Source organism: Arachis stenosperma, chromosome 2 (genome assembly GCF_014773155.1).
Source record: "Arachis stenosperma cultivar V10309 chromosome 2, arast.V10309.gnm1.PFL2, whole genome shotgun sequence".
Taxonomy (NCBI): domain Eukaryota; kingdom Viridiplantae; phylum Streptophyta; class Magnoliopsida; order Fabales; family Fabaceae; genus Arachis; species Arachis stenosperma.
The window spans coordinates 91,588,525-91,660,613 of NC_080378.1; the positions used below are offsets into that span (position 1 = coordinate 91,588,525).

Here is a 72,089-nt window from a genome sequence, read left to right on the forward strand (position 1 = left end):
AGTATGATTTTGATCCCCAACGTAGAGGTTGAAAATCGGAATTGTCCACAACTTTTTTTTTTGCTATGAAATGGTCCATAAAGTTTCAGTTTGTTTTAAAATCGTCCCTCTGACAAAAATATCCTTTTCCCTTTACCCCAAAATCAACCACAATCACTACCACCAAAACAGAAGTCTACGCCCAACCAGAACCACCACCACCACCATCAGTATCATTATGGTCATCATCATCTTCATCAAAATTTTCTCCAAAATCAACCAAAAGCCCAAGCATAAGAACCCACCACCACCACCATTATCATCATGGCCTCATCATCATCATCAGAAAATTTAAGCAACATGCACTTTGAACAATAATCAACAAATTCAACAACAATAATATTCCAAATTCAAATTTCAGTAATAACAATATTCCACAACAAATTTCATAAAAAATCTAAAATTTTACAAAAAATTCAATTCACATAAGAAGAAGCTGGTGGTGGTGCGTTGATGCAGTGCGGCAAAGAAGAAGAAGAAGAAGAAGCTGGTGGTGGTGCGGCAGGCAGCAGGATAGCAGCGCGGCAGGGCGGCGGTGCGGCGATATGGAGTCTCCCTTCTCTCCATCCTCCTCGCCCTCCTCCCCCCTTCTGTATCCCTTTCTTTCTTTTTATTTATTTATTTTATATTTATTTTATTTTATAATTTTTTTACTGAGGAGTAATTTAGTAATAAAAAATAAAATTGGTAAAAATGACGATTTTAAAACAAACTGAAATTTTGGGAATCATTTTGTAGTAAAAAAAAGTTAGGAACGATTCCAATTTTCGACCTCTAATAATTCTATATATATATATATATATATCCTTAATATAATATATTTTTTCTTTACAAAAATTTTATAAAATTTTATTTTGAGATTTATGTTAAAAATATTTTTTTATTAAATTTAACATGTAAGAATATTTATTTTATTAAATTTGATTTAATATTAAAATTAAAAATAAGTAAATAAATTAACTCAATAAAAAATTAAAAAACAACAATAATAAAATCTTTAAAATTAATCAATTAGTTAATTACTAAATTAAATCTCAATTTTTTAAATATAAGTAAAATTATTAGTATTCTTTTTTGTCTTCAAAAATTAGTTAAAATAAGAAAAAATAGTACCTATTTATTAATTAATATTTTTTTTATCTCTTAAATAATATTTCTTGTAACAACTATTTTAGATTAAAAAAGATTTTATGTCTTAAATATTATAACAAATAAACTTTCTAATTGAATAGGAAGTAATTAATATTTGTAAATTATAATGTATAGTAGAACAATTATTTAAAAATATAGAAGTTAATTTTGATATATTAAAATACAAAAATGTTATTTATACACTAAAATCAGTCATTAATGTATTTGTTTATAAATATATGTGTGATTTAATTTATTTTCAATGTGTATTTATATTTCAACATGTATTTTATACTGGTGGCTGACTTTGGTGATTGATTTTAGTGTACACGTATATATGTATATTTTTTGACACAGTCATTTAATCATATTTATTCTTTTAAATAACTATTTACGTGATGAATGTAAAAGATAATTTTTTTAATTATAATACATAATTAAATAGATGAATAAAATTTTTAATTTGACAGTATATCAAAATCAAATTAAAAAATATATAAAAATTTAATTATTTAAAAAAAAGTAAAATATTTATAAATTAAGTTTCTATTATTTTATATAAATATATTTTTTATATACAGGTTTAGATTTTTTGATATTTATATATAATTTTAGTTTTAAATTATAAATACTAATGTATCAATAGATGCTAATGTGCTAATTAATTTATTTATTTTTATTAAATATGCATAAAAGTTAAATTAGTAAGGATGATAAGTTATCTATAATTTAATTAAGAGATTTTAAATTCAAGTTTTAGAAATAAAAAAAATATTTTTTTATAAATGATATATAATGAACAATATTTTAAGATTAAAAGTATTTTTTAATATTTTTTAATTTTCATATCTCCATTATATTTTTAATATAATTAACAATGTTCAATAAAATTTATTTTAATGTATATATTTTTGTTCCCACTCTTAAAATTTTTTAGTTTTGTCATTATATATCTTACATATTTTATTTACTGTGTAAAATAAATTAATTATGAGTATGTTAATTTTCATATATCACAATACATTTATTTTATTTATTTAAAATTTGTGTCTAAAAATGAAATAAGTAATAAGATATATATTTTTTTGTTACTAGATAAGTAATAGGATATAAAAAATTTAATTTTGTCCATATATATCAATAAATAAAATAAAATATTTATTTAAAAAAATTCTTTGTTCCAGCATAAAAAAATTCAACCATAGTTGAAATAACGGTTTTTGTTCACTTTTAATTATACGACATACACCAAACAAGCCTATCAGGTGTAAGCAAGCCGCTCAAAGCCAACTTCAACGTAGCTCATGATCTCTCTTCGTCATTTAGCCACATGGTCACTGCTCATTCACTACCCCTCGCGTCATTCTATTAAAATTACAAGGATGCTTTTGGAATTACGTGTCACACGTGAAGACAAAATTTTGACCGGATACCGTATCGTACCTGCTATAGCGCTATACCAATAAAGTAAATGATACATGTGAAAGTTTTCCAATTTTATATATACTAGCAAAAATATTTATCAAACAAAAAAATTAACGTTATAACCATAAAAGATGGAGACGACAAAAATACTAAAAGTCTAATTTTTTATAATTTTTTAACGAAATATTCAAATTAATCATATTCTTTTCTCTTTTCCAAACTTCAACAACAGCAGTAATGCTTTAAAAAATTTCATCCATAGTAACTACAACATTAGTATCTTTGTTTTTTTGCTCCCAAATCTTCTTTTTCTTATTCTTCTTATTCTTCTCAAAATTCACCAAAAAATCACATTCTTTCAGATCTAAAAGAACAATAATTAGAATTAGAAGCTTAATACGGTTGAATCTACAACAACCATTCTCAGTGTCGGCTACTACTCTTTTATTGTCATCACCTAATCGTCATCGTGCCTTGCACAACGCTTATTCAACAGCATCGTCGCCTCTTGGTCCACGCTCGTTGGTCATCGTCGCATCCTCCTAGCTAATCGATCTTTTTCGTTATTGCCGCCTCCAGCAAAATCGCCACCGCCACCAGCAGCATTGTTGCTGCCTCCAACAGCCTCTTCATCACTCATTATCACTGTCTGTCGTAGTAGTCTAATCGTCATCGTTGCATCAATCTTTCATTCTGTTGTAGCCATCTTACATTTGTTGCCACTTTTTGTATTAAGTCTGTTTTTTTTATTAACATTTTAGGATTTAGGGCTTGTTCAATTTTTCGGCAATGTAAATTCTGGATATGACTTGATTAAGTAAATTGATTGGCAATTTAACTCTTTTTTGTTGTTGTTGTTGGCGGTGGTAGTGAGATGGACCTTTCAGATTCTAAGTATTTTGAGTACTTTTACATTGAAATTTTTCATTTCCAAAGGAATGAGCATTGGTGCTAAAGTTTGGAGAAGAAGAGAGGCCGTGAAGTTGAGGTTGAAAATGAAAAGAATGAGTTAGTTTAGAAATTTTGTTAAAAAGTCAACAAAAAATTAAAATTTGGGTAGTTTTATCGTACGAAATCTATCTTTTATAAGTATAACTTTAATTTTTTTATTTGATGGATACTTTTGTCAACGTTCATAAGTTCATGAATATTAATAGTTGTTTTTCCTTAATAATAATACAAGTTATAATAACGATAGTAATACTAAGAAGACAAAAAAATTAATCTAAACTTATCTTATTTAATATTTATTTATTATAAAATATATTAAATAAAAACAAAAATAATAAATTTTGACATTCTTTAGCTAAAAATTTATTTTTCAAAATTTTTGCTACAGTAAATACTACGTATAATAATATTATTTTGTTCGCATTCGTTTATATTTTTTTATCACATTAGCAAACATAATTGATTTTCCAACAAAGTTAGGCATATTCAAATATTTTTTAAATAAAGTCTCCAATTAAGACTATGTATGCTTCTTCTTTTTTATATTTATGTATTGTTGTTGCTGATATTTTTTCTTTGATCATTTCGTTCTTTTTTGTTATATTTTTTTTTTCTTTATGTTTCCTTTTTTAATGTTTTGTCATCGCTATCACTGCTATCTTCTCATCATCATTATTATGGTTGTTTTCTTCTTTTTTTTTTTTCTCCTTCTCCTCTTGTATATGTTTAACAACCAAAATATTAAACACAAAAATTTTGACATACACACAAAAATTTTGTTGCACAAAACAGAAAATTCTCTATATTGTATTCATAAGTTTATATTATGTATAAAATTTTTTATGTTGTGTGCAGAGACGGACCTACCTAGTGTGATAACGGGGCACTTGTCCCACTTTTATTTTAATTTTCTTTTAATATATATATATATATATATATATATATATATATATATATGTAATATGTCTTATTTTAAATTTTAAATGATTTCATTACAAATAAATTAAGTCTAATTATTTAAAGTCTCAAATCTATTTTATCCTTTTATTATTTTGACTATTAGCTAACCTAATCAAATTTAGTCTTCTTCTATTTTCAAATTCTAGTCATTATCACTTTTTTATTCTCTTAAATCCTCTTCTTAATTTCATATTTTCAATCCTTTTTTTTATTCTTTTTTTAGTGGTCATCTTCTCTTTATTAAAAGGTAAATTTTAAATTTTTATTTTTTAATATAACTCTCTATGACTCTATCTATCTTTCAATTTCATTGTTTTTCTTTTTGATATTTTCAATTACAAATTTTAATTCAAGCAATTATAATTTTGGTATTAATCTAATTTTTTATTCTTTTCAAGAATTTATATATTTTATTTTATTCTTAATTTAGTGATCCTTGTTATTTATTTATTTATCTTTTGTTCTATTTTATTATATGTAATTATATTGCATATAAATTTCTAAAGTCAATTGATTAATTTACTAATTTAGATAGAAATAGTAATAGAAAAATATTTTAAAAAATATCTTTCGTTCTATTTTGTTATATGTAATTTTTGATTTTTTGTATACAAATAATTAATGTGCACTTTTATTTTTTTAAATTTAAATTAATATATTTTTTAATAGTAATGTATATTATTTTTTGCTCCTCTAACATGAATTTTCTGAGTCTATCACTGATCGTGTGTAATAATTTATGTAGTTTGAAACAAAATTTTTGTATTCTATAATAAAATTTCTATGCTAGAAACAGAGAATCACGTAATGGACATGCGCATTTTTTTTTATAAATTTGTACTAACTTGATTTGACTTAATTATTAAAAAAAGCACGTATATATAATATCGCTGTTATTTTTATACTTATTAGTCACCATGAAAATGATATAAAAAATATCAATTTAATTATGAAATAAATTAACAATTAGTTAATATTTTTTCTTTTAATTCTTTTAATACTTATATTAACAATTTAAATTTTTAATTCTTATTTATTCATGGATCAAACTTTTTTAAAATAAAAAAGTTAATAAAGTAAAAAAAATAATTTTTTTTATTTTTTACGATATCTTTCAGTTCAACAATTTAAAAATTAATTTGTTACAGATTTAAATGTTATTCAAAAGTTTATCACGGACTAATGTATTACTTTATGCACAAGATGAAATTCAAAATTTTTAATACTTATTTAAACAAACTAATAAAATAACCACCTGATCGAGTAAAAAACTAAAATCTTAATTACCTTTAAATTAAGATAACGAGCCCAAATAAAAATTACAAATTTATAAGTGTTTAACGTTTTATCTTGTGGCGCGCTCACTTTAGAGAAATTTTTCCAATATTCAAACAAAATTTGTGCTTCTCCGTCTATTATTCTCTATCTACTGAATAATAATGATGCTCACAATTCGGAAGTGAATCCACGGTGCAACAAGGTAAGAGTGTAATCATTTCATCCATAACAACTGCTTATTATAATTATTATTATTTCATCTATCTCACCGTATAATATTTTTTGGAATCCGAAGAATATTTCTCTAAGCGTAAAACTGAAGAAAGAGTCTATCATGAGAACAAAAAATTTATGACCAACCAAACCCAACCCTTTAATTGAGTGATATGAATCTTGATCGATATGTATATCATCAGAATAATAATATAGAATTTTTCTTCTTCCTTTAGAACATGGCTTATATGATAATACCTTACTTATTTGGTACAAAAGAAACTGGTTGGAGCAGTAAATAAAGTTAGAAATATTCTACAACGGCCATCATATGAGTTAGTCACACTACGCCATTATATTCTACTCTTTATTCTTCTATATACGTTCTGATCTTTTGAAACACTTTAGCTTTACACGGTAACAACCCGGTTTAGAATATCGATTAAGATCTCAAACAAGAGAAAACAAAAAGGTCCAAGCACATTAACAACTGAAAAAACGAAAGTAACAAGATAGATGCTCTAATTATTTGGAGTAGCTTTAATGAGGGCTTTCAATATGGGATGATAAAAATGATTGATCCACAAAATACACAATTAATTAAACTAATAGTTATTATACGGATAATATATCCAATGAAATTCTAAATTTATTTAGATAGTCTCATAGCCAATAATATTAAACTCACTAAAAATTATTATTTTGTGCAGATTTTGCACACATAAAAAGCAGAAGGTAAGCTCTTTTTTCCATAGGCTTTTTGGGTAAAATGGTCATGGATCATTATTTGCTACAAAATTCTAAATCTACAACAAATTACCTGCAATATTTTGTTTTTCATCACAAAGTAACCTTTGAAGTTCACATGTAATATTTGCAATGAGTTCTAAAATTTTAAGTACTAATTGTTCGTTCATCTAATTTTTTCTATGAAACAATAGTATAACAAACATAATTCCAGTGCCAAACTAAAAAAATAATAATAATAAGAAAAAGAAAGAAAACTAACCAAAGTTATGGTGAAGCTGAGAATCAAGTTCATCGCATTGCACCCATTACATGACACACTACAGAGAGGAAACCTCATCAAACCACACAAATGTGGAAGAAAACATGCTTGCTTTTGCACCATAGATTATATATTAATATTAATATTAATATTATATCATTCCCTTCGAATTTTCTTGCTGATTATTATTTGGTCTGAAGAAAGAAGCTGATGATGCTTTTGTTGTGGTGTTGTTCTCTGAAACAATAATTCAACTTCTCTGGAGAGATCAAGTGGGTGGTATCTGCAGCTGACGATGCAGCAAGACGGCGGCGACGACGATGACGGCGGTTTTCTCTTGAGAGATAACAACGGCGGCTTTGGTTTTCTTGGTGCTGGTGGGCATCGCTTTGATTCTATTGGGATTCTTTGATCCATTGATGTTGGAGTCTTGAATCCATCATCATCAACATCAATTTCTTCTTCTTCTTGCTCCTTTCTTGATTCTAGGTCTCGTTGCTTGGAAAGTACTATTATACCCTCGAGGTAGCCTCCTTCTTCTTCTTTGATCTCTTTGTCAATAATATTATTGTTGTTATGATGAGAAGAAGAAGAAGAAGGCTTGGAACATGCAACACTAATTTCCAGATTTCCCATCTTCATAATAATAATAGTAATAATAAAACCCTCAATTTTCTCTTTTTTTTTTTTAATCTCGCATGTTTTGATTGAGAAGAAGATATATGTTTCTTGGAGGAAATTGAGTAAATATGAAGCTAGCTATAGCTATATGAAGAAGCTAAGAATAAGAAGGTGGGAATGAAGAAAAGATAATGAACATAAAAGAGAGTACTATATTGTTGGTGGTTAGTTATATCATAATATTTTTCTTTCCTTCTTTGTTTTGGTGATTTTCTCTTATAGCTTCTTTGGATGTACTTTTTTTGAGAGAGATGAATGAATGTGTATAGTACATGGTTATAAAGAGGGAGAGGGAGAAGAAGTTAAAGAGTTTTATTTTATAAGATGCATTGGATCCTACGCCCCCAATAGAGAGAGAACGCTTTGAAAGCTTCCACCTTCTTGTTTAACTGCTGTCTCTTCTAATAACCCTTCTTTCTCCTATTTTTAATTCAATCATATTAAATTTTCATCACTAGAAAATACATGTCTTATTTAGATATTTATTTTATTTACTTTTTCCTCTGTCTATGAATAATTATTTTTAAAGTTAATTTTTTATTTATATTTGTATAGAATTTGAATGTATTATTTTTTCCCATCTTTTTTACTATTTCTTTTTCCTTGGAATTATTAGTTTACAAATAAGTAATAACTATTTTCTGTCCAAACAATATAGAGGAATTATATTTCTAGAGTGCTGTCATTTTAATAATTTCTTATAAGTATGTTTGTTGAAATCTTTAAAGACTTATTCATGAATAAAATGAGTATTTGATAAAACTAAAGTATTGTTTCTACTCAAATTCGACTTATCTTTTTTTTTCTCCACTATATAAATTTGATAAATATTTAAATACCCTTTTATTTTTTTAATATTGTTAACAAGTGTCTTTAATTACAAAATTAAAATTTATAATACATTCATCATTAGAAAAGAAAATAATTTTTTTATTATAAATACTATTAACAAGTGTCCTAATAGCAATAATTAACCAAAGATGACTACCATAAAAATGTCTTTATATAAAAATAATAACTAAAATATAGACACACATTATATTAACTAAAATATGTGTGTGAATATTCATCCTTAACCGAAATTTCTTTATTTTAAAAAATAAAATACAGTCTGCTCTCTTTTATTTTTAAAATATACAATCCCTTCGTTTATAATTCTAAATAAAATACATTCCTCTCCCCTGTATGAAATAACATAGGTACATAAGATACTATTATTAAGTGTAGAATTTAAATAACATTACACTTTGCTTTTCTTCTTTGTGTTTGTTTAAGAGTAACATTAAAATATTCTTTTGTTGTGGAATTATGCTTTGCTTGGGAACTTTGATGCATCTATGCACGTGATTTGCTTCTTTGGGACCACTTACTCACCGAATCTACATAGACTAATGTTTATTAGACCCCATAGCTTTATCCTATCTCTCAAATATCCATTGTTGTTGTTGAAATAATGCATCTCTCTCTCTATATATTTTTCATGAATAACAAACGATGCTTTGTTTCTCTTGCAAGCAATACATCAAACGTAAAAAGCTCCAAAAGTTTGACTTTACTAGAAGGTCTACATCATATATATTCATTCATTCATTTGCATGCTCTTTTTCTAAGTGTTGGTTTTTATCATTTGAAACTGTACCATTCACTATTTTCAAGGCCACTTGGATTCCCGTTACTTTACAATATCTTTTCTTTTCTTTTCTTTTTTAAATTAAAAAATTAAATATTAAAATGATATGCTAACTTAATTTTTTTTTGTGATTTTACAAAATTTAAAAGGACAAAGTCTAATCAAGATTTATCTTAATCAATATATTGTTGCATATTCAAATAAAATTTGAAATTTTAATATTTATTTAAATAAATTAATGACTCAGATTAATTAAAAATACCTATCAACTGTACAACTTCTGATTATTAATTCTTTTAAAATTTTATAAAATTCATAAGGTAATAGTAATTGTTGCTTACGACGTGCAAATTTTAAGAGGCATTAGGACATGCATATGTTAAGAGACTATAAACAAATAGTTAAATACCAAATAGCGTAATAGCAATTTATGAATATATATATATATATATATATATATATATATATGCAGTAGCACAAGCTTTAAACTGAACGCCATTGTAATTATTTATTTAAATTCACAAAGAGAATTATTATACTAAAATTAAAAATAAATTCTAATAATTAAAATTTTGGTGAGTTTATCACCAGGCATTTTTAAAATTTAGGTCACAATGTCTAACCTTAAATACACTTATAAAACACTTATAATATTATCCAATAATTCGTCAAAGAAGTGATGATCACATCAATAGTGAGAATTTAAATAGTCTTCATATATATAACACACATGCATGTTAAGAGAATAAGAGGCTATAAACAAATAATTCAACAACCAATAGTAATAGCAATTTAATGAATTTGAATATATGCAGCAGCACAAGCTTTAAAACAAACGTCATTTTAATTATTTATTTAAATTCACCAAGAGAATTATTATATTAAAATTAAATGAAAATTTTGGTGTTTTTATCACCAGAGGCATTTTTTTTTTAAATGTAGGACACGATGTCTAACCATAAATGCACTTATACACATATATTATCCAACATATCAAATACTTGGTCACATTGAGAATTTGGATGCTTTGTTGAGTTGTCATTCTCACACGCTAAATATATTTTAGGTATAATACTCATTTAATATGTCTGTTTTCTCGGTCTAATTATGTTTGATAAAAAATTTTTTTTAAATATATTTAGACGTATCCAAATATAATAATGCGTCAATATATTTAATTTTATTTTTAGTTTATATTCTGAAAATGTGTTTGTAAATAATATGTATTATAAGTTATTAATACAAAAATAATAAAAAATGATTTATATAATTAAAAATAATTAATTTATTAATTTTCATAAAATATCAAAATATATATTATCATAATTTATCTACAAACTTCTTTTTATTTTATACATATATTGTGTCTTCGTATTTATCAAAATTAAAATGACGGTGTCGTATCATATCTTGTGTCTCTGTGTATTACCAGAGACGGATGCATGTGTATAAGTGTGGAGACAAGCGCCTCCAATACAATTTGAATTTTTTTTTAGTAGTATATGATAATAAAATTTATTTGTCCATCTCCACTAAATTATTGAATTTGACCCCACAATAATTTTTTACTCAATTTTTAGTACTTCATAGTCAATTTAAGAATTTTATATTAAATATTATTAGAATCATCAATTCTCAATTTAAATAAAAATTTGTGTTTTTTTCTTCGAAATCGACTCGAAAGAGTATTATTTATCTTTTTTTATATTAGTTTTAATTTTTTTTGTAACAAGTGCATTAATTGAAAGAACTTTTTTAACTATGAATTTTAATAAAAATTGGTTTCTAATTGTATGAGAAGTAAATTTTTAAATATATATATATATATATATATAAGAGTAATACTACACATTTAAGTCTTTTAATGAACTAAGTCTAATCAAGTTAAACAATAAGACTTTGAATAATGTTAGTCATAACTTATTTTTATGATCTTAGACTAATTTAGTTGGATTTAGTTAACAAAAAAATTGAATATGTAGTATTATTCTACATAAAAAGAGATATATTTCGATTGTATTATTAAAAAAAAGATTATTCAATTTTTTAAAAATATAAAACCTAAATAATAAAATTTTAAAGTGTAAAGTATATTTTTTGTCCCTGAAGTTTGACAAAAGTTTCAAAAATACCCTTAAGTTTTATTTTGTTTCAATTTTGTTCCAAAAGTTTTCGATTTGCATCAAATATATATCCATTGACGGCTAATTTTTCAAAAAATTTAAGACTAATTCAACAATAATTTCATAAGAACAACTCTCAACATAAGCAAATCAAGCATAATTTTCATACATTATTGTTAGATTAGTCTTAAATTTTTTGAAAATTTAGCCGTCAAGGGTATATTTGACGCAAATAAAAAACTTTTGGGACAAAACTGAAACAAAATAAAATTTAGGGGTATTTTTGAAATTTTTGCCAAACTTCAGGAATACAAAGTATACTTTACCAAATTTTAAATTATATGTTATCTTTTAAATTACTATTTTAGTGTTTTAATTTATAAATTATATGTTTTAAAGACTAATCATATTATATGTACATACAAAAAATTACATATATACATATTGAAATAAAAAATATAAATTAAAAATAAATTAAAAATACATATATTTATATATAAATATCTAACGATTAATGAATAATTTAATAACTAATTTTTATGTACACATAATATTTTTATTATATTATATATATTTTGTCCCACTATCAAAATTTTTTAGATCCCCACTATAGGCTACACCATAGGCGGCAAATGGTGGCACCCTCTAGCAGCGGTTTCGAAAAGCATTGCTAAATGGCTGGGGTGCCAATTTTGGGTGGTGCGTGCAGGTATGTTTGGTTCTTACCAGTGGTATCAATTTTAACATTAGGTTAAGTGTTTTTTTCTTTGGTCCAAAATTAAACTATGTTAAGATTTAATTATATGTTGAATATTAAGAAAGGGGAAAAAATAAATAAAATAGATAATGTCAATTCAATTGTTATAGTAGAGAGTTATAATTAAGTAATCAAAGTTGAACGGATTCTAAATTCAATGTTCCCAGCTGCCCCGCTCCAAACTCTTCAAAACTAGCTACTTCCTATATGTTGGTAGTTCTTTATTTATTTATTATTTATTCGATAATAATAATGAGTATATTGAGCCAACTCATCTATGACAAAACCAAAGTCTTATCTTTTGTCTTTCTCAATGACGACAGTTATTTATTTCACAATTTATTTTATTTTATTTTATTCCTAGTGTATATAAAAAAAACTCTAATTGTTCGCCTCATGTTGTTACCAAAAAGGAAAAAAGAAGTGATTGTATTTTATGTTTTCTTGTTGTGTGTGCAATAAACTTTTTTTATGGTGGGTTGATATATCATTCAAATATAAAGGATGATGAGATGCATGACTTCAGAATAAGGAGGATCCAATATATATAATGTCCAACTTCTAGTTTTATTTAAAATTCCATAAGCTCTGCATGGCAATGAAATACATACTTTTGTCTTATAATATCTGTTACGTTGGGTAACCGGAAATTAGTAGATCGGATTTGTTGGGTTGGTCCAATCGTATGAAGGAGGAAGTCTCCGACTAGGTTCGTATCAAGGAGCCTCCGTCCGACTTGTGTACATGAAGGAGTGGGGGTGGTACCTGCAAAGACACTCTGATGTCTAAGTTAGCACAGGGTTTGAGAAGGTTTTAGAGTATTGGCACTTAGAGATACCTGAGGGGTGTTAGTGTATTTATAGTGGTGAACCAATAACCACCGTTGGAGTAGTTCCACCTTTTAAGGAGTATAATCGTCCCTTTATCTTAGGGAAGTTGAGATATGGCTCCTGGAAGTGGGTTGAGAGATTTTAGGGGCAGTTACTTATTCGAATAAGTGTTATCTGCCAGCTAATATTTGCTCCCGACTTCCTTAGGGTAGAGTCTATGTCGAATCCGACTTCTTCTGATAAGGTCGGTGAGTAGCGAAGTCCAATCTAGGGATTGGGCCTTTTTGGGTTCATTTGAGCCTGGGCCTTAGTGTTGGGTCAGGGTATGAATATTGCCCCTACTCGAGTTCGATCTCTTTTACTTAAGAGTTGGATTCAAATATTTGAACTTGGGCTTGTAGCCGACGTGATTTTAAAACCGACGTGATTTAAAAATTTTCAACAGTCGCGTCTAATCAAACGTCATGTCCGTTAGGGGTTTCGTATTTACACGTGGGGAGCAGTTACATTAGTAACGGCACATATCTTTAATGAAAGCCTCGTTTTACTGTTTTACCCCTGGCATATTTATAAATACTTTTCCTGCTCCTTCTTACCCCATATACAAAGGTTAGCCTTTTTCTCTCTCCTCTTTATTGTTGGGTGCTCTACTTTGTATTTTTAGAGGAATTTTGGCATGTTCATATCGAGTCTGCCTGTAAGCGTAGTGGTTCTGTTTTGTTGAGGGGCTTGCTTTATCCTTTTAGAGGTTCTGTGTTTGATTTCCTTTTCGTTTTTTTTGTAGGTCTCGCTGTCTTTTTTATCTACTTCTTTTACTACAAAAGATGTCTTCCCTCGAGTCTCTTTCGTGATGGGTAGATGTACTGTTCTAGGGGAAGAACCCTTAGTAGACACCGACTACCTTACTGACCTCCGCACCCACCATAGGATTTGTGTTCTTGATGAGGATGAACCCAAATATGAGTTGATTGCCCCGGGTCCTGAAGACTGGGTTTGTTTTGGGAGGGCTACTGACGCTGACTCTCATTTCTTTTTTATGTATGAGAGCCTTTTTACCCGTCTGGGAGTGTTTTTGCCTTTTTCTGATTTTGAGGTAGAGGTTCTGAACCACTGCAGAGTTGCCCCTACTCAACTTCGCCCCAACTCTTGGGGTTTCATGAAAATTTACCAGCTTGTCAGCCGAGAACTGGACTTCCCGACCTCTCTGAAGATATTTTTCTATCTTTTTCATATGACCAAGCCCTTCAGTGGGTAAAATAATAAGCAACAGTGAATTTCTTTTCAAGCCATTCAAGGTTAGAAAGTTTTTTCCATTTTTGATGAATCTTTCCATGATTTCAAAAACTTTTTCTTTAAAGTTCAAGCCGTGTAGGGTCACCATCCCTTTTTCCTGAATGAAAATTCTTCTCCCTATTTTTCTCTTTACTGGTTAGAGGCTTCTCCTGTGGATAAATATGGTCTGGATGACCTGGATGAGATTGAGGAGGCTGTTGTGGGGTTCTTCCGAGAAGTTTGGAGAATGGCCCCTAATATGGATACCAAAAAATTTCTTCAAGGGTCTTCGAGTTTTGTGCGGACCCAATTAGGTAGCTTTATTGTTGATTTGTTTTATTTTTGACTTGCAATCCTTCGATTTGCTATTTTTGACTTCTTCCAATTTGTAGACTAATTCTCTGTTTTCTTCATTTTCAGAAATGGTGAAGAAAAGTTCCAGCTTTTCCTACCAGAAAGTTCAGGACGCCAAGAAGAGGTCTCGGGCCTGAGTTGATGCTGCCAGGGCTGTTGGCACTCTTCCTCCTCCTCCTCCTCCTCCTCCTCCTCCTCCTCACAATTTGGGGACTTCCTCTCGTCTCATTATGGTATCCTCTTCTTCTGCTTCTTCTCTTCCTCCTCCTCCGGCTTGATCTTCTCCTGAAACTTCAAGGACATCTTGCTTAGCTTCTTGGTGCGCGGAATTGTGATCATCAATGGCGCCATCAACATGGTACGCTCAATTGCAATCTCAACTCTTTATCACAACTTCGCACAACTAACCAGCAAGTGCACTGGGTCGTCCAAGTAATAAACCTTACGCGAGTAAGGGTCGATCCCACGGAGATTGTTGGTATGAAGCAAGCTATGGTCATCTTGTAAATCTCAGTCAGGCGGATTCAAATGGTTATGGAGGATTAATGATTAAAAGATAAATAAAACATAAAATAAGGATAGAGATACTTATGTAATTCATTGGTGAGAACTTCAGATAAGCGTATGGAGATGCTTTGTCCCTTCCGTTTCTCTGCTTTCCTACTGTCTTCATCCAATTCTTCTTACTCCTTTCCATGGCAAGCTGTATGTTGGGCATCACCGTTGTCAGTGGCTACAGTCCCGTCCTTTCAGTGAAAATGTTCAACGCGCTCTGTCATAGCACGGCAATTCATCTGTCGGTTATCGATCATGTCGGAATATAATCCAGTGATTCTTTTGCGTCTGTCACTAACGCCCCACAATCGCGAGTTTGAAGTTCGTCACAGTCATTCAATCCATGAATCCTACTCGGAATACCACAGACAAGGTTTAGACTTTCCGGATTCTCAAGAATGCCGCCATCAATTCTAGCTTATACCACGAAGATTCTGATTAAGGAATCCAAGAGATAAACATTCAAGCCTTGTTTGCTTGTAGAACGGAAGTGGTTGTCAGGCACACGTTCATAAGTGAGAATGATGATGAGCGTCACATAATCATCACATTCATCATGTTCTTGGGTACGAATGAATATCTTAGAACAAGAATAAGCTGAATTGAATAGAAGAACAATAGTAATTGCATTAATACTCGAGGTACAGCAGAGCTCCACACCTTAATCTATGGTGTGTAGAAACTCCACCGTTGAAAATACATAAGAACAAGGTCCAGGCATGGCCGAATGGCCAGCCTCCCAAAGAGGGTTCAATCATAAAAACATGATCAAAAGATTCTCTAATACAATAGCAAAAAGGTCCTATTTGTAGAGAACTAGTAGCTTAGGATTTACAATGATGAGTAAATGACATAAAAATCCACTTCCGGGCCTATTTGGTGTGTGCTTGGGCTGAGCATTGAAGCTTTCATGTGTAGAGACTTTTCTTGGAGTTAAACGCCAGATTTTGTGCCAGTTTGGGCGTTTAACTCCCATTCTTGTGCCAGTTCCGGCGTTTAACGCCAGAATTCTTGAGCTGACTTGAAACGCCTGTTTGGGCCATCAAATCTCGGGCAAAATATGGACTATTATACATTGCTGGAAAGCCCAGGATGTCTATTTTTCAACGCAATTGAGAGCGCGCCAATCGGGCTTCTGTAGCTCCAGAAAATCCACTTCAAGTGCAGGGAGGTCAGAATCCAATAGCATCTACAGTCCTTTTCAGCCTCTGAATCAGATTTTTGCTCAGGTCCCTCAATTTCAGCCAGAAAATACCTGAAATCACAGAAAAACACACAAACTCATAGTAAAGTCCAGAAAAGTGAATTTTAACTAAAAAATAATAAAAATATAATAAAAACTAACTAAAACATACTAAAAACAATGCCAAAAAGCGTATAAATTATCTGCTCATCACAACACCAAACTTAAATTGTTGCTTGTCCCCAAGCAACTGAAGATCAAATAAGATAAAAAGAAGAGAATATGCAATGAATTCCAAAAACATCTATGAAGATCAGTATTAATTAGATGAGCGGGGCTTTTCTTTTTGCCTCTGAACAGTTTTGGCATCTCACTCTATCCTTTAAAATTCAGAATGATTAGCTTCTATAGGAACTCAGAATCCAGATAGTGTTATTGATTCTCCTAGTTAAGTATGATGATTCTTGAACACACCTACTTTATGAGTCTTGGCCGTGGCCCAAAGCACTCTGTCTTCCAGTATTACCACCGGATACATACATGCTACAGACACATAACTGGGTGAACCTTTTCAGATTGTGACTCAGCTTTGCTAGAGTCCCCAATTAGAGGTGTCCAGGGTTCTTAAGCACACTCTTTTTTTTTGCCTTGGATCACGACTTTATTTTTACCCTTGCCTTTTGGTTTAAAGGGCTGTTGGCTTTTTCTGCTTGTTTTCTCTCTTTTTTTTTGTATTCACTGCTTTTTCTTGCTTCAAGAATCATTTTTATGATTTTTCAGATCCTCAGTAACATGTCTCCTTTTTTTCATCATTCTTTCAAGAGCCAACATTCATGAACAACAAATTCAAAAGACATATGCACTGTTAAAGCATACATTCAGAAGTCAAAGTATTGCCACCACATCAAAATAATTAATCTGTTATAAAATTCAAAATTCATGCAATTCTTCTCTTTTTTAATTAAGAACATTTTTCATTTAAGAAAGGTGATGGATTCATAGGACATTCATAACTTTAAGGCATAGACACTAAGACACTAATGATCATAAGACACAAACATAAATAAAACATAAAGCATAATTTTCGAAAAAAAAACAGAAAAATAAAGAATAAGGAGATTAAAGAATGGGTCCACCATAGTGATGGCGGCTTGTTCTTCCTCTTGAAGATCTTATGGAGTGCTTGAGCTCCTCAATGTCTCTTCCTTGCCTTTGTTGCTCCTCTCTCATGATTCTTTGATCTTCTCTAATTTCATGGAGGAGGATGGAATGTTCTTGGTGCTCCACCCTTAGTTGTCCCATGTTGGAACTCAATTCTCCTAGGGAGGTGTTGATTTTCTCCCAATAGTTTTGTGGAGGAAAGTGCATCCCTTGAGGCATCTCAGAGATTTCATGATGAGGAATTTCCTCATGTCCATGAGTGGGATCTCTTGTTTGCTCCATCCTCTTCTTAGTGATCGGCTTGTCCTCATCAATGAGGATGTCTCCCTCTATGTTAATTCCAACTGAATTACAGAAGTGACAAATGAGATGAGGGAAGGCTAACCTTGCCAAGGTAGAGGACTTGTCCGCCACCTTATAAAGTTCTTGGGATATAACCTCATGAACTTCTACTTCCTCTCCAATCATGATGCTATGAATCATGATAGTCCGGTCTATAGTAACTTCGGACCGGTTGCTAGTGGGAATGATTGAGCGTTGGATAAACTCCAACCATCCCCTAGCCACGGGCTTGAGGTCATGCCTTCTCAGTTGAACCGGCTTCCCTCTTGAATATCTCTTCCATTGAGCGCCTTCTTCACAAATGTCAATGAGGACTTGGTCCAACCTTTGATCAAAGTTGACCCTTCTAGTGTAGGGGTGTTCATCTCCTTGCATCATGGGCAAGTTGAATGCTAACCTTACATTTTCTGGACTAAAATCTAAGCATTTCTCCCGAACCATTGTAAGCCAATTCTTTGGGTCCGGGTTCACACTTTGATCATGGTTCTTGGTGATCCATGCATTGGCATAAAACTCTTGAACCATTAAGATTCCAACTTATTGAATGGGGTTGGTAAGAACTTCCCAACCTCTTCTTCGGATCTCATGTCGGATCTCCGGATATTCACTCTTTTTGAGTTTGAAAGGGACCTCGGGGATCACCTTCTTCATGGCCACAACTTCATGGAAGTGGTCTTGATGCACCTTTGAGATGAATCTCTCCATCTCCCATGACTCGGAGGTGGAAGCTTTTGTCTTCCCTTTCCTCTTTCTAGAGGTTTCTCCGGCCTTAGGTGCCATAAATCGTTATGGAAAAACAAAAAGCAACGCTTTTACCACACCAAACTTAGAAGGTTTGCTCGTCCTCGAGCAAAAGAAGAAAGAAGAGAGTAGAAAAAGAAGAAATAGAGGAGATGGAGGGGTGCTTTGTGTTTCGGCCAAGGGGGAGAAGTAGTGTTTAGGTTGTTCACAGGATTCCTTTCAGAAGTGTACATGAATTGGTTATTTGCAACCATTTCAATGAGTTCTTGAGCTTCTGCAGGCGTCTTCTTCAGATGAAAAGATCCTCCAGCAGAGCTATCCAATGACATCTTGGACAGTTCAGACAGACCATCATAGAAGATACCTATGATGCTCCATTCAGAAAGCATGTCGGAGGGACATTTTCTGATCAATTGTTTGTATCTTTTCCAAACTTCATAGAGGGATTCACTTTCCTTCTGTCTGAAGGTTTGGACTTCCACTCTAAGTTTACTCAATTTTTGGGGTGGAAAGAACTTTGCCAAGAAGGCATTGACTAGCTTTTCCCAAGAGTTTAGGCTTTCTTTAGGTTGTGAGTCCAACCATATCCTAGCTCTGTCTCTTACAGCAAAAGGGAATAGCATAAGTCTGTAGACCTCAGGGTCAACTCCATTGGTCTTGACAATGTCACAGATTTGCAAGAATTCAGCTAAAAACTGATGAGGATCTTCCAATTAAAGTCCATGGAACTTGCAATTCTGTTGCATTAGAGAAACTAATTGAGCCTTAAGCTCAAAGTTGTTTGCTCCAATGGCAGGGATAGAGATGCTTCTCTCGTAGAAGTCGGGAGTAGGTGCAGTAAAGTCACCCAGCACCTTCCTTGCATTGTTGGCATTGTTGTTATTTTCGGCTGCCATGTCTTCTTCTTGTTTGAAGATTTCTGTTAGGTCCTCTACAGAGAGTAGTGCTTTAGCTTCTCTTAGCTTTCACTTCAAAGTCCTTTCAGGTTCAGGGTCAGCCTCAACAAGAATGCTTTTGTCTTTGCTCCTGCTCATATGAAAGAGAAGAGAACAAGAAAGTATGAAATTCTCTATGTCACAGTATAGAGATTCTTTGAGGTGTCAGAGGAAAAGAAGAATAGAAGGAGAGGGTAGAAGAAGAATTCAAACTTATCTAGAAAGATAGAATTCGAATTATTGATAATGGAGGAGTGTTAGTCCTTAAATAGAGGGATGTGAGAAGAGAGGAAGAATTTTCGAAAATAAAGTAAGAGATTTTGAAATAATTAAAAGAAATTTTGAAAAATTGATTGGTAATTTTCGACTAAGATTGAGAAAGTAATTAAGTGATTTTTGAAAAAGATTTTGAAATTAGAAATCAAAAAGATATGATTGAAGACTATTTTGAAAAAGATGTGATTAAAAAGATATGATTGAAAAGTTATGGTTTTAAAGAGATATAATTGAAAAACAATTTAAAAAGATTTGATTTTTAAAATTAATGACTTGGCTAACAAGAAATTTAAAAGATATGATTCAGACATTAAACCTTTCTCAACAGAAAAGGCAACATACTTGAAATGTCGAATCAAATCATTAATTGTTAGCAAGTATTTTTTTTTTGAAAAATGGGAAGAAATTGATTTTGAAAATATATGATTGAAAAGATATGATTTGAAAAAGATTTGATTTTGAAAAATTATGAAAACTTGAAAAAAAATTGAATTAAAAACAAAATCTGCCCTCTTGTGCCATCCTGGCGTTAAACGCCCAGAATGGTATACATTCTGGCGTTTAACGCCCAAAATGCTACCCTTTTGGGCGTTAAACGCCCAGCCAAGTACCCTGGCTGGTGTTTAAACGCCAGTTTTCCTTCTTCACTGGGCGTTTTGAACGCCCATCTTTTTTTGTGTAATTCCTCTGCTGTATGTTCTGAATCTTCAATTCTCTATATTATTGACTTGAAAAGACACAAATTAAAAAAAATTGAATTTTTTATGATGAGGAATAATCAAAATGAAACTAAGATCAAATAAACAATGCATGCAAAACACCAACTTAGAAGTTTGTATACTATTGACACTAACAAATTGAGAATACATATGAGAAACAACAAAATACTCAAGACAAGAGAATTTAAAGATCAGAGCAAGGAAATCATCAAGAACAACTTGAAGATCAATGAAGTACATAATGCATGTAATTTTCGAAAATTAGAAGAATAAAGACATGCAATTGACACCAAACTTAAAATTAGACACTAGACTCAAACAAGAAACATAAAAATATTTTTGGTTTTAAGATTTTATAAAAATTTTTGTGCTTTTTCGAAAATTATATGGAAAAGATGATAAAGAGATTCAAAATTTTTAATAAGAATTCCAGGAATCATGCAATGTTAGTCTAAAGCTTTAGTCTAAAGAAATTAGACATGGCTAGCCAAGCTTTAGCAGGACATTACATTCGAGAGCTAAATTGATGAGAATCAATCAGCTTTGGTGATGATAAAAACATCACCTTGAAACTCTAGAATTTATTCTTAAAAATTCTGAAGAAAAATACCTAATCTAAGCAACAAGATGAACCGTCAGTTGTCCAAACTCGAACAATCTCCGGCAACGGCGCCAAAACCTTGGTGCACGGAATTGTGATCATCAATGGCGCCATCAACATGGTACGCTCAATTGTAATCTCAACTCTTTATCATAACTTCGCACAACTAACCAGCAAGTGCACTGGGTCGTCCAAGTAATAAACCTTATGTGAGTAAGGGTCGATCCCACAGAGATTGTTGGTATGAAGCAAGCTATGGTCATCTTGTAAATCTCAGTCAGGCGGATTCAAATGGTTATGGAGGATTAATGATTAAAAGATAAATAAAACATAAAATAAAGATAGAGATACTTATGTAATTCATTGGTGAGAACTTCAGATAAGCGTATGGAGATGCTTTGTCCCTTCCGTCTCTCTGCTTTCCTACTGTCTTCATCCAATCCTTCTTACTCCTTTCCATGGCAAGCTGTATGTTGGGCATCACTGTTGTCAGTGGCTACAGTCCCGTCCTCTCAGTGAAAATGTTCAATGCGCTCTGTCACACCACGGCTATTCATCTGTCGGTTCTCGATCATGTCGGAATAGAATCTAGTGATTCTTTTGCGTCTGTCACTAACGTTCCACAATCGTGAGTTTGAAGCTCGTCACAGTCATTCAATCCTTGAATCCTACTCGGAATACCACAGACAAGGTTTAGACTTTCCGGATTCTCAAGAATGCCGCCATCAATTCTAGCTTATACAACGAAGATTCTGATTAAGGAATCCAAAAGATAAACATTCAAGCCTTGTTTGCTTGTAGAACGGAAGTGGTTGTCAGGCACACGTTCATAAGTGAGAATGATGATGAGCGTCACATAATCATCACATTCATCATGTTCTTGGGTACGAATGAATATCTTAGAACAAGAATAAGCTGAATTGAATAGAAGAACAATAGTAATTGCATTAATACTCGAGGTACAGCAGAGCTCCACACTTTAATCTATGCTGTGTAGAAACTCCACCGTTGAAAATACATAAGAACAAGGTCTAGGCATGGCCGAATGGCCAGCCTCCCAAAGAGGGTTCAATCATAAAAACATGATCAAAAGATTCTCTAATACAATAGCAAAAAGGTCCTATTTGTAGAGAACTAGTAGCTTAGGGTTTACAAAGATGAGTAAATGACATAAAAATCCACTTCCGGGCCCATTTGGTGTGTGCTTGGGCTGAGCATTGAAGCTTTCATGTGTAGAGACATTTATTGGAGTTAAACGCCAGTTTTTGTGCCAGTTTGGGCGTTTAACTCCCAATCTTGTGCCAGTTCCGGCGTTTAACGCCAGAATTCTTGAGCTGACTTGGAATGCCTGTTTGGGCCATCAAATCTCGGGCAAAGTATGAACTATTATACATTGCTGGAAAGCCCAGGATGTCTACGTTCCAACGCAATTGAGAGCGCGCCAATTGAGCTTCTGTAGCGCCAGAAAATCTACTTCGAGTGCAGGGAAGTCAGAATCCAACAGCATCTGCAGTCCTTTTCAGCCTCTGAATCAGATTTTTGTGCAGGTTCCTCAATTTCAGCCAGAAAATACCTGAAATCACATAAAAACACACAAACTCATTGTAAAGTCTAGAAAAATGAATTTTAACTAAAAACTAATAAAAATATAATAAAAACTAACTAAAACATACTAAAAACATACTAAAAACAATGCCAAAAAGCGTATAAATTATCCGCTCATCACTTCTACTTTTGCGACAGGGGGCTCTTGGAAGGTTTCTTGGATCAGGCTTCTATTGTTCTCCCTGATTTGGTACTTGCTATGCTTGGAGAGGGCATCTGCCTGGCTATTGAGATCCCGAGTTATGTGTTTGACTTCGGTTTTTGCAAAACGCCTGAGATGCTCCAAGGTTTTGTCCAAGTATCTTTCATATTGGGGTCTTTAGCCTGATACGCTCCATTTATTTGTGAGGTCACCACCTGAGAGTCGCTGAACACTACTACTTTCGTGGCACTGACTTCTTCTGCCAATTTTAATCTTGTAATCAAGGCTTCATATTCTACCTGATTGTTAGAAGCTGGAAATTCAAATTTAAGAGAGAGTTCTATTTGAGTTCCCTCTTGGTTGACTAATATTATGGTTACACCGCTTCCAATTTTGTTTGAGGATCCATCTACATATAGCTCCCATGTAGTGGATGCTTCCTCCTAATCTCCTGCATATTTTGCTACGAAGTCGGTGAGGCATTGAGCTTTGATTGCCATCCAAGTTTCGTACTTTAAGTCGAACTTGGATAGCTCTATTGCCTATTGAACCATTCTACTCACAATATCCATCTTCTGAAGGATTTGCTTCATGGGCTGGTTCGTTCAAACCCTTATTGTGTGAGTTTGAAAGTAAGGTCGTAGCCTCCGAGAGGCTACTATTAAGGCATATGCAAACTTTTCAAGTTTTTGATACCTTAATTAAGGGCCTTGTAGGACTTTGTTGGTGAAGTATACAGGATGCTGCCCGACCTCGTCTTCCTGTATTAGAGCTGAGGCTACAACTTTGTCTGCTACGGACAAATACAGGATGAGTTCTTCCCCAACTGTAGGTTGGGTCAGAATGAGAGGTTGGCTTAAAAATCTTTTGAACTCCTGGAATGCTTCTTCACACTCAGGAGTCCATTCGAACTGGCATCCTTTTTCTTAGTAGGGAGAAGAGTGATAGGAATCTTAATGCTGATCCTGCCAAGAACCTGGAGAGAGTGGCAAGTCGGCCATTCAGCTACTGGACCTCCCTTAAGGGAGTCAGGCTTTTCATTTCTAGGACTACTTTACACTTGTCAGGATTGTCTTCGATTCTCCTTTGTGTAAACATAAATCCTAGAAACTTTCCTGCCTCCACCGCGAAGGTACATTTTGCAGAATTTAGTCTCATCCCATACATTCTTATGGTGGTGAAAACTTGCGAGAGGTCTGTCAAGAGATCGGCCTCATCCTTGGTTTTTACTAGCATGTCGTCTATGTAGACTTCCATTAAATTCCCAAGGTGAGGAGCAAACATCTTATTCATCAGCCTTTGATATATGGCTCCAGCATTTTTCAGCCTAAAGGGCATGACCACATAGCAATAGTTTACTCTAGGCATGATGAAGGATGTTTTTTCTTGATCTGGCTTGTACATCGGGATTTGGTTGTATCCTGAGTAAGCGTCCATAAAAGACAGATTTGATACCCCGAGCTGGAGTCTACTAGGGTATCAATATTTGGTAGTGGATATGGGTCTTTAGGACACGCCTTGTTCAGATCGGTGTAGTCGACGCACATCCTCCACTTGCCATTTTGCTTTTTAACCAGCACTACGTTTGCGAGCCACGCCGGATACTTGACCTCTTTAATGAAGCCGACTTCTAGAAGGGCTTGTACTTGTTCTTCCACCACTTGGGCCCGCTCTGATCTGAGCTTTCGTCTTCTTTGTTGAACAGGTCATGACCCGAGGTACACTAACAATTTATGTGACATGAATTCGGGATCTATCTCTGCCATGTCAGAGGCTTTTCGAGCGAAGAGGTCGTAATTTTCTTGTAGGAGCCTTATAAGTTCCTGCTTCAGATCTTCTTTCAGGCTGGTTCCTATGTTGGTATTTTTTCCTTCCTCTTTTCCGACCTGTACTTCCTCAGTTTTCCCCCCAAGTTGTGGTCGTAACTCTTCCCTAGCTCTAACTCCTCTGAGCTCAATGGTGTGAACCTCCTTGCCTTTTTCTCTCAGGTTCAGGCTTTCATTATAGCACTTTCTCGCCAGTTTTTGATCTCCCTTTATGGTTGCTATTCCCTCTGACATTGGAAATTTCATACAAAGGTGGGGGGGTAGACACCACTGCTCCGAGCCGATTTAGGGTTGTCCTACCTATTAAAGCATTATAGGCTGATCCCACATCGACGACTATAAAGTCGATGCTCACATAGTCGTCGCTCAGAGTTTTGGATTTTGCCCCCTTTCCAAAAGTTGTGTGTAAGGGGATGAATCCTAGTGGCTTTATTGGTGTGTCCCCCACTCCATACAGTGTATCAGGATAAGCTCTTAACTCCTTTTTATCCAGTCCCGAGTTATCAAAAGCCAGTTTGAACAAGATGTCGGCTTAGCTTCCTTGATCCACCAGGGTTCTGTGTAGGTGGGCATTTGCAAGGATCATAGTTATCACAACTGGATCATCATGTCCAGGGATGATGCCTTGCCTGTCTTCTTTAGTGAAAGAGATGGTAGGAAGGTCGGGAGCTTCGCCCCCGACTTGGTAGACTTCCTTCAAGTACCTCTTGCGAGATAATTTTGTGAGGTCGCCTCCACCGAATTCCCTCGAGATCATATGTATATGTCTTTCCGGGGTCTGTGGTGGTGGATCTCTTCGGTCCTCATCATCTCGTTTTCTCTTGCCGTGATGATCCGACCTTTCCATGAGATATTTGTCCAGCCGACCTTCTCTGGCCAGCTTTTCTATAACATTTTTAAGGTCGTAACAATCATTTGTTGAGTGACCATATAGTTTATGGTACTCACAGTAGTCGCCACGACTCCCCCCCCCCCCATTTTATTTTTGATGGGCCTAGGGGGAGGTAGTCTTTCAGTATGGCAAATTTTCTTGTAGACATCAACTAGGGAAACTCGTAGAGGAGTATAGGAGTGGTATCTCCTAGGCCTTTCAGGGCCGACTTCCTCTTTTTTCTTGAGCTCTCTCTCTTTCTCTTTTGATGAGTGAGAGTGCCCAAGTTGCCAACTTGGCTCTCAAAACCTAGCATTTTCCTCCATGTTAATGTACTTCTCAGCTCTTTCTTGTATATCACTCAAGGAGGTCGGGTGCCTTTTTGAGATAGACTGGGAGAAGAGGCCTTCTCGAAGTCCATTTACCAAGCCCATAATCATTGCCTCTTTAGGCAGATCTTGAATCTCCAAACACACTTTATTGAACCTTTCCATGTAATCCCTTAATGGTTCGCCGACCTCCTGTTTTACACCCAAGAGGCTCGGTGCGTGCTTTACCTTATCCTTTTGGATAGAGAATCGCATGAGAAACTTCTATGAGAGGTCGTCAAAACTAGTGACTGACCTTGGAGGGAGGCTGTCGAACCACTTCATCGCTGCTTTGGTAAGAGTTGTCGAAAAAAGCTTTGCAGCGAGTGGCATCAGAAGCGTCGGCCAAGTACATCCGACTTTTGAAATTGCTTAAATGATGTTTTGGATCAGTGGTTCCATCATAGAGGTCCATATTAGGGCATCTGAAATTCCTTGGAACTTTGCCCTCATGATGTCCTCGCTAAACGGATCCTCTCCTCCTAAGGGAGAATCTTCTCGGTTGCTGCGAGAACTTCGACTTTTAAGAGCGGACTCCAGCCTTAAGAGCTTTTCTTCTAGCTCTTTTCGTTGCTCAATCTCGTTCCTCAAGTTTCTCTCTGCCTCTCGCTGTCACTCCAGCTCTTGCTCCAACTGTTCCAGGCGCCCTTCGTGGAACAATCCCATGAAATTAGCTGCATGGGGTTGTCCCTCCTTTCCTGATTCGTGCCCTTCAGAGGAGTTTACCTTCGGGTCCTTGACTCCTGAAGTGTGTTCTTTATGCTGGTTGGTCACTCCTTGATGAGTGGCCATATCCCCGTCGTGGTTTCTAACATCCTGATTCTCTTGCTCAGAATCAGATGCTGTTTTTTGTCTTCGTGTAAATCGTCCGCCATCACTGGTCGATCTCTCAGGTCCCCAGCAACGGCGCCAATGTTACGTTGGATAACCGGAGATTAGTGGGTTGGACTCATTGGATTGGCCCAATCGTCTGAAGGAGGAAGCCTTCGACTAGGTTCGCGTCAGAGAGTCTCCGTCCGACTTGTGTGTATGAAAGAATGGGGGTGGTACCTGTAAAGACACTCCGATGTCTAAGTTAGCACAGGGTTTGAGCAGGTTTTAGAGTATTGGCACTTAGAGATACCTGAGGGGTGTCAGTGTATTTATAGTGATGAACCAATAACCACCGTTGGAGTAGTTCCACCTTTTAAGGAGGATAATCGTCTCTTTATCTTAGGGAAGTTGAGATTTGGCTCCTGGAAGTAGGTTGAGAGATTTTAGGGGACATTTACTTATTCGAATAAGTGTTATCTGCCAGCTAATCTTTGCTCCCGACTTCCTTAGGGTGGAGTCTATGTTGAATCCGACTTCTTCTGATGAGGTTGGTGAATAGCGAAGTCCAATCTAGGAATTAGGCCTTTTTGGGTTTATTTGAGCCTGAACCTTAATGTTGGAACAAGGTATGAGCAGTATCTATCTATGAGTGTATCTTGTGTTATATATATGGTAACTTTTTGGTATTTCGTTCAACCTTGAAGCTACGATAAGGTTGTATTTGTTAAACACATTTGAGAGGATAAAAGTGTGTTTAAATACTTTGAACGTTGTTCTTTGATGTTTGGCAACTTTTCTTCTCTGAACGCCAACGTGATTTTGCATCCCAAAAGTCCGTTCACTAGAAGCAAGAAATTATAGCTTCTACGTTTAGGTTTGTTGCTAGTCATTATTGGTTTTTTCCATAATTTTTTTAAATAAAAAATATTGAGAGTATTAAAACAATTATTCTAATTTTTGTGCACTATTTATTATTCTAATTTTTTATCATATGTATTATTGTTTCTTTTAGAAATGATAAATTAAATAAAAATTAATTATAAATAATAATAAAAATATAACTAATAAAAGTTAGAACCTAAAATAATAATAAAAATAAGATTATTAGGAGTACTTAAAAAGAGTACTAAAATATGTTATTTTATATATTATTTTTAATTTAATAAATAAATATTAATTTTACAATAAAAAATACTTAAAAAATTGTCAATTTTTGTATGTTATTTATAATTTTATAAATAAATATTCATTTTTATTACAATAGTAAAAAAATATAATATACTAAAATAGAGTACTATAAAAAAATATTATATAAAAAATATAAAAAAAGTATAAAAAAATTAAATATACTTAAAAAATAATATTATAATTTAATATTATATTTTTTAGTAATTAATTAATTATTTATCTAGAAGTGATTTTAATTAATATTATCCAAACAATATTTATTTTATCAAAATCAATTTTAATAAAAATTACCAAACATAAATTATGGTGGCACAAACTCACTTCTACCCAAAATCAATTTTATAAAATAACTTTTATTCAAACTCCAGTTTTATCAACGTAAATGTAAACACACACTAAGTTAAATTATATATAGTCAGAACATCATACATCACAAAAAATTAATTAAATTATCTAGACTAGCTAATTTTATACCTTCATACTTTCATATAACTGTAATTATATAGAATAATATTAGAAAGAGGGACAATAATTTAAAATTATTTTATTTAATTTAATATTAATAATTTTATATATATAATATTTGTAATTATATATTTATTATATTTAAAATTATTCATTTATTTTATAAATAATTAAAGAATGCAAAATAAAAAACTTTGAATATTAAAAAAATAAAAATAAATAACTATGACTACCTTTGTCTCCCTAATTTTAGTTCCCAAACATTTTGGTTAGCAAAATATATTATTGCAATGACAGTTATAACTATTACTTTGTATCGATACAATTAAGTTGTAAATGAGATAGATCGAATATTAGTGGGCAACGATGATTATTATTTAACAAACATTAGAGAATCCAATGAAAGATCACGTTATCATATATCATAAAAGTTCAAAATCCATATGTAACATCACATTACCTAACCAAATTAATGAACTTTAGTTATGTCAACGAACTCCTTCATAATATAATGTACCTGTTCAGTTTCTTCTTTTCCGTTTTCTTCCTAAAAAAATTACACACCTAGCTACATTCATGTGTTTTGGTGGGTACGTTGAATACCCTAATTAAATTAAGAGAACAAGTATAAATTAATTCATATTTTACATATATAAAGTCTAAGAGTGGGAAATCTGAGGAGCACTTGGATTACTTTTGGTAGATATAATCTTCTTCAAGAGATTGTGGATTATTGTTTTGTTTTATTTGGAAGTCACTTTTAATATGTATATTATTAACTAAAGAGCTTAATCATTATATGCAACAAAAGTTGGACATAAAAAATCATAATATTAATAATTAAATAATGTGTAGTTTGTAATTTTTTTTTAAAAATGAAAAATTATTAAATCAAACATCTTTGCCACTACTACAATAATATATAATTAGATGTTTGTGTAATTTTACCCTAACTTGGCATGCAAATTAAATATTTAATTAAATCCATATATTAATATTGGTCATATTTGTGTTATATATGCTTTAATTTAGATTGGTCGCTTTCTACTTTAACTTGTATAGTAATTAAGGGGCGAAGAAGTGAAAAAGTCAGTGCCCCATTCACCCACTCAATTCAAAGATATGATATTAAGTCACTGCTTAGGATTCCTTGACCGAGGAAAGAAGCAATATCTCAGATTTGGTGAGCTTCCACAGCTATATGATGGATGGGGTACCTCTTTTATGATGTTATTATCACACACAACCAGTGAACTACTCATATTTTGTCTAAGTTTTCAAACTACATACATTAACCCACATTAAAGGTTTTTACCATGAAAGTCTAATGATACTCGCCATATATTTGTCATCTTATTACCGCATCTCACGTAAAAGTTTTTTTTTTTTTTTTGAATTTGTGTAAATTTTTATATAATTTTTTTTTATTTGTCTTATACTAAAATTTTTCTTTTAAAATCAACAAGAATTGATATCTAAACATTTAAATTATAAAAATTTTGATATTATATTATAATTTATTTCTCGTATAAACTTAAACTGATAGAAAAAATTATATAAATAATTATATTTTTAACATATTTAATGGGTTTAATTCTAATCTTATAGATCTGAGTAGTGTTGATTTTTTTTTTCACTCCCATCACATATTGATTCATTATCTGTGTAAGTTGTTATATAACTTAGGATGTCAAATATCTTTCTGATTGTAGTCTTGTAGAGTAAATTAGTAATATATAACTAAATAAGAGCATAAAAGTTGTTTTAGCAGTGAAATATATGGTGAATATTAAATTAATTAAATTATATGTGTAAGCATTCTTTACCTTTAATGAATAAACAAATAATATTCATTACGTTTAAAATGTTTACAAATAGCACGTTTCAGTGTCACTTTATGCATGTTAATTTTGGAACAATTTGCTTTCGGGATATAATTATTTTTATCAAAAGTCACCTCATTAAAAGTTTTAATTTGATTACAAACAGTTCTTTTTTGATGGAAAAAAGAATACCAAAATATAATAATGCAAAATAAAATTATTATACTTTGTACTTCATCATATCCAAAGATATCACTTTCTAAAGACTATTTAAGCATAATATATAATAATAATTATTATTTTTATTGATGTGATAATATATGTATACGTTTGTACATATATTTATTTATATAATTCTTTAAAAGAATTTATACAACCTTAAACATTAAATTAATCTTATAATTAAACATATATACTATAATAATCACTATTATTGTCTTCTCTTTCTTACCTCATAATATAATTAGGTAAATACTATTCTATCCTCTTTAAAATAATATGTAAGTTACATTTTTTGATATGTCATATTTTAATGGGTGTTTATTTATTTTAAATTTTTAGTAAAATTTGTTAGATAACTAATTTATCTAATAAAATAAAAAATAAAAAATTAATTTCGAATCATTAAAATTTGTTAGAAATTTAATAAAATATTTGAAAAATAATGTTATATATTACTGTTTTATTTTTCACACAAAATTTTTTATTTCTAACAAAAATTAAATAAAAATCCAGACCTTCATAAAAAATAATTACAAACTAGCTACATTAATTTTTAGAAAACAAGATATAAAGTATATATTTCAATTTTTTTTTCATATAATTTAAAACTAAATTGTATAGAATAAATTTTTAAATTTAAAAATTTATTTGACATGATAAACTTTTTAAATTGAACATTTTTACAGTGATACTAATTTGTGTTTTTATTTTTAATTTGTCATATTAATAATTTAGTTTAAAATTTAGTTAATATAAGAAAATTTTTAAATTAATATTTTAATCAATATATAACAAATATATTAAAATAAATACCAAATTAGAATGTGACACATCAAAGAAAATAATTTATATGTTACTTTAGAGATGATAGAAAAACATAAAAACATTATTGGTCAAATAGTATTTAATCTCTAGATTACTTTTACGAGTTAAACTCCATTTTAGTATTTGAGATCGATAGTTTGCACTAAAATAATCTAAATTGAAGAAATACACTACGTTAGTATGATCGCTAACTCCGTTTTATCAAATTGATGGTAACGCCATGTGTGACAAGACAAGACCCTTTCACGCTGGACATAATGCAACGACGACATTGTTTTGCTAATAGTATGCTAAATGAACAATAGAAATTACATCGTTTACTCTCCCAACGAAAGCACAAAACGCTTATTCATCCTCCCCTCCCACCTCAAGGCAGTGATCACTTGAAGTCTTGGGTATTTCATGGATGAAGATAGGACTCGTTGGTTTGCTGAATTGGTTAGGGTTTTACATCGTGGGATAACAGTTTGCGTTCTACTTCATCATTTTGAGTGTTCATCAACTTCTTCTGCAACCTCTGTCACTTAAAGGTAAGTAAGTTTTGAATAAAAGATATTTATTATTCCCCAAAACTTGTGGAGCATAAGGTCGTGGTGGTGTGTGTTCAGAGACGAGCTTCATAGGTTGGAGGGAAAGCAGTGCCCCCCTCCCCCAAGAAAATTCTCTTTATAATAAAAAAGAAAAAAAAAAAGAGTGGCTCCTATTTAAAACTTTATGGGCTCCTCCATGGATTTGATAGCTTGGGTCTTGGGCCATGGACCATGGACCATGGTTATCATAAGCAAAAAAAGAAAGAAGCTAATAATAAGGCATATATAGTCCCTGGTGTGTTTATTTATTGTTTTCAAACTGAATTCAAGAAGGCAAATTTTTTGGTATCAATAACTTTGATGCCGAACTTCTCTTTTATAATAAATTTTAAATATTAAAAAATTATTTATTTTTATATTTTTTAATTTAAATATTAATTTTTATTTTTTTTAGTAAATTAGGTAACTATACATAGGTATTATAGCATGCACTATCAAAAAATTAAAGATAACTTCTTTTCTTAGAACATCACTCTAACAGACAAAAAAAAGAAGGATAACATGTAGTCTTCTATAATCATTTCTTATTCTTCCTTTTCTTTGTGAGTTATTTCTTTTATTAAATTTTTGTGAATAATTTATGGATTTATTTACCTAATTTATAATCTTATAATAGTAATTTAGATTTTTAAAAGAAATTAAAGATGATAATTATATAATTATAATATTAATTAGTATATATCTTTTTTATTTTCTCTCATTATTAGTTATTTATGACATTGATATTATTGATTTATAAAAAAATAAAATTAATTGAGTTTAGCTAATAAGTTGCACAATATTTATTTATGTAAATTCTCAATTGTAGGAATTTAATTGAATCATAGATAAGATAAAAACAATAAACACTTTTTTTTTTTAAAAGATTGACCAAAATAGTGAAGATGTTTTTAATATTATTACATCAACAACAACCTCTTCAATACATAAGGCATGAAACATCAATACTTTAGCTCCTCAACTAGATAGTTTATAGTCAAAGCACCCATGATTTAATTCTGAACAAATTGAAGTATGTCATTTGGTAAGAGATCTAGAAATTTGACTAATAATTTGAAAGTTTCATCCAAGTAAAAGAGATAAAATTTGTTGAGCTTATTTTAAAGTTGAACCAAATCAACCAATACTTGATAATTATTCATTCTCGAACATTACAAGTCATGGTCGTCATTTTTAAGCTTTTTGGTTTGAATTATACCATCCACGTTAGAGTATTCTATTAAAGACGATGCTTGATATTATTTACCATGCTATTTATTTGCTAAAAAAACTTCAATCAACATAACCTCAAATGCCTTCATTAAAAATTACTTCAAGAATTGGAAGAAAATAAACAGTAAAAATGATTGCCCTATTTTAAATCATATTGGCAAAGGCCTCAATGCGTTTCATCACAAGGCAACAAAATCATGTGACAATTTGATGAAGCAATCATAATATGTTGATACACTTATAAAACAACAAACTTAAGAGAAAATTGAAAATAATCGACGTAGATCTGGAGCATCTATTGATTGTATTTAATAGTCAACTTTTTAAGGTTGTGCTTATAGAGGCCATGATAAAAGCTCGACTTACAAATTTGTTTTAGAAAATGCTCATAGATTTGCTAAATATACTTCAAGCGATGTTCAGAAGAGAATTCTACATATTCTTGCTACCATGGTGAGAAAATCAATTAGAAAATATATTGAAAATGCCAAATTTTATATCATTATTGATAAAGCTCGTATTGAATCTAAAACAAAGCAAATGGATATTGTTTTAAGATTTGTTGATATAAATAGTTTTGTTCGTGAATACTTCTCACTACAAGAAAGTCGCCGAATACCAGCGAATTTACCAAAAAATTTTACCGTTAATCTGTTTATCGTTGGATTTAGTGACGGAATAAATCTGACGGTATAAACCTCGCCGATAATTATTTACCAGCGAATTTTTTTGTTCGCCACTAATTACCAGCGGATATTGCAACGGATATAAACTTTTAATTAGTGAAATTTTGGAGCGTGTTACCGTCCAATTTTTCTCTCGGTAAATCTGACGGTAATATATTATTTATTATTAATAATTAAATTAATAGTTACTAGAAGATTTAGCCAACAGTAAATTCGACAGTAAACTTAAATTATTATTTTTTAAAAAAATTATTTGGAAAAAAAGAATTAGGGTTTGTGCTTTTTTTTTATAATCTTCAAATTAAAAACATTCGAAGTTAGGAGTATGATGGTGCTAGCAATATGAAAGGGGAATGGAATGGTTTACAAGCTGTATTGCTTAATGATTGCCGATAAGCATATTATGTCCATTATTTTGTTCATAAATTGCTGTTAGCACTGGTGGATGCTTTAAGGAAAGTACTTTAAATTTATGAATTTTTCACAAAGTTGACTGCTATTATCAATATTGTTGGTGCATCTTGCAAACGACGTGACCAACTACAAGAAGCTCAAGAAATTGAAATTGCAAAATTAATTACCATTGATGAGCTAGAAATAGGTCAAGGTGCAAACCAATGGGGCATTTTGCAAAGAGCTAGATATACAAGATAGAGTTCTCACTTTCATTCTATTTGTAACTTGATGAGAATGTTTATAGCTACTCAAAGAGGTGAGCACTACAAGAAAAATATTGAGTAACGTCAGATTTACCATCGGATTTAGCGTTGCACATTAGCATCGGCTTTATCGACATATTTATGGATGATTTTCATGTGGAATTCGACAAGTCAAATCATTACCAATGAATTTTCATTTTTGACGGTAAATTCACCGGTAATAGTTGGAGGAAAAATGGGAAAAATAGGCACGAAATGTAGCGTGGAATTTACCGGTGAAAAAAATTTCCCTGGTAAACCCATTTTAGTGGAATGCTGCGTTTTGATGACCGCAATGTATTACTTTCAAATTTATCCACCTAAAATTCAAAGCGCGAACTCTCCTCCCTTTCATTTCGAAATCTCCTCTCTCTCTCTCTCGCTCCTCTCTCTCTCTCTCTCTCTCTCTCTCTCTCTCTCGCACTCTCTCTACCCATCTCCTCTCCCTGCTGCTCTGTCAACACTGCCGCCGCTGTTGCCTCCTGTCGCCGCCTCCCTCCTCTGCTCCTCTGCTCCATTTCCTCAAGTCGCGCCTCTGCTTCGTGAAGAATCTGCACTACCTCGCCACCGCGATGAGGAGTCTGCTACACCGCTGGCCACCTCCTCCATTTCAAGTAAGTTGGCCGTTTACCATTAATGTTTGGATTTTGTTGTGAAATTGATTTTAATATATGTTTTATGAACAAATTGAACAAATTTCTATGGATTTAGAGTTTAAATTATATTACCTTGAAATTGGGTGTAGAAATTGGAATTGATTACTGTGAAATTAAGTTTAGGGTTTGGATTTTATTACTTTAGAATTTTGTAACAACTCAATTAATTATTCAATATTATTGATAATAATATGATAATAAGGTATGATATTTCATTGTATTTATATTAATTATAAATTTAATATAAGAACAGAAATGGTTTACTCTAGGAATATGACTTTAGTTATTTGGAAAAATTGATGGGTTTTTCTGTAAGGGTGTTAAATAAAAATAGTTATATTAAGAAAAAATTAGTATAGGATCCAAGATATAAACATGCAAATTTGGTCATAATACTAGTATATTCATTATTTGCTGTGTGTGTTTTTGATAAAAAAAATTTTGTTATTTGATCTATAAATTATGAAATTAAAATGAAACTTTTTTTCACTGTAATTTCTAGTTGTTCATTATCAATAAATAGTTGAATTTTTATTTTGCACAAATCTAATCTTATAACAATCCAATTGTGTTTCATATATGTTCTATGTGATATAAGTCATTACAAGTTTAAATAATAACTTGTTAGGTACATCTCTGTAGATTGATTACTATGTTGCTAAGTTTAAATTTGTCATATTCAAGGCTTATTTATTACTCTAAGGTATAAGATTTTGGTCCTCTAGCTTACATATTGTATCTCCAACCTTCATGAGATTAAGGATTATTGCTTTGGACTTGAATCATGAAGGTTCCTTGTTTAATTGAGTTTAATTGTTATGAACTTAATTGACTTTTGACTGATGCTGTGGATTGAGGTTGGTTGGATTTGTGAGAACCGTAAAGGAGGATATATGTCTAATTTTAGAAAAGGTTATGTCAAAATTTTTTTGAAATAATATAAATTTTAAAGGATTTGTGTAGTAAATATAATGATTAGTGTTAATAATATATTCTCTTTGTAAACATGACGACAGGTAGCAATGGTAGATCAAGTGGGTCTCGTAATTGTGGTAGAGGGAGGGTTTCCACCTAAATTGACATCCCTGATACACTACAAAAAATCCTGGTAATTACAGTAGTTTTTTTTTTTGGAATTTACGGCGGTTTGAACTGCCATTACTACCAAGTATGGCGGTTTTGAAAAATAACGTAATTCTGAGTGCCATTCTGGTTATTATGGTGGTTTTCTAAAAACCATTGTAATTTTCATAGTTTAAATGGCAGTTTTTTGATAGGTTAAATTGGCGGTTTAAACCACCGTTAATTCCAAATAAAACGACATTTTTGGTTGGTTAAAATGGCGTTTGATGCCGCCATTTTTACGGGGTTAACATGGCGATTTTGGTTAGTTAAAATGGCATTTATGAACCGCCGTTTTTACCCTGATAGTGGCATTTTTATTGGTTAAAACGGCGTTTGAAACCGCCATTTTATCAGGTTAAAATGGTGTTTTTGATTGGTTAAAACGGCGTTTATAAACCACCGTTTTTACCCTGACAGTGGCGTTTTTATTAATTAAAATGGCGTTTCAAACTGCCGTTTTTACCAGATAAAAATAACATTTTTTATGATTTAAAAAGTCGGTTTTTATCATATATTTATTGTGTTAAGCAAATGATTTTTTTTATTAAAATTTCATAATAACAAAAAATCAATATCCATAAATAAATAAAGTATTATATAACTCATAAATAAAATATTAAAAATATATATTTTTATTATGCTTTCGCATATTTTCTAACACATATGAGGCATGCAAAATGTTGCTATTTTTTTTTCTAAATTAAATAAAACAATGTAAAACTATAAAAAATAATCCAGAGGAGAATGACATGATGATAATAACAATGTCCACTTCACATCATCAATGCTTTCTTGATTACTTCATATATCTTAAATTGCACTTGAACTTTTGGTCTTCAAGCTCTCATTTTAATGTTTTCACCCTTTCAAGCAAGATTGCATTCTCCTTACAGGTTGAATGTCATTGTTAGAGCACTCAAGTAGAGCCAAAAAGACATCAAACTTGATTAAAAAAAAAAAAAAGCTTTATCCAAGTATATCAAAAACCTGCAAGCAAGATAAAATTATTAGAAAACAAACATAATCATATAATGGCGTTGTTAGCAGAAAAAAATATATGAAAGCTAAAAGGAATTGATACATCTTAAACAGGCCATGCCATTAACTCATATAAAAACATTATAAATTTATAGTCCATATCACAAGCTTCTACTAATATCCATTTCCTGAACTAATCTTAATCATATCATAAGTAAACAGCCACATAATCAATTTAAGTTTAAATCAAATAATAAATTTAAATAAACGAAAGAGAATAACGTAAAATAAATATTTTGAAGTGCACCTCTAAATAGTCAAAGATGAGCATGTGTTTCAGGTCAACAATAACTGTAATAGTCAGATGGCAATTTTTCAATCTTAAATATTGGTCATGAAAATATAACAATTTTAGCATTTAAATGTAGAAAGAAAAAATAACATAGTTGGGATATCACCATAAAATAGAATATACACACATGAACACAAAGAGCCACTCCAAAATGTTAAAACCTCCATTCCACGAAGGTGATGAATCAAGCTTTAAAAAAAGAAACGAAGTTCCACCCAGTTAGATATCTTATATATTATCTATATTTTCCATCTTTACCTGGCTCTTTAGTATTGAAAGAACAAATAGATGAGGGACAACAGCTATGTCTTGTTTGTATAAAAAAGATGACTCAATATTAATTCCATTACAAATGCTATATACTGCATCATGCTTCTCAAGCCAATTTATTGAGGTATATCAACAAAACACAGAAATTACGACATAAAGTGGTTTCCAAAACCTACTTTTTTCTTATAATAAAAAATTGCATATAGAACAAAGATAGCGTAAACAAGCAAGAGTACAAGACAAATACCTGCCCTTCTACACAACTTTATAGAAGCTCTCCAAACTTCACTTCCAACTAAACAAGAATACTAACATCAGAGTCTTTCATCATTCATATGCATCAGATTTTAGAAATAGACACATTTTCTCAGCTCAATCAATTTCCATTCTAAAAATAAAACAATGTCTCAAAATCTTTTAACTATAGTTAAATCACATAAGACTAAAACTAGCACATTCTTCTAAAGTTGTGCATTGATGAATTCATTTATCAACTCCAGTGAAGAATTTCATCTATCTATCGTAACCGAATCAACAAAAACAAAAGCAGAAAAAAAGAATACTGCAAGAAGATCTTAATAAACTTCTCCATCGCAGTCTTTTTTCTCCTTATCACATCGATTGGATTCTAAGCTTCGTCTATTTAATCAACGATACACAGAAAAAATAAAAGGAGATAAAATAAGAAATTGAAAATCACAATCAGCATAACCGCAATAAATGAAAGGCATGAAGAAGGAAGACCAGAAACAGAGAAAACAAAGTACAGAACCATTTCGCGACGAATCTTTGACCGATGATGCTGTCAAACATTTTGGTGGATCTGATTTGCTGGCGCAACTCAGTGAGAAAGCATTCTCTATTTGTTCCTAAAAGATCATAAACTAGATATAAAAGTATGAAGTGAGAGAAGAAATCAAAAGAAGAAGATGAAATAGATTACCTATTGGAAGTGACAGAGAAGGCGCAACCGAATCGCAGAGCTTGTTAACGGCAGCAACAATGACATTGTTTGCAGTGGCGACACCGATGAGGAGATGAGCTGCAATGGGCGGCAGCAAAGAGATGTATGAGAGAGGTGGAAGATGAACGGTGACAAGAGATTAGGGTTCATTATAATACCCTTACTATCAAAATGTCACGCTTTCGGGGGCGCCACTCTGATGGCGGAGGTATTACGACGACTCTCATATGTTAAATAATAAGGTATGAGCCTTTACGCGTAAATCTATCGATGGTTTTACTAAATCTTAAAACTTTTCCAACAAGAACAAACAATACATATTCACATAATATTAATAATACATTATAGTAGTACATACAAAAGCAATTACAAAACCTACCCCTCTAAATAAAACTCTAACTAAGGCAAGGGGAAAATAGATTCTAACAACTCAACTCGTAAACATAATCTTCTATACTCCTGTAGCTCCGCACTAAATCTTCGCACCTGTAGCTGAAAGGGGTGAAAATAGGGGGTAAGAACTGGAGAGTTCTTAGGAGGGTCGGGGTGTATAGTTATGTTCATTTTATTATTTGCTACACAGAAATTCCACAATAGAATACTTACAATCTTCAATAGATGGCCAATAACAACAAACCTCATAATACAAAAAACTTTAACAAATCCGAGATACAGAGAAAATCACAAGTCAAGAAGCACACACACACAATCACAGAAAACACATATCACAGAGAAGTATGCACAAACAAGTATGATGCATGTCTATCCCTATGGCTAATAAGCTCATCTATCGGTTATACAGCCAACCCGACATGTCCGGTAGCTAACTCGGGCATCGTTCTCTTAAAAACTGGTGAGCGGTACAGTACCACGATCCTCACTTGGTGAGTGGTAAACCACCTTGATCCCCACCATCTGCGGGCGGTAAACTACCTCGATCTCCATAGACGTTTTCAATTGAAAAACAGCACACACGTGGGCAGTAAATAACCATGATCCCCCATGTCCATCGCGACACTGGACAAGCAGTACACCACCACGATCCTTGCCAGGTCATAGCTCAAATTCAAAACCACAATCTTTTAAAATCTTGATCCAGAACAAGTGGGACTAAGTCACAACCCTTACACACTACCCAGGTCTCTCCAAATATCAAAATCTCTCTTTAAAAACAAATCAAATCCATTTCTCATTCATTAAACTCCTTTTCTTAATAAATCAAATTCAAACATAGCACTTTTCTCGATAAAACTCAAAACATAATCATTTCTTTAATAATTCAAAATTAACTAATATAATTCTTAAAACTTTTGAAAATCTATTTTGACTCCCAAAATATTCAAAACACCCCAACTGGCTGTTCATACATAGTCAAACCAAAATCTCAAGCAAACAACAGTAATTTAACAATAATTCAACATAAACTTATTCAAACTCAAACAATAATCAATCAAACCAACATTCATTTATTCGATTCATATTTAATTATTATAAAATTACCAAATCCTACCTCCGTATAAAATCAAAACAAGGAAAGCTTTGGCGAAGCTTTTTGATCGGACTACTGAAGAGAAAAATATCAGAAATCAATTCCTCCGCCAAAGACACCAAAAGACCGAACTTCAAGAGAGGGACAGTAACTTCACCGTCAATTTCTATCGAACAAAAGTAACATCAACATAAAGAGAAAGAAGATATGAACATTTTTATCGGATTAAATTTTTTATTGGACTTACGAATCTCAAAAAATTGAAATCAAAAGTCGGAAGATTTCACGGTTCTCCTCACCCACACTCTCGGTCTCTCTTCCTTCTTTTCTTGGAAGTTCATTTCGTTGATGAAGATGAATGATAATGATTAGATGAGTATTGATTAAGTGTCATGGGTTAATAAAATAAAAGTGGTATATATATATATATATATATATATATATAATAAAAGCCACATTTAATTTTCTTTTTTCTTTGTTTCCTTAATGGCTTCGGCCAATGGAAAAAAAAAACTAATAATAATAATAATAATAATAATAATAATAATAATAATAATAGTAGTAGTAGTAGTAATAGTAATAGTAGTAGTAATAATTATAATTCTTTTATCTTTTTCAAAATATCTCATGATAATAGAAATTATTTAAAAATCTTAATGAATTTTAAATTTACAGTATCATAAAATTTAATTTAATTACTTTTAGAAAAATATTTTTTTTTAAAAAATTATCAATAAATATAATAAATCATAATTAATTCATTATTTAATTTTAAAAAATTCAAGTTGTTATATCCGTCATTCACATACATCACTCTCCCCTTTTCAAATGCAACACTAATCATTTTCATATTCATCACTTCCTCGGTTTAAAACATATAAAAGGAGGAAAAAAGAAAAATGGCTGCCAAAAGAAATTTAACATTATAACAGAGACTAAAATTGCCAAAATTAGCCAAAAAAATGGCAGTTTTATGGACCTGTCATAATACTATTGTCATTTTAATCAAGATTTTTTGTAGTGATATGGGTACACAATACACAATTGAAAGATGTTGATTTTATTAACCAAAGATAACAGTTGAGTATCATTATCGAATAGATGTGCTTCGGTAACAATTGGCTCTCAAATACAAGAATTAAATAGTAGATTTAAAGAGGAAACTATAGAGTTTTTTACTTTAAGTACTGTTTTAGATTCTAAAGACAATTTTGAGTTGTTTAATATTCATAATATATGCAAGTTTGTTGAAAATCCTTTAGATTTTTCTAATTATGAAAGGATTCTTTTGAATGCTCAATTGTAATATTATGCATTTGATATACCAAATCATTTAAAAGATGTCATGACATTTTTTGAGTTATGTCAAATACTGAAAGAAATAAAAAAATCAAGAACTTATCATTTAGCTGATAGATTGATTCACAATGTCTTGACTCTTCTAATATCTATAGCAACAATAGAAAAAATTTTCTCAACAATAAAAATTATTAAAATAAGATTTTAAAATAAAATGGTAGACGAATTTCTTACAAATAATTTAGTTATTTATATTGATGAGAAAGAAATTGCAGTTGCTTTCAGTATGGATTCAATAATAAATGACTTTGAATAAAAAAAAATGTCAAACCCAATTATTTATATAAATTGTAAATTTTAATTCATTTCAACTCTAATATTTATATTATTAATTTTTTCATTGTATAAGTTATAGTTATGATTTAAATTATTTACATCAAACATAAATATATATTTTTTAATATTTTTATAATTTTGCAAGAAATATCTAAAAAATTGAATAAAATTTATAGATTTTAAATGCAACAATCTATCTTTATAATATTTGAGATTAATTTTAAGATATTTGAGTTTAATTATTTTGATATATGATATATTCAATTATCTTCTAAAGAATAATTTTGAAGTCTTAATTGTTATTTTTAATTAAAATTTTTTATATATATAATTATTTTTTGTTAAAATAAAAAAAAACTCAAAAATAAAAAATACTGGCCCCTGCAAAATATTGTCTATAGTTTTGCTCCTGTGTGTGTTGATGATGAAGTAGTAAAGGTTGCTGAAGGAGAAACAAAAGGGATTAAAAAACAAAAAAGAACAAATATGAAATGTATCTGAATTTAGGGTTATAAAGGGGGAAATAAATCATATTATGTGGCTAAAATTTAATTGCTAGATCAACTAATAATTACCTTATCCAGCGCAGAAGGGACTTGCCATGTCGCTCGTGACATTAGCGTCACTTTGAGGATAGAGAATTATAGACCAAATATAGAGTTTGTACTCAAAATAGTTTTTGAAATTTGATTTTTGACTTAATTTAATTTTTAAATTTTTAATTGATTTTAATTGTATTGTGAAATTTCAATTCGTGTCTTAATTTAGTTTTTTTTGTCGTTTTCTATTACTAAAAAGTTGATCTGATAATTTAATTTGATATCTAATTCTGCAACGGTTAGATAATGTACGTGGCCAAATTTTTTAAGGCATCAATTTAACCCCTTCACAATTTGAATATAAAACTTAGCAACTCTAATTTTTTCAAATCGTAGTAGTTTCTTCAAGAGTTGAAAAAGATGTTGAGGAGCAGCAGTTAAAACTCAGGTAGTTCTAGTAGAGCTCGTTCGAATGGTAGTTGGGTGAAGAACGCACACTGTAACAGAGGTGGAAAGATTTCGCATTGGTGTGGTTGTGGGTTGCAACTTATTTTTTGATAGTTTGGAATGGATTCCAATCCAAAAAAATCATTTTATGGATATCCTAACTATAATATGAGTTAATTGAATTGTTGAAATTTGATTCTGTATCTTATTTTTCAAATTCTTCTTGGTTTTATAGTTGTTCTTCCTCTCAATTTTTCTGAGTGTTTGGTATTGTAGACTACTGATAAGAGATAGTGTGGCTTTTCTAAATAGGCAGATGTCGAAGAAGAAGAAGCCATAGTTGGAAAATAAAATAAAATTTCTGTTAGTGAAAATCACTAAAAATATTTCTAAAATGAAAAATTAGTATAGTTGAAGCTAAAATTAGAATCTTGAGAATGTGAAATATTATGTTGTCTGTGTTTGTCATTATTTTTAAATTTGTGATTGTAGCTTATAAATTAGGTGGGATAAAATATATATAAATATGATATTAATTATGTGAATGAAATATTGTTATGTATTTGATTATTTTTTTTTTGTTGAGCTGAAAGTTGATAACAAAATAGAAATGTAATTTTATGTTCTCTTGAGTAATGATGTATCCTGTGAAAGTTATTTAAAACTTAAATTATATGAAAAAGGTATAAAATTTTACAAAATAAATTATTAAAAAATTAAAGATAGTCATTTATTTAGTAATTCATAGTGATTAATCATTGCCATAACTAATAAGCGGCATTAGTAATAATAGTATCTGTAACATACCACAATACCTACATAACACAGATTAAAAATATCCTAGCAAAAACGAAAAACAAATTTCAACTAACATTTTACAAAAAACATAGTATTGTAAGTTGAAAGTAATAATTTTGTTACTAACCTATATTTAAAAAAATGGTGATTCCCTCCAGGTACTTTGTTTTCATTATGGGAGACGAAACAAGTGAAAAAAGTTTCAAACTTCAGTTACACCGATAATTAATGGCGGATCTTGAAAAAAAATTTTAGGAGGTCCAAATATATATATATATATATATATATATATATATATATATAGAATATTTATATTCAAATTAAATGTATTAATTTTTATTTTTAAATTATTATAAATTTATAATTATAGAAATAAATTATTAAAAAACTATAATTAACATAATAGCATCTAAAACTACACTAAATATATAATTTTTTTTGTCCAAATCAATTTTTTTCAAAAAATATTGAAGATCAATAAGAAATATAAAATGACAAATTTAAAATATAATAAGACTTTTTTTATTTGATATTATGATACCAATTACTATATTGTGTAACATGTTAAAGATAGTAATGATATAAAAAAAATTAAAATATTAGACTTATTTTAATAAATACTTATATATATAGTTTATCTATTTTATAATTTAGTTGAAAAATAATTTTGTTTTATAAAACATTGAAATTAATAAAATAGTATGAAATAATTTATTTGTATTATTTATTATTTGATAGTTGAATTTTATTTAATTCATGATACTTTAAAATAATAACATTATCTTTTTATTGTAAACATAAAAATTTAAAATAAAAAAACAAAAATTTGTTGACCTTAAAAAGTAAAAAGAAAAGAGTATATATAAACACACAAAAAGGAGAATATGCTTGTAGTAAATTTTGAACCCAAGACTTACAGCTTGTGGAAAACTTACAATAACAAATGTAATAACCAATTGAGCAATTTATATCAAACAAAATAAATGGTTAAAGTTTTATTTCTATAAAATATTTTGGGGGACCATGGTCATGAAACTCCATGATAACAATGGTTTTTTATTGACTAGACATATACGAGAGGAGGAGGAGGAGGAAGAAGAAGGGTCAATTGGGATTTTCACTTTTAAAATGGTTAACGTTTGAAGTTTTGTTTAACCTCCTTCTCATGTCACACGAGTCGTTTCTCAATATTTTTGACATCAAGAGTTAAATACCGTTATTTAAATAGTGTCAGGTGTCAATTAAAATTGTACGGTCAGTTTTTCAGTGAAAAAAAATAACGAAAAGATCAAATTGAGGTGCGAGTCAAAATTTTAAGGTACAATTAGAGTTAATTAAAAGTTTAAAAATTAAATTAAATTGAAAATCAAATTTTAAAGAACATTTTAAATATTAACTCGATCAATATATTGTATTTTTTAACTTCAAAGACCATTATGATACAATTGAAAAGTCGATGATTCATTTAATTTGATTTAAAATAAATTGAAATAGAAAATATTGTACTTGAAATCAATTATATAAAATAAAAATTGGTATAATATTTTGATTTTTTTTAATTTATTTACCATACAATCCCACCACTAATAATTACCATTGTCCCCGATAATAATCGAACCACCAATGAACCTCAACTACCTCTGTATGTTTTCAAACTATATATATACTTAAAGATAAAAATAAAATTTTATATTTTTTAATATATTAAATATTTTTCATTGCAACTATATTTTGTCAAAAATGAAAAGATTTGAGTTAAGTATTAAAATAAATTTACATGATTTATAAATTAATTCAATTTTTTATCTCCAAATTATTTAATTTTAAAATCAAATGAATTACAGTATATTATATTCTATAATCATGTTATATATAAAAAAATTAATTACTAAACTAATTATTATAGAATATATTTTAAAATATAAAATAAATTAAATAACATATATTTTTACACAATATATAATAATTAATTTAATGACTTATTTTTTATGTGTATATAATATTTTTGTATATTTTAAATAGAGAAAATTTAGGAGGTCAGTTTTTTTATTAAAATTGGGTCAGCATTTAATTAACAAAAAAGTGAGTAATTATATATTATTAGATAAAATTTCACACTATTAAAAATATCAATAATAATTATTTAATGATTACAAATCATAAAATTTAGTAGTCTTCTAACATCCTCTTTTAAATATACTGTAACGAATTCTTTTAAGACTGTGGTAATAAAAAAATCTTTGATTATTGCTGTATCATTAATTAGTAGTTTAGTGCTCATTGTTAAGCACAAAGCAACGAGAACTTCGAAAAAGGGAATCGCATGGTTTTCATCAGCTTAACTTTTTGTGTAGTACTTATTTAAAAGTTTATTTTGGGGGATCAACATTTATTTTAAAGTTTAATCCCCTAAGCCCGCGACGTGGATGGTGAACAAACTCAGAAGTAAAAACTAAGAAAGTGTTATAACTTATAAGATATATATTGGACAATCTACTTAATTAAATAAATTTTGTGAATTATTTATTTAAATACATAAAATAGAAATCTCTTACGTGTATGTGCAATTTTAATTTTATATAAACCGTGGAAGCTAACTACGATTTCTATTTTGTATGTAAATCGTTGAATGCTACAAAGTTTTATGTTAAAAAAAGGTTGGGCATAATTCGTAGCGACCTACCACGGATTATGAAAGAAAAAGTTTAGGCATAAACCGTGGTTGCTTTTCACGGTTTATGAAGAGGAGGATTTGAACGAAAATCTCCATTAATTTCCACGGTTTACATGCAAAGTAGTATAAATACATAATTCGTTGATGGTCATGGCGGATCATTTGTGCTGAAACAAAAATTGAAAGAGCAAAGGGGGGTAGAGAGAGTTTCAGGGAGAACTTTGGAAGGTTTTGGTGAGATTTGAGTGGTGGAGCCATAGAGGACGAAGCTCGCTTGTATCGACTAAATAGCGTTGCTCACGTGGCTGGATTCATCGACGAAGAGGTTAGTTATTATTATTATTATTATTATTATTATTATTATTATTATTAGTAATATCATTTTATTACTTTTATTTTTAATTTGTTATTATGACTTCATAGTAGCAGTAGTAGTTGTATCATTATTAGTATTATTATATTTGTTTAATAGTAGTTATTATTATTACTTTTATTTTGTATTAGAATTGGGAAGTGTTAGCTTTATAATTATTGTTATTGTTAGTAGAATTATTCTTGTTGGTATTGTTGTTATTCCTATTGTTTCGTTGTTGTTTTTAGTATTTATTAGAGGAAATAGAAAACCAAAGTCGGTATCTAATAATTTTTTTTACACTATGTTATTAGTATTGGTTGTATGTTGAGGGATTTTGTTACCGACATTTTGCAACCTACTAGGGTTATTAGTGGCGTTAGAAGACAGCAGAATATACCTTTACACGATCGGATTATACCGTATCTGGAGACCGCGGGCTTGTATCATTCGGCTAGGCTGAACAGTCACTGGTTCTGGGTTGATGAGCCTCTACTTAGCGCATTTATTGAGCGGTGACGTCCTGAGACCCACACCTTCCATATGCCCTTTGGGGAGAGCACTATCACGTTGCAAGATGTGGCATATCAGCTGGGTTTGCCGATCGATGGAGAGCCCGTTAGTGGGTGCCTGACTGAGTTTGAGAATCTAATGGAAAACGGATGACCGACTTTGGTGTAGTTTCGCGAGTTGTTTGGGGAGTTACCTCCGCAGAGTAAAGTCAAGTAGATGACAGTGTGCTACACATGGTTTCATGAGAGGTTCCGGGTTCTCCCAGCAGATGCTAGTGAGGAGACTGTGCGTATATACGCGCGCGCTTATATTCTGATGTTGTTGTCCTCTCAGCTGTTTGCGGACAAGAACGCAAACCGGGTCCACCTTCGCTGGTTGCCTTATTTGGCATCGTTGGACGACTTGGGCAGATATAGCTGGGACTCGGCGGCACTGGCCTAGTTGTATAGATGTCTTTGTCGTGGGACAAACAGAAACGTTGTTAACTTGGCCGGGTCACTACATCTTCTACAGTCTTGGATTTTCTGGCCTAGTGGGTTTGATGGATTCGGGTTTCCGCTTGCATCCAGGTACATTTTAATATTTTTGGTTTATAAGTTGTTCAACATCATGTTTTGTTGTTGGTTATGACATGATTTTAATGAAAATTATAGGTGGGCTACATATCTACCGAGAAACGATGCAGGGGATCAAAGAGTGGTGTCTACATGCCTTTATTTGGATCGATTGCATGTCCACGATGTGAGTCATGTAGTTATTACTCTTACTTGGACTATTTTATGTTAAATCTGATGGTCTTACCTAAGTTTAACCTTTTCGATACAGTTTGTGTGGGAGCCTTATTCTTCTGCCGAGGTTGCTTCTATTATTCATCCGGAGATACTAGTTGACTCATCGACCTCACCCCCAAGTCGAACAGGAGAGGTCTTCAAGACAGTAACAGTCCCAGGCATGGTCGATTGTACCCCTAGCATCCAACGTGATAACTCCGCATACGACTCTTTCCAATCTCCATAGATCTATGCCACTGCCTTCTGTTTGGCCATCCAAACCTTCCTGTAACTAGGCCTGAAACCGTAATCGGCTTCTGTAGCTTGTTGCAAGACCTTTATGGTAACCGCAGCATCTGCCCTAACCAAGGGAAGAATCCTCGCACAGATAACGTGGTAATCCAACTGACGGTGATCGTTGGAAATGGAGGTTGCCAAGCAAGTGTGTGGCCTGTTGTACCTTATAACCTCCCAAGTGCCCTTTCGTGCACGCAGCGCTACACGAATCAACCAAGTACAACCCTTTCTGAACTCCTTGCATTTTCCATGATACTTCAGATAGTCTGATTCGATGACTCTGTACTGAACACTTCGACGGATGTTGTAGTCCTTCACACTCAAAACAGCCTCATCTTTATTCTGGAATGATTGCCCAATCTGAAATTCTGTAGAAGAGCCCCCAACTGTAGGACCACCGTCTGCCTGTTGACCCAGAGCCTCCAAGTTAAGAGTGGAGAAGTGTGGAGGGTACTATTGAGTGCCAAAACTTGAATGCCCATGCTTTGTATGTGGATTGACACCTGTGTCATCATCGCTGTCCCCAACGATATCAACAGGCTCATGGTCAGAGTCATCGTCACACATTGCATTCTCTACTTGATCAGGTTCTCCAAAGCCTTGCGCATCATGGATCAAGCCACCACTGGTGCCCACCACATATGCCTGCCCATAGACCCCTGGATTCTCCAAAGGTACAGAACCAACAACCTCCGTTCGATCTAAATCAGCCATAAATGAGGGAGATCCGACCAGCAGAATAGATGGTCTTACCACAGGCATCGAACTAGACGCACCTCCCGCGGCAGTCGAGCTATGAACTGGAGCTGATGCCCCAGAACTATCGATACCAACCTCCAACTTCACGAACAACTCGTGTATTCTAACCTTCGAAAAACTCCTAACACAATGAAACAGAAACCTAGTATCTTCATCAGCCGCTAGCACAAAGGTATCATACTTAACACCGGTCGAGACAACTACCATGAAAATCTTGTAGAATAGCTTCTTCACCCACTTGCTACCAAATACCCCAAACTTCTGCAAGATGCTGTTCTTCAAATCTGACAAAGTGCTTGATGAACTGATGAAAACACTCAGTGGTTCTCTGTCAGTGAACTTCACACCATATTTTTTGCTTCTTTGGATTTTTCCAGAGCAATGCACTAAGACAAGAGTACTCTCTTCCTCACTTACCATTATGACAATAATCTCTTCACCAGCTTGAATCTTACTCACATATATATAGATTTTTCCTCCTCATAAACCGTTGCAGCTAACAAAGGTTTATGCCCACTCAAACTTCTTCATAAACCGTTGCTGCTTATCATGTTTTATGTGCATTTTCCTACCTTAATAAACCGTGATAGCTTGCCACGGTTTATGACAAATTCCATTCACAAGTAAACCGTGCCTAGTAGCAACGGTTTATGTATTACATTGAAACCGTGATTGGCTCTTACGATTTACATAAAGATAAAATTGCACATATACGTAATAGGTTTCTGTTTTGTGTATATAAGTAAATGATTCACTTATTTTATTTAATTAGGTAGATTGCCTATATATATTTGTATATGTCTGAATCTGCTAAAATTATAAAAATTCAGAGGAAAGACAACAGTGGTCAAGAAACTTTTAAATGAAGAGTTTTTTAATAAGTTGTTTTCATTTTTAAAGTTTATATTATATTTTATTACTAGTATATACCAGTTTCTTAACAAATACTCTGTTTGTTCCAAAATAATACGACCAAAGATTAAAAAAAACACAGATTACTTTATAAATGAATATTGATAATATGTAAAATTATCCTTAAATAAATAAACATGTATAGTTAATAATTCTTGCATTTGTCGCAATTAAATTAAGAGTATTATATATTCAAAAATTAATTAATATCATCTTGATGTTAAAAATAGAAAGTAATTTTAAAATATTAATTCCTTTTTGGACAAATATTTTAAAACTTATTGAAATAGTTTATTAACCGTAGATAAGGAAAATAAAAGAAAAAGGACGTGAAAACTAGTTTCATATTAAATTTATATATGGCCATTTACAAATGATGAAATGAAGTGTGGCATTAGTATGATATCAGTACTAAAAAATAAAGATTAAGAATAATTATGGAGAAAGAACAAAAATTAACCAATAATCAGTTAATGTAGATTTTGAATATATGATTTTATATTTGGCTGTATAATTTTAAAATTTCTTTATTTAGATTAATATTGATGTACTAACAATTAGGGATGGCAAAAATTTCTCAAAACGCACACATGGTGGACGAAATTGTGATCACATCAATATAGTATTCTTTGTTGTTGTATGGAATCATTATTATGGCACCTATGTGTGGACACAACTCCGTTCAACTTAACCAACAAGTGTACTGGGTCATCCAAGTAATACCTTACGTGAGTGAGGGTCGATCCCACAGAGATTGTTGGTATGAAACAAGCTATGGTCACCTTGTAAATCTCAGTTAGGCAGATTAAATTGGTTTATGGATTTCGAAAATTAATAATAAATAGAAAATAAAAAGGGATAGAAATACTTATGTAAATCAATAGTGGGAATTTCAGATAGGCGTGTGGAGATGCTAGAATCCTTTCGAATCTTTACTTTCTTACTACTTTCATCCAATCCTTCTTACTCCTTTCCATGGCAAGCTGTATGTAGGGCATCACCATCATCAATGGCTACTTTTAATCCTCTCGGTGAAAATGGTCAAAATGCTCTGTCACAGCACGGCTAATCAGCTGTTGGTTCTCGATCATGATGGAATAGGATCCATCGATCCTTTTGCGTTTGTCATCACGCCCAGCAATCGCGAGTTTGAAGCTCGTCACAGTCATTCAATACCGGAATCCTACTCGGAATACCACAGACAAGGTTAGACTTTCCGGATTCTCAGGATCCTACTCGGAATACCACAGACAAGGTTAGAATTTTCGGATCCCCATGAATGCCGCCATCTATCTAGCTTATACCACGAAGATTCTGTTGGGGAATCTAAGAGATATGCGCCCGGCCTAGAGTAGAACGGAAGTGGTTGTCAATCACGCGCGTTCATAGGTGAGAATGATGATGAGTGTCACGGATCATCACCTTCATCAAAGTGTTGTGCAACGTATATCTTGGAATAAGAATAAAAGAGAATTGAATAGAAAGTAATAATAATTATATTGAAACTTGAGGTACAGCAGAGCTCCACACCCTTAATCTATGGTGTGCAGAAACTCCACCGTTGAAAATACATAAGTGAAAGGTTCAGGCATGGCCGAATGGCCAGCCCCCTGAATGATCAAGAGACCAAATGATCAAAGACTAAACAGTCAAAAGATTAAACTGTCAAAAGATGTCTAATACAATAGTAAAATGTCCTATATATACTAGACTAGCTACTAGGGTTTACATGAGTAAGTAATTGATGCATAAATCCACTTTCGGGGCCCACTTGGAGTATGCTTGGGCTGAGCTTGATCTATCCACGAGCTGAGGCTTTTCTTGGAGTTGAACTCCAAGTTATAACGTGTTTTGGGCGTTCAACTCCGGATCATGACGTGTTTCTGGCGTTTAACTCCAGACAGCAGCATGTACTTGGTGTTCAACGCCAAGTTACGTCGTCAATTTCCGAATAAAGTATGGACTATTATATATTGCTGGAAAGCTCTGGATGTCTACTTTCCAACGCCGTTGAGAGCGCGCCATTTAGAGTTCTGTAACTCCAGAAAATCCATTTCGAGTGCAGGGAGGTCAGATTCCAACAGCATCAGCAGTCCTTTTTGTCAGTCTTTTTCAGAGTTTTGCTCAAGTCCCTCAATTTCAGCCAGAAATTACCTGAAATCACAGAAAAACACACAAACTCATAGTAAAGTCCAGAAATGTAAATTTAACATAGAAACTAATGAAAACATCCCTAAAAGTAGCTTGAACTTACTAAAAACTACCTAAAAACAATGCCAAAAAGCGTATAAATTATCCGCTCATCACAACACCAAACTTAAATTGTTGCTTGTCCCCAAGCAACTGAAAATCAATTAGGATAAAAAGAAGAGAATATACTGTGAATTCCAAAATATCAATGAATATTAATTCTAATTAGATGAGCGGGACTTGTAGCTTTTTGCTTCTGAACAGTTTTGGCATCTCACTTTTTCCTTTGAAGTTCTGAATGATTGGCTTCTCTAGGAACTTAGAATTTTGGATAGTGTTATTGACTTTCCTAGTTAAGCATGTTGATTCTTGAACACAGCTACTTATGAGTCTTGGCCGTGGCCCTAAGCACTTTGTTTTCCAGTATTACCACCGGATACATAAATGCCACAGACACATAACTGGGTGAACCTTTTCAGATTGTGACTTAGCTTTGCTAAAGTCCCCAGTTAGAGGTGTCCAGAGCTCTTGAGCACACTCTTTTTGCTTTGGATCACGACTTTAACCACTCAGTCTCAAGCTTCTCACTTGGACCTTCATGACACAAGCACATGGTTAGGGACAACTTGGTTTAGCCGCTTAGGCCTGGATTTTATTTTCTTGGGCCCTCCTATCCATTGATGCTCAAAGCCTTGGATCCTTTTTACCCTTGCCTTTTGGTTTTAAGGGCTATTGGCTTTTTCTGCTTGCTTTTTCTTTTTCTTTCTATTTTTTCGCCACTTTTTTTTCGCAAGCTTTTGCTATTCACTGCTTTTTCTTGCTTCAAAAATCAATTTCATGATTTTTCAGATTGTCAATAACATTTCTCCTTGTTCATCATTCTTTCAAGAGCCAACAATTTTAACATTCATAAACAACAAGATAAAAAATATGCACTGTTCAAGCATTCATTCAGAAAACAAAAAGTATTGTCACCACATCAATATAATTAAATCAAATTCAAGGATAAATTCGAAATTCATGTACTTCTTGTTCTTTTGAATTAAAACATATTTCATTTAAGAGAGGTGAAGGATTCATGGAATTATTCATAACTTTAAGACATAGTTACTAACTACTAATGATCATGAAGTAGAGACACAAAACATAGATAATCATACAACATGAAAACCAAAAAATAGAAAGAAATAAGAACAAGGAATGAATCCACCTTAGTGGCGTCTTCTTGAAGGACCAATGGTGCTTTTTGAGCTCCTTTATGTCTCTTCCTTGCTTTTGTTGCATGATTCCTAGTAATTTTGGTGTTCCTATCCTTAGTTGCTCCCAATAATTGTGTGGAGGGCAATTTATCCCCTGAGGTATCTCAGGGATCTCTTGATTTGCAGTCAAATGTTCTACCACTGAGCTATAAACCCTTTACATGAGTCTTTCCATCTCCCATGACTCAGAGGTGGAAGCTTTTGTCTTCCCTTTTTTCTCTTCTTCTCTCTATTTTGTTTTTGGATGTCTCTGGCCTTAGGTGCCATTAATGGTTATGGAAAAGCAAAAAGCTATGCTTTTACCACACCAAACTTAGAAAATTGCTCGCCCTCGAGTAAGAGAAGAAAGAAAAGATGAAGAATAAGAAGAAGATATGGAGGAGATTGAGGGATGTGTGTATTCGGCTATATGGGTGGGATTGGGTGGGAAAGAGAATTGGAATTTTAAAGGTAGGTGGGGTGTATGGGGAAGAGTGGATAGATGTAGGTGGTGAATGAAAAACAGAAGGGATGACCATGAATGGAGAGAGAGGGTGAGATGATTGGTGAAGGGTTTTGGGAAGTGTGACATGGGGAAGAGTGTAAATAGGATTAGGAGGTAAGGTGGGAATATGTTAGGTGGGGATCCTGTGGGGTCCACAGATCCTGAGGTGATCCTGTGGGGTCCACAGGTCCTGAGGTGTCAAGGAATTCCATCCCTGCACCAAATAGGCATGTAAAATGCCTTTGCACACCATTCTGGCATTTAAACGCCGAGTGGTGCACGTTCTGGGCGTTCAACGCCCATGTAAAGCATGTTTCTGGCGTTGAACGCCAGTTTCATGCTTGTTACTGGCGTTCAGCGCCAGCTTTTCTTCTAGGCACATTCCTGGCGTTCAGCGCCAGAATGTTGCTTGTTTCTGGCGTTCAGTGCCAGTTTCATGCTCTGTTCTGGCGTTGAACGCCAGCCAGATTCTCCTTACTGGCGTTGAACGCTAGCCTGTGCTTCCTCCAGGGTGTGATTTTTCTTCTGCTGTTTTTGATTCTGTTTTTAATTTTTATATTTTTTTTGTGACTCCTCATGATCATGTACCTAATAAGACACAAAATAACAATAAAATAAAATAAGATAAAAATTAGATAAATAAAATTGGGTTGCCTCCCAACAAGCGCTTCATTAATGTCAATAGCTTGACAGTGGCTCTCATGGAGCCACAAAGGTGATCAGGTCAATGTTGTATAGTCCCAACACCAAACTTAGAGTTTGGATATGGGGTCTTAACACCAAACTTAGAGTTTGGTTGTGGCCTCCCAACACCAAACTTAGAGTTTGACTGTGGGGGCTCTTCTTGACTCTGAACTGAGAGAAGCTCTTCATGCTTACTCTCTTTTGTCACAGAGAGATGGCCATGTGCCTTAAACACAAGGTAGTTCCCATTCAATTGAAGGACTAATTCACCTCTGTTGACATCTATCACAGCTCCTGCTGTAGCTAGGAAAGGTCTTCCAAGGATGATGCATTCATCCTCTTCCTTCCTAGTGTCTAAGATTATGAAATCAGCAGGGATGTAAAGGCCTTCAACCTTTACTAAAACGTCCTCTACTATTCCATAAACTTGTCTCAATGACTTGTCTGCCAATTGTAATGAGAACAAGGCAGGTTGTACCTCAATGATCCCCAGCTTCTCCATTACAGAGAGTGGCATAAGATTTATCCCTGACCCCAGATCACACAGAGCTTTTGCAAAGGTCATGGTGCCTATGGTACAAGGTATGAAAAACTTGCCAGGATCTTGTTTCTTTTGAGGTAGAGTTTGCTAAATCCAGGTATCTAGTTCATTAATGAGCAAGGGAGGTTCACTTTTCCAAGTCTCATTACCAAACAACTTGGCATTCAGCTTCATGATAGCTCCTAAATATTGAGCAACTTGCTCTCCAGTCACATCTTCATCCTCTTCAGAGGAAGAATAGTCTTCAGAGCTCATGAATGGCAGAAGGAGATTTAATGGAATCTCTATGGTCTCTATATGAGCCTCAGATTCCTTTGGATCCTTAATAGGAGACTCCTTCTTGCTTGAGGGACGTCCCAGGAGGTCTTCCTCACTAGAATTTTCGTCCCCCTCCTCCCTTGTGCATTCGGCCATATTGATTATATCAATGGCCTTGCACTCTCCCTTTGAATTCTCTTCTGTATTGCTTGGGAGAATACTGGGAGGAGTTTCAATTACTTTCTTACTCAGCTGGCCCACTTGTGCCTCCAGATTTCTGATGGAGGATCTTGTTTCACTCATGAAACTGAAAGTGGCCTTTGACAGATCAGAGACTAGATTGGCTAAATTAGAAGTGTTTTGTTCAAAATTCTCTGTCTGTTGCTGAGAAGATGATGGAAAAGGCTTGCTATTGCTCAGCCTATTGCGTCCACCATTGTTAAAGCCTTGTTGAGGCTTTTGTTGATCCTTCCATGAGAAATTTGGATGATTTTTCCATGATGAGTTATAGGTGTTTCCATAAGGTTCACCCATGTAATTAACCTCTGCCATGGCAGGGTTCTCAAGATCATAAGCTTCTTCAGAAGCTGCCTCTTTAGTATTGTTGGATGCATGTTGCCATCCATTCAAATTTTGAAAGATCATGTTGACCTGTTGAGTCAACACTTTGTTCTGAGCCAATATGGCATTCAGAGCATCAATTTCGAGAACTCCTTTCTTCTGAGGTATCCCATTATTCACAGAATTCCTCTCAGAAGTGTACATGAATTGGTTGTTTGCAACCATATCAATGAGTTCTTGAGCCTCTTCAGGTGTTTTCTTTAGGTGAATAGATCCACCTGCAGAATGGTCCAATGACATTTTCAAAAATTCAGATAGACCATAATAGAATATATCTAATATGGTCCATTCTGAAAACATGTCAGATGGACATCTTTTGGTCAGCTGCTTGTATCTTTCCCAAGCTTCATAGAGGGATTCACCATCTTTTTGTTTGAAGGTTTGAACATCCACTCTCAGCTTGCTCAGCTTTTGAGGAGGAAAAAATTTATCCAAGAAGGCAGTGACCAGCTTATCCCAGGAGTCCAGGCTATCCTTAGGTTGTGAATCCAACCATATTCTAGCTCTGTCTCTTACAGCAAAAGGGAAAAGCATGAGTCTGTAGACTTCAGGATCAACTCCATTCGTCTTTACAGTCTCACAGATCTGCAAGAACTCAGTTAAAAACTGATAAGGATCTTCAGATGGAAGTCCATAAAACTTGCAGTTTTGTTGCATTAAGGCAACTAGCTGAGGTTTCAGCTCAAAGTTATTGGCTCCAATGGCAGGAATGGAGATGCTTCTTCTATCAAATTTGGACGTTGGCTTTGTGAAGTCTCCAAGCATTCTCCTTGCATTATTATTATTTTCGGCTGCCATCTCCTTCTCTTGTTCGAAAATTTCTGAAAGGTTATTTCTAGATTGTTGTAATTTAGTTTCTCTTAGTTTTCTTTTTAGAGTCCTTTCAGGTTCAGGATCAATTTCAACAAGAGTGCCTTTTTCCCTGTTCCTGCTCATATGAAAGAGAAGAAAACAAGAAAAGAAAGAAGAATCCTTTATGTCACAATATAGAGATTCCTTTATGTTAGTAAAAAAGAAAGGGGAGAAGAGTAAAGAAGAATAAATAGTCTGTATAAAGAGCAAGGATAGGGGAGGGGAAGAGAAGTGTTAGTAAATAAATAATTAAATAAAATAAGAAAAGAGAAGGAGAATTTCGAAAAAAAATTTTGAAAAAGGGGTTAGTGGTGCGCGAAATTGTGAACAATACTTTTCACAACTCTCATAATCCCTGGTCATGAACTCCAAAAACTTGGTGGTTCAATTCCATGGCATTACACAACTTCGCACAACTAACCAGCAAGTGCACTGGGTCGTCCAAGTAATACCTTACGTGAGTAAGGGTCGATCCCACGGAGATTGTTAACATTGAAGCAAGCTATGGTCATCTTGTAAATCTTAGTCAGGCAAACTCAAATGTATATGATGATGAACGAAAATAATATAAAAGATAAAGATAGTGATACTTATGTATATCATTGGTGTAAGAGCTTCAGACAAGTGTATGAAGATGCCTTCCCTTCCGTCTCTCTGCTTTCTTACTGCCTTCATCCAATCCTTTCTTACTCCTTTCCATGGCAAGCTCGTGTAGGGTTTCACTGTTGTCAGCAGCTACCTCCCATCCGCGCAGTGAAAGCTAATGCACACACTCTGTCACAGTGCTGCCAATCACCGGTTTGGTTCCCTCCCCTACCGGAATAGAATCACTCTTTTGCGTCTGTCACTAACGCCCAGTAGGTTACAGGTTTGAAGCACGTCACAGTCATTCAATCATTGAATCCTACTCAGAATACCACAGACAAGGTTAGACCTTCCGGATTCTCTTGAATGCTGCCATCAGGTCCTGCCTATACCACGAAGACTCTGATCTCACGGAATGGCTGGCTCGTTTGTCAGGCGAGCACTCGGTTGTCAGGCGATCAACCATGCATCGTGCAATCAGGAATCCAAGAGATATTCACTAAGCCTCAGATGCTTGTAGAACAAGAATGGTTGTCAGTCACCTTGTTCATGGGTGAGAATGGTGATGGGCGTCAATCATCACCTTCATCATGTTGAAGAACAAGTGATATCTTGGACAAAGAACAAGCGGAATTGAATGGAAGAACAATAGTAATTGCATTAATACTCGAGGTACAGCAGAGCTCCACACCTTAATCTATGGTGTGTAGAAACTCCACCGTTGAAAATACATAAGAACAAGGTCTAAGCATGGCCGTGAGGCCAGCCTCCCAATGGTCTAAGATAGCATAAAACTCAAAGATAGCTACCCAGATGTCTCTAATACAATAGTAAAAGGTCCTACTTATAGAAAACTAGTACATAGATGAGTAAATGACATAAAAATCCACTTCCGGGCCCACTTGGTGTGTGCTTGGGCTGAGCAATGAAGCTTTTTCGTGTAGAGACTCTCCTTGGAGTTAAACGCCAGCTTTAGTGCCAGTTTGGGCGTTTAACTCCCAATTAGGTGCCAGTTCCGGCGTTTAACGCTGGAATTTCTTGAGGTGACTTTGAACGCCGGTTTGGGCCATCAAATCTTGGGCAAAGTATGGACTATTATATATTGCTGGAAAGCCCAGGATGTCTACTTTCCAACGCCGTTGAGAGCGCGCCAATTGGGCTTCTGTAGCTCCAGAAAATCCACTTCGAGTGCAGGGAGGTCAGAATCCAACAGCATCTGCAGTCCTTTTGAGTCTCTGGATCAGATTTTTGCTCAGGTCCCTCAATTTCAGCCAGAAAATACCTGAAATCACAGAAAAACACACAAACTCATAGTAAAGTCCAGAAAAGTGAATTTTAACTAAAAACTAATAAAAATATACTAAAAACTAACTAGATCATACTAAAAATATACTAAAAATAATGCCAAAAAGCATACAAATTATCCGCTCATCACAACACCAAACTTAAATTGTTGCTTGTCCCCAAGCAACTGAAAATCAAATAAGATAAAAAGAAGAGAATATGCAATGAACTCCAAAAACATCTATGAAGATCAGTATTAATTAGATGAGCGGGGCTTTTAACTTTTTGTCTCTGAATAGTTTTGGCATCTCACTCTATCCCTTGTAATTCAGAATGATTGGCTTCTCTAGGAACTCAGAATCCAGATAGTGTTAATGATTCTCCTAGTAAAGTATGATGATTCTTGAACATAGCTATTTCTTGAGTCTTGGCCGTGGCCCAAAGCACTCTGTCTTCCAGTATTACCACCGGATACATACATGCCACAGACACATAATTGGGTGAACCTTTTCAGATTGTGACTCAGCTTTGCTAAAGTCCCCAATTAGAGGTGTCCAGGGTTCTTAAGCACACTCTTATTTGCCTTGGATCACAACTTTATTTCTTTCTTTTTCTTCTTTTTTTTTTTCGAAATTTTTTTTTTCGTTTGCTTTTTCTCTCTTTTTTTTTCTGCTTTTTCTTGCTTCAAGAATCATTTTTAATGATTTTTCAGATCCTCAGTAACATGTCTCCTTTTTCATCATTCTTTCAAGAGCCAACATTCATGAACCACAAATTCAAAAGACATATGCACTGTTCAAGCATACATTCAGAGAACAGAAGTGTTGCCACCACATCAAAATAATTAAACTATTATAAAATTCAGAATTCATGCAATTCTTTCCTTTTCAATTAAGCACGTTTTTTATTCAAGAAAGGTGATGGATTCATAGGACATTCATAACTTTAAGGCATAGACACTAAGACACTAATGATCACAAGACACAAACATGGACAACCATAAAGCATTAATTTTCGAAAAACAGAAGAATAAAGAACAAGGAAATCAAGGAACGGGTCCACCTTAGTGATGGCGGCTCTTTCTTGCTTTTGAAGATCCTATGGAGTGCTTGAGCTCCTCAATGTCTCTTCCTTGTCTTTGTTGCTCCTCCCTCATGATTCTTTGGTCTTCTCTAATTTCATGGAGGAGAATGGAGTGTTCTTGATGCTCCACCCTTAGTTGTCCCATGTTGGAACTCAATTCTCCTAGGGAGGTGTTTAATTGCTCCCAACAATTTTGTGGAGGAAAGTGCATCCCTTGAGGAATCTCAGGGATCTCATGGTGAGAGGGGTCTCTTGTGTACTCCATCCTTTTCTTGGTGATGGGCTTGTCCTCATCAATGGAGGTATCTCCCTCTATGTCAACTCCAACTGAATAACAGAGGTGACAGATGAGATGAGGAAAGGCTAACCTTGCCAAAGTGGAGGTCTTGTCCGCCACCTTGTAGAGTTCTTGGGCTATAACCTCATGAACTTCTATTTCTTCTCCAATCATGATGCTATGGATCATGATGGCCCGGTCTATGGTAACTTCGGACCGGTTGCTAGTGGGAATGATTGAGCGTTGTATGAACTCTAACCATCCTCTAGCCACGGGCTTGAGGTCATGCCTTCTCAATTGAACCGGCTTTCCTCTTGAATCTTGCTTCCATTGTGCGCCCTCTTCACATATGATTGTGAGGACTTGGTCCAACCTTTGATCAAAGTTGACCCTTCTAGTGTAAGGGTGCTCATCTCCTTGCATCATAGGCAAGTTGAACGCCACCCTCACACTCTCCGAACTAAAATCCAAGTATTTCCCCCGAACCATAGTGAGATAATTCTTTGGATTCGGGTTCACACTTTGGTCATGGTTCTTGGTGATCCATGCATTGGCATAGAACTCTTGAACCATCAAGATTCCGACTTGTTGAATGGGGTTGGTAAGTACTTCCCAACCTCTTCTTCGGATCTCATGGCGGATCTCCGGATATTCACCCTTTTTGAGTGAAAAGGGGACTTCGGGGATCACCTTCTTCAAGGCCACAACTTCATAGAAGTGGTCTTGATGCACCCTTGAGAGGAATCTATCCATCTCCCATGACTCGGAGGTGGAAGCCTTTGCCTTCCCTTTCCACTTTCTAGAGGTTTCTCCGGCCTTGGATGCCATAAATGGTTATGGAAAAACAAAAAAGCAACGCTTTTACCACACCAAACTTAAAATGTTTGCTCGTCCTCGAGCAAAAGAAGAAAGAAGAGAGTAGAAGAAGAAGAAATGAGGAAGAGGGGGAAAGTGGTGTGTTCGGCCAAGAAGGGAAAGAAGGGGTGTTTAGGTTGTGTGAAAATGAAGGGTTGAAGAAGGGTATATATAGGAGAGAGGGGGGTAATGGTTCGGCCATTATGGGTGGGTTTGGGAGGAAAAGTGGTTTGAATTTGAAGGGTGAGGTTGGTGGGGTTTTATGAAGGATGGATGTGAGTGGTGAAGAGAAAGGTGGGGTTTGATAGGTGAAGGGTTTTGGGGAAGAGGTATTGAGGTGATTGGTGAATGGGGGAAGAAGAGAGAGAGTGATGGTGGGGTCCTGTGGGGTCCACAGATCCTGTGGTGTCAAGGAAAAGTCATCCCTGCACCAAATGTTGCTCAAAATCACGTTTTGAGCTATTTCTGGCGTTAAACGCCGGGCTGGTGCCCATTCCTGGCGTTTAACGCCAGGTTGTTGCCCTTTACTGGCGTTTAACGCCAGTCTGGTGCCCCTTTCTGGCGTTAAACGCCCAGAATGGTGCCAGACTGGGCGTTAAACGCCCAACAGCTAGCATTACTGGCGTTTGAACGCCAGTTTCTTCTCCTCCAGGGTGTGCTGTTTTTCTTCCTGTTTTTCATTCTGTTTTTGCTTTTTTCATTGTTTTTGTGACTTCTTATGATTATCGACCTAAAAAAAATAAAATAACAAAAGAAAAATAGTTAGCTATAAAACATTGGGTTGCCTCCCAACAAGCGCTTCTTTAATGTCATTAGCTTGACAGAGGACTCTCATGGAGCCTCAGAAATACTCAGAACCGTGTTGGAACCTCCCAACACCAAACTTAGAGTTTGAATGTGGGGGTTCAACACCAAACTTAGAGTTTGGTTGTGGCCTCCCAACACCAAACTTAGAGTTTGACTGTGGGGGCTCTGCTTGGCTCTGTTTTGAGAGAAGCTCTTCATGCTTCCTCTCCATGATGATAGAGGGATGTCCTTGGGCCTTAAACACCAAGGATTCTTCATTCACTTGAATGATCAACTCTCCTCTATCAACATCAATCACAGCCTTTGCTGTGGCTAGGAAGGGTCTACCAAGGATGATGGATTCATCCATGCACTTCCCAGTCTCTAGGACTATGAAATCAGTAGGGATGTAATGGTCTTCAATCTTCACCAAAACATTCTCTACAAGTCCATGAGCTTGTTTTCTTGAATTGTCTGCCATCTCTAATGAGATTCTTGCAGCTTGCACCTCAAAGATCCCTAATTTCTCCATTACAGAGAGGGGCATGGGGTTTACACTTGACCCTAAGTCACACAAGGCCTTCTTGAAGGTCATGGTGCCTATGGTACAAGGTATAGAAAACTTTCCAGGATCCTGCCTCTTTTGAGGCAGTTTCTGCCTAGACAAGTCATCCAGTTCTTTGGTGAGCAAAGGTGGTTCATCCTCCCAAGTCTCATTTCCAAATAACTTGTCATTTAGCTTCATGATTGCTCCAAGGTATTTAGCAACTTGCTCTTCAGTGACATACTCATCCTCTTCAGAGGAAGAATACTCATCAGAGCTCATGAATGGCAGAAGTAAGTCCAATGGAATCTCTATGGTCTCATTTTGAGCCTCAGATTCCCATTGGTCCTTATTGAGGAACTCAGAGGAGATTGGTACACGCCCACTGAGGTCTTCCTCAGTGGCGTCCTCCTCCTCTCTTTCCTCTCCATATTCGGCCATGTCTATGGCTTTGCACTCTCCTTTTGGATTTTCTTCTGTATTACTTGGGAGAGTGCTAGGAGGGAGTTCAGTAACTTTCTTGCTCAGCTGACCCACTTGTCCTTCCAAATTTCTGATGGAGGACCTTGTTTCATTCATGAAACTTTGAGTGGTCTTTATTAGATCAGAGACCATTGTTGCTAAGTCAGAAGTGTTCTGTTTAGAACTCTCTGTCTGTTGCTGAGAAGATGATGGAAAAGGCTTGCTATTGCTAAACCTGTTTCTTCCACCATTATTGTTATTGAAACCTTGTTGAGGTCTCTCTTGATTCTTCCATGAGAGATTTGGGTGATTTCTCCATGAAGAATTATAGGTGTTTCCATAGGGTTCTCCTAGGTAATTCACCTCTTCCATGGAAGGGTTCTCAGGATCATAAGCTTCTTCCTCAGATGAAGCATCCTTAGTACTGTTTGGTGCATTTTGCATTCCAGACAGACTCTGAGAAATCAAATTGACTTGTTGAGTCAATATCTTGTTCTGAGCCAATATGGCATTCAGAGTGTCAATCTCAAGAACTCCTTTCTTCTTACTAGTCCCATTGTTCACAGGATTCCTTTCAGAAGTGTACATGAATTGGTTATTTGCAACCATTTCAATCAATTCTTGAGCTTCTGCAGGTGTCTTCTTCAGATGAAGAGATCCTCCAGCAGAGCTATCCAAGGACATCTTAGATAGTTCAGAGAGACCATCATAGAAAATACCTATGATGCTCCATTCAGAAAGCATGTCTGAGGGACATCTTCTGATTAATTGTTTGTATCTTTCCCAAGCTTCATAGAGGGATTCTCCATCCTTCTGTCTGAAGGTTTGGACTTCCACTCTAAGCTTACTCCATCTTTGTGGTGGAAAGAACTTTGCCAAGAAGGCATTGACTAGCTTTTCCCAAGAGTCCAGGCTTTCTTTAGGTTGAGAATCCAACCATATTCTAGCTCTGTCTCTTATAGCAAAAGGGAATAGCATCAGTCTGTAGACCTCAGAGTTAACCCCATTAGTCTTGACTGTGTCACAGATTTGCAAGAATTCAGCTAAGAACTGATGAGGATCTTCCATTGGAAGTCCATGGAACTTGCAATTCTGTTGCATTAGAGAAACTAATTGAGGCTTAAGCTCAAAGTTGTTTGCTCCAATGGCAGGGATAGAGATGCTTCTCCCATAGAAATCAGGAGTAGGTGCAGTGAAGTCACCCAGCACCTTCCTTGCATTGTTTGCATTATTGTTGTTTTCGGCTGCCATGTCTTCTTCTTCTTTGAAGAATTCGGTCAGGTCCTCTAAAGAGAGTTGTGCTTTGGCTTCTCTTAGCTTTCTCTTCAAGGTCCTTTCGGGTTCAGGATCAGCTTCAACAAGAATGCCTTTGTCTTTGCTCCTGCTCATATGAAAGAGAAGAGAACAAGAAAGTGTGGAATCCTCTATGTCACAGTATAGAGATTCCTTGAAATGTCAGAGGAAAAGAGAAATAGAAAGAAGAAGGAGAAAAAGAATTCGAACTTTACTTAGATAAGGTTCGAATTGTGCATTTAGAAGGAGTGGTACTCCATAAATAGAAGGATGTGGGAAGGAGGGAAGAGAATTTTCGAAAATTCATTTAAAAGATTTTGAAAACATTTTTGAAAAACATTAATTGATTTTCGAAAATAAAAGTGGAAAAGAAATCAAGTGATTTTTGAAAAAGGATTTAAAATTAGAAGTTAAAAAGATTTGATTGAAAAACTATTTTGAAAAAGATGTGGTTAGGAAGATATGATTGGTTTTAAAAAGATGTGATTGAAAAGATATGATTTGAAAATAATTTTAAAAGATATGATTTGAAAACAATTTGAAAAGATTTGATTTTAAAAATTTATGACTTGCCTAACAAGAAAAGATATGATTCAAACATAAAACCTTCCTCAACAGAAAAGGCAAAAAATGTTCAATCAAATCATTAATTGTTAGTAAGTATCTTTGAAAAAGGAAAGAAATTAATTTTGAAAACATTTGATTGAAAAGATATGATTTGAAAACGATTTGATTTTGAAAAACTTGAAAAAAATTGATTTGAAAACAAAATCTTCCCCCTAGCACCATCCTGGCGTTAAACGCCCAGAATGGTATACATTCTGGCGTTTAACGCCCAAAATGCTACCTCTTTGGGCGTTAAACGCCCAACCAGGTACCCTGGCTGGCGTTTAAACGCCAGTCTGCCTTCTTCACTGGGCATTTTTGAATGCTCAGCTTTTTCTGTATAATTCCTCTGCAGTATGTTCTGAATCTTCAATTCTTTGTATTATTGACTTGAGAAGACACAAATTAAAAAATATTTTTGGATTTTTAATAATAAAAAATGCAACAAGAATCAAATAACAATGCATGCAAGACACCAAACTTAGCAGTTTGTGTACTACTGACACTATATGAGACACATAAATACTCAAGCCAAAAGAATTCAAAGATCAGAGTAAGAAATCATCAAGAATCACTTGAAGATCCTTAAGACACATGAATGAATGCATGTAATTGACACCAAACTTAAGATGAGACACTAGACTTAAACAAGAAACAGCAAATATTTTTTTGGTTTTTATGATTTTGTAATTTTTTTGTGTTTTTTCGAAAATTAAGTGGGAATAACTACTCAAAATTCTTAATGAGAATTCCAGGAATCAGTGCAATGCTAGTCTAAGACTCCGGTCCAGGAATTAGACATGGCTTCACAGCCAGCCAAGCTTTCTAGGAAAGCTTCGGTCCAAAACACTAGACATGACCAAAGGTCAGCCAAGCCTTAGCAGATCACTGCTCCAAAAGCAGAATTGATGAAAATCAACAAGCTCTTGTGGTGATAAGTTGAAACCTCGGTCCAATCAGATTAGACATGGCTTCTCAGCCAGCCAGATTTCAACAAATCATCATGAAACTCTAGAATTCATCTTCAAGAATTTCAAAAAAAAATAAATACCTAATCTAAGCAACAAGATGAACCGTCAGTTGTCCAAACTAGAACAATCCCAGGCATTGTTACCAAAAGCTTGCTCAAAACTTGAACAATCCCCGGCAACGGCGCCAAAAACTTGGTGCGCGAAATTGTGAACAATACTTTTCACAACTCTCATAATCCCTGGTCATGAACTCCAAAAACTTGGTGGTTCAATTCCATGGCATTACACAACTTCGCACAACTAACCAGCAAGTGCACTGGGTCGTCCAAGTAATACCTTACGTGAGTAAGGGTCGATCTCACGGAGATTGTTAACATTGAAGCAAGCTATGGTCATCTTGTAAATCTTAGTCAGGCAAACTCAAATGTATATGATGATGAACGAAAATAATATAAAAGATAAAGATAGTGATACTTATGTATATCATTGGTGTAAAAGCTTCAGACAAGTGTATGAAGATGCCTTCCCTTCCGTCTCTCTGCTTTCCTACTGCCTTCATCCAATCCTTTCTTACTCCTTTCCATGGCAAGCTCGTGTAGGGTTTCACTGTTGTCAGCAGCTACCTCCCATCCGCGCAGTGAAAGCTAATACACACACTCTGTCACAGTGCTGCCAATCACCGGTTTGGTTCCCTCCCCTACCGGAATAGAATCACTCTTTTGCGTCTGTCACTAACGCCCAGTAGGTTACAGGTTTGAAGCACGTCACAGTTATTCAATCATTGAATCCTACTCAGAATACCACAGACAAGGTTAGACCTTCCGGATTCTCTTGAATGCTGCCATCAGGTCCTGCCTATACCACGAAGACTCTGATCTCACGGAATGGCTGGCTCGTTTGTCAGGCGAGCACTCGGTTGTCAGGCGATCAACCATGCTTCGTGCAATCAGGAATCCAAGAGATATTCACTAAGCCTCAGATGCTTGTAGAACAAGAATGGTTGTCAGTCACCTTGTTCATGGGTGAGAATGGTGATGGGCGTCAATCATCACCTTCATCATGTTGAAGAACAAGTGATATCTTGGACAAAGAACAAGCGGAATTGAATGGAAGAACAATAGTAATTGCATTAATACTCGAGGTACAGCAGAGCTCCACACCTTAATCTATGGTGTGTAGAAACTCCACCGTTGAAAATACATAAGAACAAGGTCTAGGCATGGCCGTGAGGCCAGCCTCCCAATGGTCTAAGATAGCATAAAACTCAAAGATAGCTACCCAGATGTCTCTAATACAATAGTAAAAGGTCCTACTTATAGAAAACTAGTACATAGATGAGTAAATGACATAAAAATCCACTTCCGGGCCCACTTGGTGTGTGCTTGGGCTGAGCAATGAAGCTTTTTCGTGTAGAGACTCTCCTTGGAGTTAAACGCCAGCTTTAGTGCCAATTTGGGCGTTTAACTCCCAATTAGGTGCCAGTTCCGGCGTTTAACGCTGGAATTTCTTGAGGTGACTTTGAACGCCGGTTTGGGCCATCAAATCTTGGGCAAAGTATAGACTATTATATATTGCTGGAAAGCCCAGGATGTCTACTTTCCAACGCCGTTGAGAGCGCGCCAATTGGGCTTCTGTAGCTCCAGAAAATCCACTTCGAGTGCAGGGAGGTCAGAATCCAACAGCATCTGCAGTCCTTTTGAGTCTCTGGATCAGATTTTTGCTCAGGTCCCTCAATTTCAGCCAGAAAATACCTGAAATCACAGAAAAACACACAAACTCATAGTAAAGTCCAGAAAAGTGAATTTTAACTAAAAACTAATAAAAATATACTAAAAACTAACTAGATCATACTAAAAATATACTAAAAACAATGCCAAAAAGCATACAAATTATCCGCTCATCAGTTAGTATTTTCGAAAATTAAATATAAGATATAATTAAAATTAAAATTTAAAACAAAAAGAATTTTTGAAAAAGAGGTGAGATATTTTCGAAAATTAGAGAGGAAAAAGTAGTTAGGTGGTTTTGAAAAAGATAAGAAACAAACAAAAAGTCAAATATTTAGTTGAAAAAGATATTAAAATCAAATTTGAAAAAAATAAGAAAATAAGAAGTTAGATAAGATATTTTGAAATAAAATTTTGAAAAAGATAAAATTTTTGAAAAAGATATGATAAAAGATAAAAAGATTTAATTCAAAAATTTGAAATTACTTACTTCACAAACAAGAAATTACAAGATAAGATTCTAGAACTTAAATATTGAACCTTTTTTAACAAGCAAGTAACAAACTTCAAATTTTTGAATCAATCACATTAATTTTCGAAAATTTGATATAAAGATAAGAAAAAGATTTTGAAAATATTTTGAAAAAGAATTTTGAAATTTTCGAGAAATAGAAAAAAAATGAAAAAGATATGATTTTTGAAAAAGATTTTGAAAAGATAAGATTTTTTAAAATTGAAAATTTGACTTGACTTGTAAGAAACAACTAATTTTTAAAAATTTTTGACCAAGTCAACCCAAAATTTCAAAAATTTGGAGGGAAATAAGGAAAAGATATTTTTTGATTTTTTTGAATTTTTAATTATGAGATAGAAAAACAACAAAAATACTCAATGCATGAAATTTTTAGATCAAAACAATGAATGCATGCAAGAATGCTATGAATGTCAAGATGAACACCAAGAACACTTTGAAGATCATGATGAACATCAAGAACATATTTTTGAAAAAATTTTTTGATGCAAAGAAAACATGCAAGACACCAAACTTAGAAATCTTTAATGCATAGACTCTAACAAACAAAAAATGCATATGAAAAACAACAAACAACACAAAACAAGAAAACATCAAGATCAAACAAGAAGACTTGTCAAGAACATCTTGAAGATCATGAAGAACACTATGAATGCATGAAATTTTCGAAAAATGCAAGAAAAATTTTTAAAGCATGCAATTGACACCAAACTTAAAAATTGACTCAAGACTCAAACAAGAAACACAAAATATTTTTGATTTTTATGATTTTATTAATTTTTTTGGATTTTTATTAATTTTTCTCGAAAATAAAGTTTAGAAAAACGAAAAATAAAAGAAAAATTTTGAAAAAGATTTTTGAAAAGAAAATTACCTAATCTGAGCAACAAGATAAACTGTCAGTTGTCCAAACTCGAACAATCCCCGGCAACGACGCCAAAAACTTGGTGGACGAAATTGTGATCACATCAATATAGTATTCTTTGTTGTTGTATGGAATCATTATTATGGCACCTATGTGTGGACACAACTCCGTTCAACTTAACCAGCAAGTGTACTGGGTCATCCAAGTAATACCTTACATGAGTAAGGGTCGATCCCACAGAGATTGTTGGTATGAAGCAAGCTATGGTCACCTTGTAAATCTCAGTTAGGCAGATTAAATTGGTTTATGGATTTCGAAAATTAATAATAAATAGAAAATAAAAAGGGATAGAAATACTTATGTAAATCAATAGTGGAAATTTCAGATAGGCGTGTGGAGATGCTAGAATCCTTTCGAATCTCTACTTTCTTACTACTTTCATCCAATCCTTCTTACTCCTTTCCATGGCAAGCTGTATGTAGGGCATCACCATCATCAATGGCTACTTTTAATCCTCTCGGTGAAAATGGTCAAAATGCTCTGTCACAGCACGGCTAATCAGCTGTTGGTTCTCGATCATGATGGAATAGGATCCATCGATCCTTTTGCGTTTGTCATCACGCCCAGCAATCGCGAGTTTGAAGCTCGTCACAGTCATTCAATACCGGAATCCTACTCGGAATACCACAGACAAGGTTAGACTTTCCGGATTCCCAGGATCCTACTCGGAATACCACAGACAAGGTTAGACTTTCCGGATCCCCATGAATGCCTCCATCTATCTAGCTTATACCACGAAGACTCTGTTGGGGAATCTAAGAGATATGCGCCCGGCCTAGAGTAGAACGGAAGTGGTTGTTAATCACGCGCGTTCATAGGTGAGAATGATGATGAGTGTCACGGATCATCACCTTCATCAAAGTGTTGTGCAACGTATATCTTGGAATAAGAATAAAAGAGAATTGAATAGAAAGTAATAATAATTATATTGAAACTTGAGGTACAGCAGAGCTCCACACCCTTAATCTATGGTGTGCAGAAACTCTACCGTTGAAAATACATAAGTGAAAGGTTCAGGCATGGCCGAATGGCCAGCCCCCTGAATGATCAAGAGACCGAATGATCAAAGACTAAACAGTCAAAAGATTAAACTGTCAAAAGATGTCTAATACAATAGTTAAATGTCCTATATATACTAGACTAGCTACTAGGGTTTATATGAGTAAGTAATTGATGCATAAATCCACTTCCGGGGCCCACTTGGTGTATGCTTGGGCTGAGCTTGATCTATCCACGAGCTGAGGCTTTTCTTGGAGTTGAACTCCAAGTTATAACGTATTTTGGGCGTTCAACTCCGGATCATGACGTGTTTCTGGCGTTTAACTCCAGACAGCAGCATGTACTTGGCGTTCAACGCCAAGTTACGTCATCAATTTCCGAATAAAGTATGGACTATTAAATATTGCTGGAAAGCTCTGGATGTCTACTTTCCAACGCCGTTGAGAGAGAGCAATTTGAAGTTCTGTAGCTCCAGAAAATCCATTTCGAGTGCAGGGAGGTCAGATTCCAACAGCATCAGCAGTCCTTTTTGTCAGTCTTTTTCAGAGTTTTGCTCAAGTCCCTCAATTTCAGCCAGAAATTACCTGAAATCACAGAAAAATACACAAACTCATAGTAAAGTCCAGAAATGTGAATTTAACATAGAAACTAATGAAAACATCCCTAAAAGTAGCTTGAACTTACTAAAAACTACCTAAAAACAATGCCAAAAAGCGTATAAATTATCCGCTCATCAACACACCTGTAAAGACTGTCTTAAAAATCTATTTATGAAAATTTTTTTTCGTAGGGACGGGAATAGGAAAGAAATTCTTCTGAGACAAGCACTTGAGTGGGGATTTTCGTCCTATCTCCATTGATCTTCGAATTTATGTGAAGCACTTTAATTATTGTCTTTAATTATTTATTTATGCTATAGGTTTTCTTAGTCATTTTACATACCATATATATAAACCTTAATCCTAATTTCATGTGTCTTCCTTTCTCACCTCAACAACCCTCTCCACTAAGTAGCCACTATCACTTTGTCGATCAACCACTCTCCTCGCTCACTACACCCTCCCCCAAACAGGTGGCTCCCTCTCCATGCTTTGCTCTGTAAGCATTACTCCTTCTTTCTCTATTTTGTTGTGTCACTCATTCGTTCTCTATTTCGCTGTGTCCCTTCTCCCTAGTTCTAGTTCATTGTCGTTACTCCCTTTTCTCAGTAGTGTTCTAATTCATTACTGCTACTCGTTGCATCTCTAGTCTCGCCGCGCATCCAGTGTCTTAGTTCATCGCCGCTGTTTGCTACGCCTCTAATGGTCTTGTCGCTGCTTGCTGTGTCTCCATTCTCACTGTTGCTCGATACGCCTCTAGTCTCGTCACACTTCTATAGAATTATTAAGGGGAGATATAAGAATGGGACATGCGGCAACTGTGCAAAATACGGGGAATGGGGATGGGATGAAATTCCCTATGGTTGGAATTGGGAACAAGAGTAAGGAGAATATCAGGGTTTAGGGACGGGGAATAGGGAGGCCTCATCCGCCCCTTTCCCATCTTATTGACATTTGTCTTTACAATGTAAAAAATTCTCAACAGTCATCGTCCAATCAAATTCATGCATTTAGACCATTTTTTAAGTAGTACAGTAAATTTATAATTTAGTTACTTTTATTGATATGACAATACATGATTATTTATTTATATAATTTTTTTTTTACGCTGGAATAACATGAAATTTCTTTTATATATGCAAAATTTTTGTTGACTAATTATTTACAGATTTTGTTATATTTTTAGTAGGAAAAAATTAGATTGGTGCACGCACTTGAATCATTAAACTCTATTAAATAATACTCTCTTTTTGTTTCCTTCAAAAAATATAATATTATGTCTTTAAATCTTAAACTTTACTAGTGACTAGTAAATACTAAATAGTAACTAATTGATAATTGTGGTTTTACCCTTGCTAATGGTACACTTTCCAATAAATAATTATAGTGTAGGACACAAGAAGATATTTGTTTCCATGAATCATGATTTATTTCATGCTTGTGGTTTAAGATTTTTTTTTGAAACAAAAAGCTCAATATAACAAGGTGGAGCAACAATACTAAGAGTACTGGATAAAAAAAATAAAATTAATTTCAAGTTATTTCCAGCAATACCATCAACAACCCGAATGTCAAATATCATTCCACTCTTTGTAACTCTAATTGACCTGTTGACTACTTCCGTAACACCTGTTTCTTGATT

The 72,089-nt window shown here is 33.6% G+C and overlaps 2 protein-coding genes, 1 long non-coding RNA gene and 1 other non-coding gene across 4 annotated transcripts; 1 reads left to right on the forward strand and 3 right to left on the reverse strand.

Moving 5' to 3' along the window:
• Window positions 1-6,730: 6,730 nt before the first annotated feature.
• Window positions 6,731-8,041, reverse strand: LOC130962083 (cyclin-dependent protein kinase inhibitor SMR3). The gene has a single exon (XM_057888175.1). It carries the CDS (start codon window positions 7,646-7,648, stop codon window positions 7,163-7,165), a length of 486 nt encoding a protein of 161 aa, XP_057744158.1. The 5' UTR covers window positions 7,649-8,041; the 3' UTR covers window positions 6,731-7,162.
• Window positions 8,042-36,898: 28,857 nt separating this feature from the next.
• Window positions 36,899-39,042, reverse strand: LOC130960638 (uncharacterized). The gene is made up of 3 exons (XR_009079183.1): window positions 38,825-39,042; window positions 38,129-38,750; window positions 36,899-37,268 (listed from the first exon to the last, which is right to left on the reverse strand). It is a non-coding gene; the product is annotated as an uncharacterized LOC130960638 (long non-coding RNA).
• Window positions 39,043-48,311: 9,269 nt separating this feature from the next.
• On the reverse strand, window positions 48,312-49,538 carry LOC130963156 (uncharacterized). The gene is made up of 2 exons (XM_057889306.1): window positions 48,861-49,538; window positions 48,312-48,764 (listed from the first exon to the last, which is right to left on the reverse strand). The coding sequence occupies exons 1-2, from the start codon at window positions 49,536-49,538 to the stop codon at window positions 48,312-48,314; spliced, it is 1,131 nt and encodes a 376-aa protein (XP_057745289.1).
• A 13,995-nt stretch (window positions 49,539-63,533) lies between these two features.
• Window positions 63,534-63,641, forward strand: LOC130964461 (small nucleolar RNA R71). Its single transcript, XR_009080555.1, has one exon. It is a non-coding gene; the product is annotated as a small nucleolar RNA R71 (small nucleolar RNA).
• Window positions 63,642-72,089: the final 8,448 nt, after the last annotated feature.

What these genes read in the sequence shown, in the direction of transcription:
- LOC130962083 (XM_057888175.1), bottom strand. Translation starts at nt 7,648, where the DNA reads ATGAAGATGGGAAATCTGGAAATTAGTGTTGCATGTTCCAAGCCTTCT.
- LOC130963156 (XM_057889306.1), bottom strand. Translation starts at nt 49,538, where the DNA reads ATGGTAAGTGAGGAAGAGAGTACTCTTGTCTTAGTGCATTGCTCTGGA. An exon ending in ACAGCGATGATGACACAGGT is followed by an intron (nt 48,765 to 48,860) that starts GTCAATCCACAT and finishes CTGGGTCAACAG; the next exon opens with GCAGACGGTGGTCCTACAGT.